Here is a 71,322-nt window from a genome sequence, read left to right as displayed (position 1 = left end):
TTGATAGGGCAAGATGCCATGATCTTTGTCTTTTTAATGTTTAGTTTAAGCCCAAACTTCTCACTCTCTTCTTGTACACGCATCATAAGTCTCTTGAGTTCCACTTCACTTTCTGCCATTAAAGTGGTATCATCAGCATCTCTAAGGTTGTTGATACGTTTTTCAGCAATCTTCACTCCAGCTGAAGACTCATCCAGACCGGCCTTCCTCATGATGCACTCAGCATATAGGTTAAATAGGCAGGGCGACAGTATGCAGCCTTGTCTCACTCCTTTATCAATCGGAAACCAATCAGTAAGACCATGCCCAGTTCTGACTGTGGCCTCTTGCCCTTCATACAGGTTCCTGAGGAGACAGATGAGGTGAATTGGAACTCCCATCTCTTGGAGAGCTTGCGACAATCTGCTGTGATCTACGCAGTCAAACTATTTCGCATAATCAATGAAGCAGAAGTAGATAGGTTTCTGGAACTCTCTTGCTTTTTCCATAATCCAGCGAAGGTTGGCAATCTGGTCTCTAGTTCCTCTGCCCTTGCGAAACCCAGCTTGCACATCCGGAAGCTCCCGATCCACATACTGCGGCAGCTTGCCTTGGAGGATTTTCAACATCACCTTGCTAGCATGCGAAATAAGCGCGATCGTGCGGTAGCTGGAACAATCTTTGGCACTGTCCTTCTTTGGAATGGGGATGTAAACTGACCTCCTCCAATCCTGTGGTCACTGCAGGGTTGTCCACATTTGCTGACATAATGTATACAGAACTTTAACAGCGTCGTCATGTCTGAGGTTTTGAAGCAACTCAGCTGGAATGCCATCAATGCCGCTAGCTTTGTCCTTTGCAAGGCTGGCTAAGGCCCATTCAACTTCACTCTTCAGGATGCCCGGCTCGATATCAGTAATCACAACAGTCTTATGTTGGGCTTGCACATCCGGGTCCTTCTTGTACAGTTCTGTGTATTCCTGCCACCTCTTTATCTCTGAGGCTTCAGTGAGGTCCCTGCCTCGTTTGTCCTTTATCACGCCCAGCTTAGCACAGAAGCTTCCTTTGATATCTTTGATTGTCTTATACAGAGCTCTTGTGTTCCTCAATTGGCTGTTTTCCTCAACTACTTGGCACTGTGTGTTCAGGAAGGCATTCTTATCTCTCCTTGCTATTTTCTGAAAATCCGCATTGAGAACCTTGTTTCTTTCTCTTTCCCCCATAACTTTTGTCATCCTCCTTTCCTCAGCTGTTTGCAAAGCTTCTTCAGAAAACCGGTTTGCTTTCTTGCATTTCTTTTGCTTTGGAACTACTTTAGTAGCAACTTCTTGTATTATATCACGAACATCAGTCCACATCTCTTCAGGCTCTCTGTTTTCTAGAACTAATTCTTGAAATCGATCCCTCTCTTCCACAGCATATTCTAATGAAATCTGATCCAGATCATACCTGAAAGGCCTTCTAGTTTTCTGCGTTTTCCTCAATCGAAGCTTAAATTTGGCAACAAGAAGCTGGTGATCGGTGCCACAATCGGCCCCAGGCCTTGTTTTTACTGCTTGTATAGCGCTTCTCCATCTCTGCCGGCAAATAATAAAATCAATCGGATTCCTGTGCAGACCGTACAGTGAAGTACATGTGTACAGGCGCCTCTTGTGCTGTTGAAAATGAGTATTCGCTATGGTCAGGTTGTTTTCTTGACAAAACTCTACTAGCCTCTGCCTAGCTTCATTTGGTTCACCGAGACCGAACTTGCCTGTAATTCCGGATATTTCTTCACTCCCCACCTTACCATTCCTCTCTCCTATGAGAAAAAGGACGTCTGATGATGGAGTGCGGTCTAAAAAGCCTTGCAGGTCAGCATAAAATCTCTCAACGTCACCTTCTCCAGCAGTAGTGGGTGGTACATAGACTTGGATAGCTGTTATGTTGAAAGGGTGACCTGGGATCCGAAGTGAAAGCATTCGGTCGTTTATATATATATATATATATATATATATATATATATATATATATATATATATATATATATATATATATATATATATATAGGATGCGAGAACATTTAACGTACTTGGCCGCTTAAAAAAGTATAGAGCGAAGTGTACGCTTAATTTAAAGAAACGTTTTATTGAACTCGACGCTTCTATATTCAAAGAGCGGAAAAAGAAACAGGTGGCACAGAGCCGTACAATGGCATTGTAGTGGTGGGTGGGGTGAAAAGCAGGTGCAGGTGGGGAGTGAAAGAAAGGGAAGGTGGGGAGTGCAAAAAAAAAATTACTGTGCTTGCTTCCATGTGCCGCTCGCGTTTTTTGCTCCCGAGTCTCGTCGCAGGCGGTTCTGGTTTCCCATCATGCGCGGCCAAACCAAGTAAGCACCATGGTCAAACCTACCTCGTAAAGAATGGGACAACTCGCAAGCTTTGTGCGCATTTTCAGAGCAAATGAGCCTCCGGTTGAGGCTTGAGAATCTTTCAAACCGGGGTTCAATAAAGTTGTAGAACACTGGATATTGTTACAGCGGTAATGGGCTAATATGCTGTCAATATGCCCCTGAAATTGCTGGGTTCCAAAAGGGTCGTGAGGTTGCTTTCCTGGAGTTCTCCCTACAGCTGCACATAATGCGACATAAATTAACAATATCTTCCTTATAACAGGTGTCTGCAGTTTGATGCAGACAGCTGTACTGATTGTGAGCTTTATGAGAAGTTTTGCTCAAAAGAAATTAGCTGTGTACGAGAGCTGAGCGCCACGAGCGACCACTGAGATGTCGGATATGTGTTTTTTTTATCGGGGGACCTCCAAGCACAGGAGAAGAAGCTGGGAAGCACAGGCACACCTCAGGGATCGGTCATCTCGCCGGTGCTTTTCAATCTCGTGATGATAGGAGTGGCCGAAAGGCTCAGGAACATCAAGGAAGTCCGACATACGATATACGCGGACGACACAACGCTGTGGGTGGAAGGGGGCAGCGATGCCCACATCGAATCCACCCTACAGGCGGCCGTTGATGCGATCGAAGACCAACTCGACGGAACGGGGCTCAGATGCTCGCCGAGCAAGTCGGAGCTCCTCGTCTACCCGCCCATCAAGCACCGCAAACCCAAGAGCAGCACGAGAGAGTACGAGGCAATCAAAGTCAAGACCAGAGAGGGAAACGCGATCCCAAGAGTCAACAAGATCAGAGTGTTGGGGATGACGATCGAGACGCACGGCAGAAACGGCGAGACCGTCACCCGGCTCATTGCGAAAGCGGCGAACGCCACGAGGCTACTCAAACGAGTCACGAACACGAAAAGTGGAATGAGGGAAGAGAGCCTGATCAGACTGATCCACTCGTTCGTCATATGTCACGTAGCGTACGTGGTGGCCTACCACAAGTGGAACAAGAGCGAGAGAAACAAGATAGATATACTCATCCGCAGAGCCTACAAGACGGCACTGGGACTGTTCGAAACAACGAGCACCAAACGCCTCCTGCAGCTAGGGGTGCACAACACGCTGCAGGAGATAGCGGAAGTCCAACGTGCCGCACAGCTCGAAAGACTGTCTTCGACCAAGGCCGGCCGGAAAATACTGGACAACCTAGGAATTGGATATCAAGGCAGGGAGCAGACGCAGCTCCCCGTCCCCGATGAGATCAGGCACAACATCAGAGTGGACACGGTACCGAAGAACATGCACCCGGAGTATAACAAAGGGAGGAGAGCAGCGAGAGCCAAGGCGTTGATAGACCAGCACGCGGCCGACACACACGCACGCTACGTTGACGCGTCTGAGTATGCCAAGATACACGGGTTCAGGACGGTCGTCGTCGACGCAACCGGCACCGTTCGCACGACCACCAGCACGAGATGCACCAAGGCAGAGCAAGCGGAGGAGGTGGCCATCGCCCTGGCCATCGCCGACCGCGACTGCCACACAGTGCTATGCGACTTGAGGCAGGCGGTGAGAAATTACGCCAAAGGCAGGATAGCGAAAGAAGCTGTGCGCATACTGCAGGCAACCAAAAACGACGATGGCAGCAGACATGTGAGAATCAAGTGGTTCCCGGCGCACGCGGGCGAGGCGTCAGACCGCAACGCCAACCACAACGAGACGGCACACGCAGAGGCGCGCGCGCTAACGGACCGCGCCTCGGTCGCCTGGCCGCTGTGGTTCAGCACCAAAGACCGAATGACCGACTACAACGAAATAACCAAGGTGTTCCGCCTAGCTCGCAGAACTCTTCCACCCCCTTGCTCGGGGCTCAGTCGAGAGCAAGCCGTTTTATTCAGACAGCTACAGACGGGCTCACTCCCCAGTCCGTCGCTGATGCATAGAATGTATCCCGAGACGCACTCGACAGACAAATGCAGAGTCTGCCGAACGGAGACGGCCGGCTTCGCACACATGCTGTGAAATTGTACCAAGTACCAGGAAGAAGCTAAGTCTGGGATAATCCCGCCGCGACTGGAAGCAGCCACAGGGAGCGACAATCAAGAGGAGCAACTCTGGGCCGTGCAGCAGGTCATCAAGGCGCTGGCCCGGCAGGGAACCAGAGAGCCGGCCACGGCGAGCGGGGACCCAGGCCGCGCGGCCGGTGCCCAGAGGACGACGTAGGCCCCGTCCGGAGCGCGCGCGCGCGAGCGCGCGTTCTACTGCAGGCCCCGAATAAACGTTTTACCAATCCAATATAAGCTTGGTATATCGGCAAGCACACTGAATTTTTTTTCTAGGGGGGGGGGGGGGGGGGGGGTTGATGTTCTACAGAAATACGTGAACAACCCTTTTGCGGTCGCCTTGCGTGTCGGCATGTTTGCGCGTGCGGTTCGGCGCCCAACATCCTTACAGCCTTTGTGTGCTGTAGTTTTTTTTTTTGTACGCAAGCTTGCCATAAGGCATATTATATAAACTCATGTAAATGGTTTTCCGTGAGGAACCGGAGCAGGCTCCCGCTCTTAGCGTTGTCGGTGAGCCATTTAGAAAAGTCCTCTTCCCTTGTTGTGGTTAGTCCCACTTCGCGCAGAACCTTTGTCCTTGATGCCCTTGTTCCTGCGTATTATGTTCTGCGTTGTGTCTTTATGCGCCACATACTTCTGAAAATTGTGGGTGAGGCGGGGTTAGTGGAACGCAGAGGGACAGCTCCCCTGTATCCGCCACAACAAAATTACGCGTAAGAATTGCAAGCACTCAAAGTAACGAAAGCAATAGTGCTTGCTTCAAACTTTAAGAATGGTTCTGATTCGTTTTACACTCCTTTAAGAATTGGTGTAATTGTGTTAAAGATTGCGCTTAAAGTTGGTATTGTTTTGTTGCCGATTAATTCATTTTCTTTGAGGGTTTAAGGGCGTGGGGAAATGTAGGGTGTGATACATGTCTACTATACACATCACTCCAATACCAAAACGCAGCGAAAAAAATTACTTTCTGCACTGCTTTACAGCGCAAAGTGGTTTACGATGTGCCCATGATGTGCAGATCCGGACCTGTAGCTTCGCGCTCTAGCTGTACAAATAGGGCAGGGAAAGCCTTGATGGCAATGAACTGCATCATAGAAGAACGGTGTTTTAGGGAGCCTCAGGTTAATGCTGGAACTGGCATGTTTTCACTGTACAAATTTAAGGAAAATGACATTGTGTGGCAAGCTGGGCATAGTATTCAAATAATTTCACACTAGTGGCGCGTTAATGGCCAGATGGTCTTATTTCACAGCACAGAAGAAAAAAAAAAGATACTTGGGCATCAAATAAGGGCTGAAGCAAAAGAAACTCCGCGTCAAATCCTTCCTTGGCGATATTTTCTTTAGTGAAATTTGCATCCGCCCCCCCCCCTCCCGATTTATTTATAATGTCACACACACACACACACACAAAAATCACAGAGGAAAGAACACATATGAGATTTACAAGACCTAAATTAAAGCAATGTAATGATACAATTGCTGCTCTCTGAACGCCGCTGACCTGTTCAAACACCATTATATTTTATGAAAATCGTCCTTGAGGGGGTAAAATAGTCGTTAGTGTGACCAGACCAAAAAATAAATATGTAATAAAATAAAACCATGCACGTTGGTTTCTCCCGAACGCTTGCTGTATTTATTTGTGCTTACTTTGACCCGTAATATTTTTGACTCAGATATCTACATGCAGATCGGTTCCCTTAGCCCAATCTCTGTCTAGCATATATATATCGTTCAGATCTCATTTTTTGCGTAATATCTCCTAGCTCTATGTTATGAAAGATGCACTGATGACCTTTTGTTCTATCGGGGGAATTTAATAAAGCGGTCGCTTCATCGCAAGACTGGGCAGTGTCCGTGTTTGGCTTGGCTCAAAAATACTTCGTTACGAAAGGCTCGTGTGCTAGCTACGCTCCTTGGACGGCAATCGCGTAATCCTCGATCACGATCGAGACCGCTTTTCCAGTACTTACTGAAAGCTCTGTTGGTTCTCGCTTAAATGCAGTAACTAAACTAATCCCTGCTATTATTTTGTGCTTGCAACCGTGGTTTTCGCCCTTGTGTGCGTAATGTATCGGCGCTCCAGTCATAATGGAGGGAAATTAAAGCAGACCAGAGCGGCCTCTTAAACAGAGAAATGCCCCGTAGTTACTCTCGAACATAAAAGGGGACATCGTGACAGGTTCAGCCTCTCTCTCAACCCCGATTAATCTGCGCGGAATTAATATACATTTTTTTTTTTTGTGATGAAGAGATAGAGAGAAAGAAAAATATTTAGAGGAGGCGCGGGGAGGCGGCAGTCGTTATGAGGTACAAAAAAAAAATAACGTTATTCTTTATTGGCGCCATCTTCATGCAGCCTTTAAATTAGCACTACTTTCTATATATACGCTTCGCGTTTTGCTTTGGAACTGAGGATTTATAGCTTACTTTTCTGCTCTGCGTAAGTGTGTGCACAAGTGTGATATATGTTTGATTCTGGAGGCTACAGCGGATGACATCGTGATATCCCGTTGTTAGCTAAGTCAACGAAGACTCTTAACCCCCTCCTTTTTTTTCCCCACGCCATCAATATACGACTCAGTTATCGCACCAACACCGTCACATTTGCGCAACATGGCTGTATTCAGCTCCGCACTTGTGTCGTGAAAAGCATCGCGCGTACCCTGCGAAAGTGCCTCGAATTTCGAAGAGTGAGAAGAGTAACCAGGACGAAAGAAAAAAAAAAGTCCCTTGGGGTGTAAAATTTGATGTCGCTGAGAGTAGTGTCATGGTTAGGCTTATTGAAGCGAAGCGTTTTTCAGGCTTTCTCCGCGTTGCTTTGAAGCATGGATCCTCTTTGTATAGATTTCTTATGGCGTGATAAAATATTTCATAATTTCCAACTCAGACGCACGGATTTCTTTGTCGATAGCTCTCGCATCTTCTGGACACCCAGAACATTGCTGAAGCTTGTTTGCATGCGCAAATGCTGCTCTGAGAAGCGATCACCTGCATCAGAGTGCACCGAATTTCCAACAATTTTGCGTGGACCGGTCCGGCCAGCCGCACAAGACCGCCGTTTATTCCACTTGGCAAAACGTTAAGATATCACTTATTTTCGCAATCGGGCCATTTGATGAACAGCTCCCCTTTTCTCGAAAGTAGAACCACCCGTGACGGATGGCACAAAAGTGGCATCACGACCACTTTATCCACTGCGTGATGGAATACGTGCGATGTCTCTTTCTCTCTCCTTGCAAGTGAGCCTTGCATTCAAAGAACCCGCGTACACTACCGCTGTTGCTTCGAGGCCGTCAGCCGAAATCCTGTCTTGCTGCCATCGTTTCCTACATGATCCATATGTTAGCGCACCTACTCTACCGCATTTACAACATGCTGGCTGCTTGCCAGGCAGCACAGACAAAAAAAGAAGTAAGCGTTCTCGCCTTACGCTTCGAAAGAGATTTCTGGTTTGACCGAAGAATAAGGGAAAAGAAATATTGCTCTGCAAGCGCCATCGAAAGGTATAAGTAGGAGTCACTGTTTCCCTGCTTTCGTGGTTGTATGAATCAAGAATGTCGTGGCTTTGGGGCTGCGCCCTTAACAGGCTTGCCTGCTGCCAGTCTCGAAGAACTGTAATGTATAATTTACGGTAAAACTTCTTGGTTGACACGATCAGCCCTTGGGCCTCTGCGACTTTCTTCTTCCGCACGGAGTTACCACAGTGCCACTGCATGCGACCGTTCATTTAGAAAGAGGTCAAGGAAGGTTCGCGCTCGTGGCTGCGTACTAATCAGCCTGAGAACTGCAGAAGACACGCGAATGACACCAGTGATGACGCTGTCTGCTTGTCTTGGTCAGTTTTCCATTTGTTTTTGAAATAACTGTGAAACCAGATAGCCCGATGCTTAAAAGCAGACGGGCAATGCAGTTTCCCCGCAATCGTGTCGATACTCGGAGAGCATCGTGTTCTTGACAGCCGTCACGACGCATGTGAGAAGCCGGAAGGTTTGTCTTCAGATGAGGATCGGGCAAAACAGACCACCTTGAGAGCGTTGTGCCTATGTTAGGCCACAGCGCAGGTACCATGATTTTGATTAAAATTAATAAAGCATCTGTTCTTTTTACAGAGTGGGAAAAGGGACCGCAGCAGACGCTAAAGTAACATCTGTTTGTTTTCTTATAAGGTATTAAAAGCAATATAAGCTCGTTTCGGTAGGGTATGGTATGCAGGATCAATGCCCCAAAGTAATATCGGCTATGAGGGGCGCTATAGGGGAGGGCGCCGGAGATTTCGACTGCCTAGGATTCTTTAACGTGCATTGACATTGCAGAGTACACGGGCTGCCGCCGCGTCCGGGATTGCATCTGCGCCCTCGGGCTGTTCTTACCGTGCAGCGACATCGCACAGTGCAGGGTCGCCTTGCGTCATCATAGGTCAAATGAAATTTCATCGCGAGATGGTTTTTCCTCATGGACTATTTGCATATGCTGTATCAGACAATTTTTGCAACTTACTTCAACTGAGTTATTGACCAAAACTGCATTTACAGTTACAAAAAGGTATACTGGATTTCATCCTAACCTAGCTCGGGATACTTTTGTGAGGAGTTCCACACCGGCGAAGAAACCGTAACGCGAGACATGAAATCATATGTGCGTCTATAACGAGCTCTCCTCTTATGACACACGCATTACTGAAACGGCGATCAAGTTTTTACTTCCTGGCATTGTTCCTGCAGTCATTGTGATGAGTAGGAAGCTAAAAAAGAAAAAAAGCACCAGCGTTCATTGATACAGAAAGAAATGTCGCTGGATGTAGCATGAACATTTAGAATACGACGAAGAAAAGAATTTAAAACGGAAGCGTACCCGCGCCAGGGTGGCAAGAAGTTAAAGAAGAATGCAAGCCGTTTTCGCTTGGGAACGGCGAGGAAAAAGCAGCTGGCAAAACTAAAAAAAAAAGTAAAGAAAACCTAGCACTGACACATGCAGTTCTTATCGAATATAAAGAACTGTAACCTTGGATCGTTTGCTAGGGAAATAAAACAGTATAGTACTTCGCTGTTATCTTAGAAACGGAATTTTAGGGCGTATGATATCGCGGAGAGCAGTATAACAGTAGAAAGGCGGGTAAGCACTCACAGCAAAGCAGAATGAGGAGAAAGAAGCGGAAGAGAGCCGTTGCAAGACGGCGGCAGAGCTCTACCCGCTCAAATGGTAAACGCCATTGCACGAGCGCACTAAAATATGATAAAGTAAACGGGGCGTGCGACCAGGAAGTTGTTTGCAAATAGTACATTAAAGCGCTGCTATGACTGAGAGGTGAGATCAAAAGAGGAAACTGACAAACACATAGCGGAAAGCGATATGGAAGGATCTTCACGTCGTAAAACGCCTGGGTTTGAGGTAAGGGATCAACACTCTTCAAGAAACATTTGCTTAGTTCGTTGGCATCTACGACCGGTTTTTCGGGCTAACAACCGCATATGCGAAAAGGTTCGTGTGCTATTTGCAGAGGCGCGACCAAAGGCTTTTAGCGGCCGTTTTCAAGAATACAGTCGGAAGAGATCGGTCGCCTATGATTAATTGTTACTTGGATGTCCTAAGCCTGTGGCTGCAGTTCCAGTGCGCATGCGTAGATGGTCCCGACGCATCAGGCGTGTCCGAACCTGGCCGGCACCTGTCAAGACAACGTATAGGCACCCTGCAGTAGCCAGGCGGCGCTAGTGGATGGATGGATGGATGGATGGATGGATGGATGGATGGATGGATGGATGGATGGATGGATGGATGGATGGATGGATGGATGGATGGATGGACGGATGGATGTGGATGGATGGATGGATGGATGGAATATAGGAGCATCCCCTTTGAAACGGGGTGGCAGCAGTAGCTATCATGCTCATTTTTCTCCCTATATCTTAATTATTGATTTAGATTGGTTAACTAAACCAGCATTCTATTTATTAATTTTTTGTTTCCACATTACTAACATTATATCACTTCTCTGCTTTTAAGCCATCAATCTTCCAGTCGTTTTTTGCTAGTTTCCACCGCCGCTTTATTCACCCGGCCACTGGTATCTCTAAACCCCAGTGCTTCAGGAACAGTGATTGCGCCTGCATCAACTTCCGGATGGATACCATTACATTCGAGTATAATATGGTCAATTGTTTCACTGGAGTTACCACATGCAGCACAGGAAGGTGAGTGCAGCGTGGAGTGCAGCGTTCAGCGCCGTCAACGGCGGCGCTTAGTAATCTGAGGCGGCCGGCGCGATCGGGTTGCGTTCGCGTTGTACGGCGGGAAGCATCTCGGCTCTCATTTTATGCGGTTTTAAGGTAATCGAATGTCTTCAGAGCTACTTCCAAGAACTAGTCTAGTAATCTGAGCGTCGTGAGTTCGATGCTCACCCGGGCAAGGCGGTTTCATTTTTCTGAATTGGGCAATACTGAATGGGTTTCCACCCTAGGTTTTGACCCTTTGCGAGAACAAAACATCCAACTACATTGAAAGTGTAACATTTCTCGGGGATGTTCTCCGTACTCAGCCTGAACAGCCTGAGTGGATGGATGTGGTCGACAGATTGATCAGTATGAAGCAGTTTTAATACATCGTTTTAGCCAAAGGTAGGCTAGTAATTTTTATGCCTGTATATCCTTTGTTGACCGGCAATAAACAGAAAAAAAAAGGCCTCGGTAACGTAGTAGGCAGCGCGTCAGTCTCATAATCTGAAGATCGTGAGTGCGATCCTCACCTGAGGCAAGGCGGTTTAATTTTTTTTTTTTTTGCATTAGTCCTTGCATAATGGGTTTACAGCCTAGGCTTTGACCCCTTGCCAGGACAAATCATCCGCCTCTGTAGCGCAGTATAGAAGTGCTGATTCACTATTCACTAAATTCATTTGTTCATTATTTCAATTTGGATGATGTGTGTGTGTGTGTGTGGGGGGGGGGTGATCTGTTAACGAACGGTGTTCGGAGGATGTTCACGCACACCCAGCAATGAGGTCAAGCCAGACTTGAAACGATTTATGTATCCCTTTCCTTGTTACCTTATTGCAATAACTACAGTGTTGCGCATGTGTCACTCTTGTATAATAGTCTTGCAAGTGTGGTTATTGGGAGAAAGCAAAAGTAGCAAAAATCTAGCTGGCATCTCTGGAAATTTAACGCTAAATTGCTTGATCATGAACCTTTTTCTACACAAGTGAAGGATAAAATAAGTCAGCAGATAAACAACGAGCCTACATTAAGGTTATGCTAGGGAAAAATTTAAAAGCGGAGTTAAAATGGCAGAAATTTAATTATGAAACATTAGGCGACGGAATTAAAGAAAGAAGGAAAACGACTTGCAGAGTTGGCTATAATATTTATTGACCAAAACATTCAGAGGCTGAGACAGTGGCTGCTGAAATAAAAATCAAAAGCGATCTTGTAGACGTAGGAAATGAAAGATAGAGCGCTGCGGTTACTCGTGCGCGAGGTGAAATATTATGGCTAGGGGAAATGCCTAACAAAAGAGAGTTTAGTGACGAGAAAAGGTACGCGTCAAAAATGAGATTAAACAGATCCGCTACAAAAATGAGTTGACTGGAGAAAAAGAGCTAATAGAGCGTGCTTTTGTGGAAGATTATCGAGCACTGTTTAGCAATGTTACTGGTGTGAGCAAAGAGTTTGTGACATAATTTATGGATGACATGCCAAGGATTGAAGATCATATCAGAGATCGCATTGAGGGAGAGATACGCATACTGTAAATTAAATCCGCTAGTGAGGAAATGCCGGCAGGCAAGTCACTGGGACCCGATGGTCCAGGCGCAGTGTTTTACAAGGCCTGTTCCAATGAGCTGGCTAATATTTTGCATGGAGTGCTCAATGAGGCATACAGTCATAGACAGTTACCGCCATCTTTTAAAACCGCTTACGTGGTATTGGTTCCTAAAATGGATGATTGAGACAAGCTGCTTTTAGTAAGATCGTACAGGCCTATCAGTCTTACGAATACAGATTACAAAATATTTATGATGGTGCTCGCGAAAAGGATGCAAACTGTTATTAAACACATAGTTGTGCCGCGTCAAACGTGTGGCATCAAAGTCCGTATCGTTTTTACCAACACGCATATAGCCAGAAGCGTTTTTTGAGTGCTGTGATGATATGGAAGGCCAAGTTGCCATGCTCCAACTCGACTTGGCAAAAGCCTTCGATAAGGTGTCACACGAAGTCTTATTCAGCATATTAAAACGTACGAATCTTGGAAGCATAGAAGGCGTAATGATGACCTACCGAGATTGCACAACACAGTTTGTAATTAGTTAATCCCTCACAGAAAGAGTACCAGTGCAGTCATCTGTAAGACAAGGGTGTCCTTTGCCTCCCTTACTCTTTGCAATTTATGTGGAGCCTTTTTGTGTCAGTGTGATCCATCGAACAACAATAAGAGGTTTTATATTGCACTCTGCCGAAGTAAAGCTAATGTTACGCCGATGACTTAGCCATCTTTTGTAAAGATCAACGAAATGTGATAGAAGCTGCCAACCTTGCCAAGAGTTATTGTAAACTCACTGGGTCTGAGATAAACTGGGAGAAAAGCCTATGGCATGGTAACTGGGACGTGAAACCCGAACGGTTTGCTTGTATAACGTGGACAGCAACGCCTACGATGTATCTTGAAGTGCCACTGGAGCATTACCGGGATCCTGCGAAGTATTTGGTGTGACGTAACTGGAAAACTGGAAACTGACAAGGGGCGGGCCTTCCGATGTTTGCTCGCGCCACTGTATGCAATTTGGTTTTGATTGCCAAGGTTTGATATGTCATACAGTTATTGTTCATATCCCGAACACACTTTCAGAGAAAGCACCGGGTGTTTGCGGTATTCATATGGGGATTAACTTTGGAGAGGGTCAGGCGCACTAAAATCTTTTTCATCCAGTTCGTAATGGAGGACTTGACCTTCTCATTGCTTATTAGGCAGGTAGCGTCAAGATTCTTTTTCCTGCTTGACCAATGTGATGGGTTTTTGCGTACAGTAATGCAAGTTCGACTGGTGAAAGTGCTTCCTCAATTTATTGTCACTACTAGCGATTTGACGTATGGCCGAGTGGCTAGCTACTTTCACGAAGTTGTTTCCTTCCGCATGCTGCACGCGCAATTCACAATGAATTACTTATGCTCGGAGAAGAAGAGAAAATTGTACTCAGATTTACTAGATAAACTGTTACCAACTCCAGTGTACAAGTCAGTTTACTGGGAAGACCCACGGAAAGATGTGTTAAAAAGAGTGAAGAAAATTCTAGTAAGGGCTGGTGTTAAATCATTTTTGTTTAAGTGGCATACGAATAGACTTCCAGTAAAAGTATGGCTTCATCAGATAGGCACATTTGTACTCTGGATCACAAATTGCTTACTCTGTAAAAACCCAGAAACCACCCAACAAGTATTTATAGACGGCTGGGATGCAGTATTCTACAGCGAACACTAAAGAAACAGTTGCCCATAACCTCACACGGGATCAGATTTGTACCTGTCGAGAGCCATAGTGATGTGCCCGTAGACATGTTTATGCTGCTGAACCTCCACAGTATCTGGCTGACCAGAATGGCAGTGCGTCATGCAAATGCTCGTGTTCGTTTGGTTCGTGAAAAGTTTGTTTAAAGTGTGGCTTACATGCGGGAAATCTCCTTGGCATTCCCTGAGCCGCTTGCGGAGATAAGTGTATTTGATAAACTGGTGCGCATGAAGCAATTTTATTTTTTCACGTTAGCCGAAGCTCGGCTGACGGGTTTTATTGTTATCGAAATTTTTGTTTGCCGCAATAAAAAATTAAAAAAAAAAAGCCTCCATAGCGCAGTATAGGCAGCAGCAAATGCCCTGTAGAGCGCCCGTTGGAATCGCCACTGGACACATCTTCGGAGGAAGGAACTGACAGCGTCGGGAAACCTCCACAAAAAGCGGTCTGGACTTGAAGGCCATCTTTTAAACCACGCCTGAACATCTCGGCCGACGCACGGCCGGGGGGGAAACCTCCGTAACTATACAGTGGCCTTGGTTGCCTATGTGCCAAAAACCTCCACACAACACTCATGCACAGAGCAGCAACGTTTCGTGAAATTGTAATAGTCTGTTGTCTTCGTATTGGCCACACACATCTTACACACAATTTTCTACTAATGAAACACGATAAGCCTACTTATGAAGAATGCGGAGAGATGCCCACAGTCGACCACGTCCTAATTACATGCCCAAAACTTGAGACACCATGGTAAAATCATTTTACTATATTCTACAACCATGCCATCCCATTTCACCCCAGCTTGATTTTAAGAGAAAGCGCAATGGTAGACTTAACATGTGTTTTTAGTTTTCTAAAGGAAGCAGACTATCTAAACAAACTGCAGATTTCAACACACCTGTTTTCACTTTTTCGACAAAAAAAAAATTACATTTTAACCTTGCTTTTAGCGCATGATAGCCTTAATTGCTTATGCGCCATAAAACCCATCAAACCACTAACGTCCTTAACTACAGTGGCCTGCGCTCAAGGTGCGTCAGAGCTCCGGTTTAACTGCATGGTGCAGTGCTCGCCACATTCGCATATTCGTTTTTTTTTTTTGTTTTTATATTTGGTTTCAGTGCGAAATGTGCCCGCACTGCCGCCGTGCCCTACGAATCCTGCACGATGATTGCGCCTTGGAGGTGGGCACCAAACGGCTTCTTTGTTTCGCTAATTTATGATGGCGGATAACACACGGCTGCGCGTAGCAACACTTAATTTTAGGACACTGGGTGCAAGGAGGCGCCAGTGCCAGCTAAACAGGCTACTCCTCGACAATGAGCTGGACGTGGCGGCTATCCAAGACACAGGAATAGACGGTGTGGAGCAAACAAACCGTATGGTGTCCCCCTTCACTATAGCCGCTACAATGTATTTGTATGTCATGCTGTTGGTAGATCAGGAGGGTGCGTTATTTTTTTCTATAATAATTTGTACGTGCTGACAGTCTGTTATTCCCTGCGTAAGAGGGTGGTTGCTTGTTGTGGATTTCTTATGCAGCGAAGTACGCTGGCGTGTTGTCTGCGTCTATACGCCGAATGCAGAAGCGGAGCGATATTAATTTTTTTAAAGAATTCGCTAGTATATCGAATGTGACAGTGCGTTAATCTTTCTTGGGGATTTGAACTGTGTATGTAAAGCTGCAGACTGAGTGCGAAACACTTCCGTTAGGGATAGGAGCGCTTTGTTGCTGAATGAACGACGTGACTTGAGTGCAACTTGGAAGATGTAGGCGCGGCTTTCTCTCGAGGCATGCTCCCGCAATACACGCATTTTGAGAACCGCAGTCACGCAAGGTTAGATCGAGCATATGTGTCAAATGAACTATTGCCGCTGTGCACCAATTATGACGTCATGCCGGTGCAGTTCAGTGATAACTGTCTGGTTACGATAACATTTGGGACGATGCAGAATAAAGCGTGTTTCAACTGGGATTCGTGGAAATTTAATGAAAAAATCGTGGATGACGAAAATTTCATACATTTTGTAGACAGATAAATAGCTGACATTTTAACCCGGAATTCTGAATATAAGGCTGCTGAGTGGAAAGAGTTTAAACAGGGCGTCAAAATGAAGGCAATTGATAGGGGCAGTATCAATAACATGCTCAGAAAATAAAAGAAAAACTTCAAAATCAACTTGAGTTCATGACAGCGGTTGAAAGGTAGCAACCAAATGCATACAATAAAGAAATAAGAGAAACCAAAATTTGCTTGGAGCAAATTCGTGCTGATAAGTGTAGAGCGGCAGTAGTAAGGGCGAGGGCGGAAATGCTGTGGGCGGGAGAAACACAAAAGAGGCGTGCTTTATCTGACGAAAAGCGATATGCTTGCAAGAATGAAGACATATACTCTATCAAGACGACGTGTCTACAGAGACCAGTGACATTCAAAATGCTTTTGTTGAAGATTTTATATGCATTATTTGAGCGAAAGAAAGACATAATAGGTGGCTTTAGAAAATATTTTTTTCCGATTATGCCATGCCTCGATGAGAAAGTTAAGGTGAGGCTAGAACAGCCTATTGCGGTTCACGAAATTAAATGCGCGATAAATTATCTGACACCAGGAAAGGCACCGGGCCTGGATAGTTTGAGTGGACCCTTTTATAAGCTGTTTAAGAGTAATATTGCGCTTTTTTACACAAAGTTTTGACTGAATTTTATGTAAATCGGCGCTTTCCTCCGTCCTATGCTACATCAAATACTGTATTGATGATAGCCAAAATAGATGACCCTGTACAACGGTTGTTGCTGGGCTCGTACCGACCGATTAGTCTGATAAATACGGAATATAAAATATTTATGAAAGTTTTAGCCAACAGATTGCAGAGCATTATCGGTTTTCTAGTAGGGCCTCATCTGACGTGTGGAATAAAAGGCCGCACAATAACCACTAACACCCACGTTGCACGCAGCGTACCAGAGTGTTGTGTTGTCAATGGGGATCACATAGCGATGTTACAGCTGGATCTTGAAAAGGCGTTCGACAGCGTGTCGAACATGGTGCTTTTCTCTATACTCGAGCACTGCAACGTGGGTAGTGTAATACTCGAAGGCGTTAAAATGGTATACCGAACTCCACAATGCGTATCAGGGTGAACGGTATTCTCACTGAAAGTGTGCCCGTGCGCTTCTCCGTGAGGCAGAAATGTCCTTTGTCACCGTTGTTGTTTGCCATGTACCTTGAACCGCTGTACCTGGCGATGATAAAGAGTAACAAAGTGTCTGGTTTTAAACTGCAGTGCACTCATGTAAATGGGCTTGTGTATGTGGATGACATTGCTGTTTTTTGCTCGAACGGAGATATATATAGTGTAAAAGGAGTGGTAAATATTGGTGGTTGGTACTGTAAACGAACTGGATCAGAAATTAACTGGGCAAAAGGTATGGTTTTTGGCACGCGGATTGGGCTGACACACCAGAAAACTTTGCCAATATGGTATGGTCTGCTGTGCAAAGAAAGTGTAATGGAGTGCCGGTAGGTTGCTATCGTAACACCGTCGAGTACTGGAAAGATCAAGCATCCCAGATCAAAGAGAAAGTTCAGGGATTGCATGGAAGAGAATTGTTGATGTTTACGCGAGCCACCATATGTAATCTGTTTCTTGTGTGTAAAGTGTGGTATTTTCTCAGTGCATTGTTTATGTCACGAGTTAATGTGCAAAATATCCACCCCATGCCTGCTGTATTTATTTGGTGTCTAATTGGGAAAAATCCAGTCGTACTAACCTGTTCCGTTCGGTTAAAGCAGGTGGTTTAGGCCTCGCACATTTATTTTTTGCGACAAATTGTTTCGAGGTTTCTATATGTACGAGACCAGAACGATATTTTTTTGAGAATGGTGATCCAGGTGCGGTCGCGAAAAGGTATGCCATAAGTCCCTGTACCGAACTTCAAAGTTCGGCACTGGGACCATTATTGTTCCTAACATACATCAATGATCCACCTAACTGTATTAACTCTACAGTCACGCTTTTCGCAGATGATTGCGTAATTTACCGACTAATTAGTTCCATTTCAGACCCACCCATACTTCAGTGTGACTTAAATAATGTACCTAGTTGGTGTAACCGTTGGCACATGGCACTAAATACTAATAAATGTATGCGCATTTCACATCGGACTGCTACTATTAATCGTAGTTGCTACCAAATCTCAGGCTTTGTTCTGGAACAAGTAACCACGTATAAATATTTAGGCGTTCATATAACTGCTACCCTATCATGGGGTACTCATATCGATTATATTATTAACAATGCATGCTAACCGCATGCTTGGTTATTTGCGTCGTAACTTTTCTATGGCTCCATCTTCTTTAAAGCTATTACTCTACAAAACTCTCGTACGATCAAAGTTAGAACACGCGTGCTCTGTGGGGGATCCGGGCCTCGAAACTATAAATAATCAATTAGAATCAGTACAGAATTGTAGTGCTCGTTTCATTTTGTCTAACTTCTCCCGCACTGCTAGTGTAATTGCAATGAAATACACTTTGAACCTGTCTAGCCTTTCCCTTCGTAGAAGACTCTCGCGAATCCTAACATTTCACAAGATTTACTATCACAATCACCAGTTAAAAGGGGACCTTTTTTCAGAGCCATCGTTCATATCACTTCGCACAGATCATCGTCATAAGGTACGCATTCCATGCTGCCGGACAAATGCATATTTTAGCTCATTTGTACCGAAGACGGCCAGCGATTGGAACCCCCTGCCCACCTTGGTTGTCGATATTTCTGACACGTGTTTATTTAAAGCTTCCGCTGAAAACTGTGCGTGTCGAGTAATCAGGCCTTGTTATTTATACTGATCTTGCATTTTATGTACGTTTAGTTTTTTTTTTATTGTTTGCTGTTGTTGGTATTACATTTTTGCTTATTTTGCTGTGTTATAGCCTTGTTTTTATTCCACTGCCTTCTGTAACAACCACAGAGACTTGAAGGTATTGTAATAAATAAATGAATAAATAAATTCCCCGTGTATCTTTTAGTACAGAAGTGTGTGGTGCTGTCACTGGATGTAGTGATGGCATTTAGAATACTACATACGCGGTTCTCGATGAAGTATCTTTCCACTGTGACTATAAAGAAATTGTACAGGGATCTAGTTAATACATTTTTTTCGTTTCCCATATACAGGTCAGTTTACAATGCAGGCCAGGACATATCGTTTTAAAGAGAGTTAAAAACATGAAAGTCAAAACTTCATTTAAAACGTTTTCTTTAAATTACATACTGGAGCACTTCCCGGCTGCATGAGAGAGGAATATTTGTCCCATGGACAACTAACTGTTTACTCTGTAAAAAACCTGAAAATATCGAAAATGTATTCATTGACTGCTGGAATGCAGTTTTCCACTGGGACGTCCTGCAGCGTACCATAAAAAAAGATTTGTCAATAGATTTGTATGATATTAGTATTCTTTCGGTCGAGAATACAGACGGAGTACCGTAAGACTTAATAATGCTCTTGAGCCTCCACAGTTTGCGGAATACCAGGATGTCGGTGCGACATGCTGACATCCAATTTCGATCTGTCCTTAAAACGTTGTTGTGAGTGTAACGTATTACAGGCAAGTGTACCGAGCCCAATCGGAGCCCCAAGGATGGCTCGACGTATTTGATTGGTTCAGTTCATTTGAGAAGATCTTAGCCTAGTCATGCTAGCCTAGGTTGGCTGACATGTATTAATTTTTGTATGTAACCTTTGTTTTTTGAGTGTGTAAGCAGACAATAATAAAAAAAAAGCCTCGGTAGCGCAGTAGGCAGCGCGTTAGTCTCATAATCTGAAGGTCGTGAGTTCTATCCTCGTGTGTTCGATGGCGTGTCGGACAAGGGTTCGACCGCGAGGCTGGTGACCCTGAAGTTGAACGCCGGCGTGAAGCTGGGCGACCTTCCCCACCAGGTAAACGTCGCCGGAGAGCTAACCCTTGTGGTCGTGGCGGGCAGGGCTCCCCTCGGTCTTCGTTGCCGTGGCACGGGCCATATTCGGCATGACTGTCGCGTCCCACGGTGCGGTTCCTGCCGTCGCATCGGTCATGAAGAGACCCAGTGTTCACGGACGTACGCCAGCGTTACCGCGCCCGTGAGCAGCGAATACGCAGCTGACCTGCTCATGGATGAGGCCGACGCGGAGGAGGCATCAAGAGCGGCTAATGGGCCGGCGGTGCAAGAGGCCACGTCAAGTGCCCCACAGGCGGATCAATTTGAGTGCCAACCTGACGCCGGCGCAGCGCCGGAGCAGTCGTCCCCAGAGTCTACATCAGCCGTCGCTGTCGTGCCGAATGGTTCAGCTGCGACAGTTTCTGACTCTATGGTTAGCGACATCCAGCTCATGGACGTTCTCGGTTCAGCGGTCAGCCAAACGGCCGGAAAACGGCAGCATGATAAACTTGCTATCAGTGTGCGTCAATTTGATGCCAGTGCCGGCGATGAGCATCCGCCTAAAACATCAGGTGTGAGGCGTTCTACCTTGAAGCCTCGTCCGAAACCAGCTTAACTGCCTTTTCCTTGACGTAGTAGCCATTCAAAAACCAAAATTGATAACCAAGATGCGTCACATCGAATGGTGTCCGCTTTCTGACTGCATTTCGATGTTTGTTTGTGCCATTCAATTGGTTCCTCTGGAGGTTGTGCCCTTTTCATACGAAACAGTGTTGGCATACATGTGCAGTCGCTGTTTTCGTGTCAAAGCGGCCGGCTTCCGATTGTTAATAAAATTTCACATTTTTGTGCAAACTTCAGTCATATGTATGCTCCTAATACAGCCTCAGAGAAAAACGTTTTTGAACCTGTCCAGATGTATCTAGCGTGTGAAAAAGTAAGTTTTGTTGGGAGATATCAACTATTTTTCGTGCTGTAGATCATGTAAAATGCTTGACAGTGAGGGATAAAAGTGCCGAGACCATGAATTCAGTTATTAACGATTACAACTTGGAAGATACCGGAAGTGTGTTCACAAATAGTAGTTAACTGCAAATACTCATTTTCAAGGCACTAAGTAGCCACGAACGGCTGTACCGGTTGTATGTATCGCTTGAATTGGTGCCGCTATGTATACGTCGTATCAGGTCAGAGCAGTGTGCTTCAGTGATCACTGTCTGGGGATTGCAAACTTCAGTAGAAAACCAAGCAAACAGTGCTTTAATTGGGATCTGTGGAAACTCAACACGAAATTGTTGGAGGACGAGAGTTATGTTAATAATGTTGAGCAGGGGGTAAAAAAGTTATTCGCAAAGCATCCGACGAGTGTCGGCGTGGGCTGGGAAGAATCTAAACAGGTAGTAAAATGGAAGGAGTAGTAAACTGCGATATGAACAGAAACAAAACGAAACACATCTGTGTGAGCAACTAGAATTCCTTACAAGTATAGAATGCGTTCAACCAGGTACGTTTTTCAAAGAACTAAGGAGCATCAAAATACAGTTGGAAAGATTAGATACAGATAAGTACAGAGCGGCGGTTATTCGTGCACGGTCCGAGAAGCTGTGGGCCGATGAAGCACCAACAAAGTGTGCTTTATCGGACGAAAAACGATACGCGAACCGTAAGAATATAAGGAAAATAAAAAGTGGCAATGAGGTTTCGTGTGTCGGCAGTGTCATCAAACGTGTCATAGCCGATCATTTCTGACTTGTTTGGTCACTCGCGCAAAGTGGTACGGGATATTCAAGCAAAATTTTTGCCGCAAATGCATAAGCTTGATGATGAAGAAAAGGAGTGACTAGAAATGCTGATTTACATGAAAGAGAGGACAAAATAGATGCACTACCAGCTGGTAAAGTGCATAGCCCTGACGACTATAGGGCGTCCGTTTATAAAACTTTTAAGACAGTGATAGCCCACCTCCTCCTAAAAGTTATCAATTAAGCTTTGAGCAAAACCGTGTTCCACTGTCCTTCGTCACTTCGCATATCACACTGATTCCGAAAACTGAGGCGCCGGAAAAACAGATGTTGGTGGGCTCTTATAACCAAATAATCCTCACCAACGTCAATTATAAAATATTTATGAAGGCACTGGCAATACGACTGCTATGTGTGATAACAAAGCTGGTTGGTACGCATCAGGCATAAAGGGACGGAGCATCGCCACGAACATGCACGTAGCGCGAAGCGTGCTAGAATGTTGTGACGCACTTGGTGACCATGTGGCAATGATCCAACTAGACGTCGCAAAAGTATTTGACCGTGCTTCGCATGATGTACTCCTTACCATATTAGATAATTCCAATGTGGGGTCTGTAATAACAGATGGCGTTAGAATGGCGTATGCCAACTGCACAACGCGAATCATAGTGCACAGGGAACTGACCGAGAGCCTGCAAGTGCGATCATCAGTCAGGCTAGGTTGTCCCCTGTCGCCCCTGTTATTTGCAGTCTACCTGTAGCCTATTTGCTTGGTCTTCCAAAATAATAAGCGTATAATGGGTTTCAGGCTGCATTCAGCGCATGTAAAAATATTGACCTACGCTGATGATATTCCGGTTTTCTGTTCAGATGAAGGGATCATCTGTGAAGCCACAAATGTAGTCCGCAAATATTGTCAGTGTACAGGGGCACTAACAAACTGAGAAAAGAGCTATAGTTTCTGGCATGGCAGTTGGGAAGGCATGCCAGAATACTACTCACAATTGCAAAGGTCCACAATTCCGACAATGTACCTTGGTGTACCTCTGCACACCTACCGGAACCCTGATTCGTACTGGCATGATGAAACCTCAAAGGCAAAAGAAAAGGCTGGTGCGTGGCAAGGAGGGAAATTATCGTTTTTCGCCCACCACCGTGTATGATTTATTTTTCACTCTAAAAATATGGTATGTCATGAATGTGCTCAGTGCCTCTCGGATCGGCATTGAAAACATCCACCGTGTTTTCGCCGTTTTTATTTCGGCTTCGACATGGGAAACAACCAGTCAGACAAACTTGTTCCTGTCTGCAAAAAAAGGTGGGCTAGGCTTTGCACATTTGTTTTTGGGGCAAGTTGCCTCACGTTTTATGTTCCTTAGAAATCAAAATGACACGTTCCTGTGCAGCAAGTCCGCCAGTGTAGACTGCTTTCAGGATATGCGGTATGCTCTTGTCAAGCTATGAGTGGGGCTGTAGGAGGGTACCTACGCGAGGTGGTGCTCGCATACGGGATGCTGCATGCGCCATTTTCGATGCAATACTTGAGAGATGTCACGCGGAAAAAACTGTACTGGGATTGATTGGATGCAATGATTTCGCTACCACTTTACCGTTTGTCATTATGTGGAGACCCAGGAGGAGTTATTATTAAGAAAGTGAAGAGAATGCCGGTGTTACCTTCGGTGAAATTTTTTTTCTTTAAGCTTCATACTAACACATTGTCAATGAAAACAAGGATGCATGAAAAAGGCCTTTTTGTACCCAGGAAAACTAACCGTTACATATGTAAGAAAGCTGAAACCATAGAACACGTATTCCTGTATTGTTGGGATCCTATGTTTTTCTGGGATGTCCTTCAAAGGACTTGAAAGAACAAATTACCATTAAATTCATGCGGCATGCGATTCCTGCCGGTTCTAAACGCAGACAATATTCCACTGGATACAATTATGCTCATCGGCCTCCACAGTTTGTGCAAAGCGCGAAGGCAGTTCAACAATGCAGATGTTGATGTGCGTCTTGTGCGAGAACATTTCATAGAATGTGTGGTACGTTTGAGGCAAGTGTATCGCGCACTCTCAAAACCACCAGATTGAATTAAGTTCAATAGCTTGGCACAGTAGAAGAATATTTAACGTGTGTCCGCTGAAGGTTTGCTGACTCGTTTTATTTTTTGTCCCTTGTGTATTGTGTGTTAAATACGGCAATAAAGGAAAAAAGCAGCACTGTAAACAGCACGTCAGTCTCATAATCTGAAGGTCGTGAGCTCGATCGTCACCCGGAGCAAGGTGGTTTCATTTTTTGCATTGAACATTATTGAAAAGGTTTCTACCTTAGGTTTTGACCTTTCTCGAGGACGAAACATCCGCTTCGGTGGGATTCTGCTTCCGGCCACGCCAGTGAACGGACGCAGGATGCAGGGCTCCTCAGGAGCGGCTTCAGCGGCCATGTCAGGCCGCGGTAACAGGACTGCTGAACAGGACAATACTTACCAGGTTGTTTTGCCTGCACTGCCAACAGGTCGGTTTGTTTTGAATACCGTTTTTTTGCATGCCGATATCAGGGCCCGCCCGTACCGGGTGGAAGATTTCCGGGATGCTTTGGCGCAACACTCGCTAATCCCCGACGTTATCGCAATGGGGGTATATCGGATGAGCCACGTCTGGGCCGTCACTCTCAAAGATGCTGAAGCGGTGAACAAGATTGTAAGTGTAGGTGAGCTGTGTGTAAAAAACGGTCGCTGCTTGGTGATTGACCCGGCGAACCAGGACGTGCGACTCAAACTTCACTGGCTGCTACACAACGTGCCAGACGAGGATGTTCGTGCTGCATTTGCGCCGTACGGAAAGGTGTCGGAGGTTTCCCGGGAGCGCTGGCGAGTTAAAGGTATGCTAGAAAAGGGCTCCACCACTAGACTCGTCACGCTGAAGCTGAAAGCTGGCTTGAAGCTCGACGACCTGCCGCATCAGTTGAATGTTAGCGGCGAGCTGGCGCTAGTGATTGTGCCAGGCAGACCCCCGTTGTGCCTACGCTGCCGGAGTACGGGTCACATCCGCAAAGAGTGCCGGGTTCCTCGCTGCGGAACCTGTCGACGGTTCGGGCATGAAGACAGCCAGTGTGCACGAACCTACGCTAGCATTGCCGGACCTGGGACCTGCGAAGACTCGTCCGAGTTAATTATGGACGAGGCGGATGCGTAGGAGGCTGCTGACATTAGAGGTCAGTCAACGAAACAGGACGCGCCTTCCTTGACGGTTTTAAAGAAGAATAAGGTGACGGTCTCTAATGAACAGAATGAAACTCTGCATGTCTTGAACGTTCCATCCCAGGACCATGAAAGCGCGTCAAAGGAAGCGTCAGAAGACGTAATCAAATTTTCTGATGCTGATGCTGAGGACCATCTCAGTACTGAGCCTTCCTGTACTGATGCCATGGAGGTTGGGCCGGAGACAGCAGCCTTAATTGCCGCGAAACGTCCGCACGAGGAAGGCATTGAGGAGACTCAGCTGCCAGGCGATGTTTGTGGTGAGCCGCCTCCGAAAACTGCGGGCATCCGAAGAGCAACTTTGCGACCGAAGCCGAACTTCTCGGCCGACACGCGGCAGGCGGGGAAACCGCCTCCGTAGTTTTGTGGTGTCCTGAACGATTTGTGGGTCGGCTGCCTACCGACCAGCGTCAGGAACATTCTGCAACCAAGTGGGGCGTGTGTGGAAAAAAAAATGAAAGACGGTGCTTGGACTTCGTTTGAATGCAGCCCGATGTTCTGCTGGGAGGACATTACATGCACACATACGCCGCTGTTCTTCAGAAGCGGAGGCCACGCAACCATGAAGGTAGGCACCATGCTGGTACGGGCGTCTCTTTCTAATTCATGACTCTTAAAGGGCCACTGTCCAGGGAAGGCCCTTTTAAGAAAAAGAGCCCAGTGTTTCGATCAGGTACCGGAGATAGTCTGTGCAAAATTCTACAGCGACACGCGCGCCGCAAAGCATCGAAAATACAATTCAAAGCTCCCTCATGCTCTCCTTTGAGAAGCCAGCTTCACCGCTTCCTGCGCTGGCCCGACGGGCCCCGATAATGACGTACGTATCGGGAACGACGTCCATTGGTCCGTCTCGCTGACTGACGGGAGAAGGATGGGTGTCTACCGCTCGCAGCGCGCTTTTCCCTCGCCACGGCCAGACTGAATCCAGCGGCGCGCGCTCCCTCGACCGTTTTTTTTTTTTCGCGCTCGCGGAGAGCCACGCCCCACCTCCCGCCAAACGCGGAGAAGGAAGGGGAATTTGTATTGCGGAGGCTAGACGACCTCGGGCAGGAGAGTGAAAAACCTTTGCGAGGGAACGGAAGGAGAGAGGCAGGATAGAATCGGGTGATTGCGGTGGCTGTAACTGCGTTATTAGTTACTCTTTTCAAAAACATTTTGCGGCCTTGCGTTCCAGGGGCGAAGTCTCACAGTCGCCGGGGAAGAAAATATTTTCGACCGGAGGGTGGACAGTGGGCCTTTAAGCTTAATTCGCCGTTACACGTAGCTACATTGAATGTCAGAGGGCTGGGAGCGAGAAGGCGACAATGCCAGCTCAGTCGCCTCCTTTTGGATAATGATATAGATATAGCAGCTGTGCCAGAGTCAAAGATTGAGAGCCAAGAAAGCACTGACAGTATGGTGGCTTCTTTTCAAGCAAACTTTTATGTGTGTCCAATACACTATAGCGCAGCAAAAGACGAGGACACAAGAATGGCATACACACAAGAGTGTGTGTATGCCATTCTGTTGGTGTGTCGGGTGGATGCCTTTTGTTTATACGTAACACGCTGGGAGTAAGCGTAGAGTCCGTTTTTGCCTGTCCAAGTGGTCGGCTTTTGGTTACTGATTTTACCTACTGTAATTTATGCTGGCGTGTTGTGTGTGTGTATGCTCCCAATTCAAAATGCGAACGTGAATCGTTTTTTGAGTCTATTGAATTGGGGCTGAAGACTGACAAAATCTTGCTTGTACTTGGTGACTACAACTGTGTGTGCTCAGCTGTGGACCGAGCGGCGAAGTGTAAACCTCGAACAGACAGAAGCTCCGACCTGTTGAATGCACTTGTGCGTGAATATGGCCTTGAGGATGTTGGCAGTGTGTTCTCCACGTGAAACCAGCCAGAGTTCACGCACTTCCAGCGAGATAGCCATGCTAGATTGGATAGGGTGTATGCCTCGGTTGATCTTGTTTCCCTATGTACTGCATATGAGGTCAAGCCTGTGTCTTTCAGTGATCATTATCTCGTGAGTGCAGTGTTTGGTAGGAAAGGAAAGATATCGCGCTTTAACTGGCACCTATGGAAACTGAATGCCAAGCTTCTCGCCGATGAAGAGTTCCTTATGGAAGTTAAGACCGAGTTTGAAAATCGTCTTGCTATGCGACCAGTAAGTTTTGCAGCGGAATGGGACAGCTTCAAAGAGTGGGTCAAATTGAAATCCATAGAAAAGAGCAGTAAGGTGCGGCATAAAGAGAAAGAAAAAGAAAAAGAACTGAATGAACAACTCCAGTTTCTTTTGAGCATGGAAAGTTCAGTGCCAGGGCATTTCGCCAGTAAAATACGAGAGATAAAAAGTGAGTTGGAAACAATCGACAGTGAAAGATACACAGCGGCTGTTATACGTGCAAGGGCTGAAAAACTTTGGGCTGGAGAAGTACCGACAAAACGAGCGCTAGCAGACGAGAAAAGATACGCCTGCCAGAAAGAAATAAGGAGTATAAGATATGCCGGCCATATCACTGAAGATGCTAAAGATATTCAGCGTGCGGTAACAGAGCACTTCGAAGAACTGCTTAGCGCTAAGCTTGAGACTGTAGGCGGCTTTCGAACAGATTTTCTAATACTGATGCCCGCACTGGATGACGAAAGTAAAGCGCGCCTAGAAAAACCGGTAACGTTGCAGGAGATACTATCTGCAATAGATGACCTGACACCTGGGAAGGCCCCTGGGCCGGATGGTCTAAGCACCGCATTCTTTAAAACTTTTCAGCAGTATGCGGCTCAGTTTATGCTCTGTGTAATCACTGAAGCTTATGAACGTAATGCTGTTCCATTGTCTTTCTCTACATCGCACATTGTTCTAATACCCAAGACAGATGATCCGGAGAAACGAAAGTTGGTGGGGTCATATCGACCGATAAGCCTCACCAATGTTGACTATAAGGCGTACATGAAGGTTTTAGCAAAAAGACTGCAAAGCGTAATAAAAACATTGGTTGGGCCTCATCAAACGTGCGGAATCAAGGGTCGATCCATTGCCACGAATATACATGTCGCAAGAACCGTATTAGAATGCGTTGATTCACTCGGTGGTCAGATAGCCATGATGCAATTAGATTTGGCGAAAGCCTTTGACCGTGTTTCTCACGAAATTATTTTTTCCATTTTGGAGCATTCTAACCTTGGTGACGTCATAGTGGAGGGTGTTAAAATGGCTTATGCGAACTGCACGACCCGTATTATTGTGAATGATGAACTGGCTGACAGCATCGAAGTACGGTCATCAGTAAGGCAGGGCTGCCCGCTCTCACCCCTGCTTTTTGCACTGTATTTAGAGCCACTTTGCTTGGCTATCATTGATAGCGATCGCATTTTAGGATTCAAGCTGCAATCAGCACACGTGAAAATGCTAGCATACGCTGATGACATTGCAGTCTTTTGTGCAACTAGAAAGAGCATCTGTGAAGTCACTGGTGTCGTCCAAACATTTTGTGATTAAACCAGATGCATGATCAATTGGGAGAAAAGCTCTGGGTTTTGGCACGGTGATTGGGACGTGACACCTGATTTCTTCTGTAAGCTGCGATGGTCTGCTCTCCCAACACGATATCTAGGCGTGCCTTTAGAATGTTATCAAGATCCCAACGTACACTGGGTGGAAGAAACATCCAGAGTGAAAGAAAAAGCGGATGCGTGGCAAGGAAGGCAACTGTCAATGTTTTCGCGAGCTTCTATTTGCAATGTTTTTCTTATTTCGAGGCTGTGGTACCTCATAAATGTGTTGTGTATCTCACGAACCTCAATTCAGAAAATGCACCGCGTTTTTGCTGTTTTTATTTGGGCATCTACATGGGAAAAAACCGCCCGGACGAATTTGTTTATTTCTGTTAAAAGGGGCGGGCTTGGCCTTGCACATCTGTTCTTGCGTCAGGTGGTCTCGCGGTTTATATTCCTCCGTGATCAAAAAGATACCTTTCTAAGAACTGTGATGCAAGTGCGATTGCAGAGGCTGCTCCCTGAATGAATTGTGTCATGCCTGGTACTGTGACTGGCTACCTGCGCGAGGTTGTTTTTTCGTGCAAGTTGCTAGAAGTGCGGTTTTCTTTTGATTATCTTTCCAATGTTCCCAGAAAAAAACTGTATAAAGATCTCATTGACGTGATGCTGCCGGTGCCTTTTTACCGGGCATTACACTGTGGAGGCCCAGGGCAGGACGTTTTGAAAAGAGTTAAGAAGATGCCCGTGAGGCCATCAGCTAAAACGTTCCTTTTCAAACTTCACTCCAATACGCTCCCTGTTAAAACCTGGCTGAATGAAAAAGGTATCTTCGTCCCATGGACAACAAATTGCCTGTTGTGCAAAAAAAAAAAAAAAAAAAAAACGGAAACAATTGAGCACGTTTTCTTACAGTGTTGGGATGCTGTCTTTCTATGGGACGTCCTCCAAAGGACAATTAAAAAGGAACTTCCATTAACTCCCCACGGTATAAGATTCCTACCAGTGCAGAACGATGATGCACCTTATGATTTAATTATGCTTCTTGGCCTCCATAGTTTGTGGAAAACACGAATGCAGGTGCGTCATGCAGATATAGATACACGATCTGCGCGTGAAAACTTTATTGAAAGTGCTGTGTATATACGCGAAACTTTCAGAATGCAGCAGGATCCGCCACAATGGCATTCTCTGTTTCATGAGTTGGTGCACTTGAAAAGATTTTAGCCGCGTACGCGTTAGCTCAAGTGTAGTTGACGTGTTTTATCATTTGTATTTTGTTTTTGTGTTTCACGGCAATAAAGAAAAAAAAAAACAACATCCGCCTCGGTAGCGCAGTAGGCAGCGCGTCAGTCTCATAATCTGAAGGTCGTGAGTTCGATCCTCACCCGGGGCAAGGCGGTTTCATTTTTTTTGCATTGAACATTATTGAAAAGGTTTCTAGCTTACGTTTTGACCTTTCGCGAGAACAAAACATCCGCCTCGCTAGCGCAGTAGGCAGAGCGTCTATACACTTGTTCAACAAAATAAAGTGTAAAACTAAAAGAAATTTTGAAGCAGCAAGACGCTGCGGAGGAGGTCTTGAGTCTGATGGGCGAACTTGTGGTAATGAAAGTCCATTAGACACGGTTGTCAGCCAAGGGGCATCGCAATCACGATCTTTTACTGATGTAATTGTACCAATTCATGCAGTAAAGAAAAAAAAAAGCAGTAGGCAGCGCGTCAGTCTCATAATCTGAAGGTCTGAGTTCGATCCTCACCCGGGGCAAGGCGGTTTCAGTTTTTGCATTGAACATTATTGAAAATGTTTCTACCTTAGGTTTTGACCTTTCGCGAGGACAAAACATCCGTCTCGGTAGCGCAGTAGGCAGCGCGTCAGTCTCATAATCTGAAGGTCGTGAGTTCGATCCTCACCCGGGGCAAGGCGGTTTCATTTTTTGCATTGAACATTATTGAAAAGGTGTCTACCTTAGGTTTTGACCTTTCGCGAGGACAAAACATCCGCCTCGGTAGCGCAGTAGGATTCCACTTCCGGCCACCGAGCGTGACGGACGTGTGCTTCATGGGCTCCCAAAGAGCGGATCGTTTGGGCGGCGGTATCAGGAGTGCTAGCAACGCTACCAAGGACTACCAAATGGTTCTGTCACATCTGCCATCAGTTTCGACTGTTTTATACACCGTTTTTTTTTTTTGCATGGGGACGTCTCAGCGAGGCCTTATCGTGTGGAACATTTTCGAGATGCCCTCGAACGTATTTCATTGCTGCCGGAAGTTGTCGCCCTTGGGGCTTATCAGATGAACCACCTGTGGGCGGTAACCTTCAAAGATGAAGAAGGGAAAAAGAAGATTCTGCAGGCTCCAGCATTCGACGTGAAGGAACATCGGTGTGTCCTGATTGACCCGTGCAATCAGGCTGTACACTGCGTGCGCGACGAAGACGTGTGAGTGGCCCTGTCTCCGTTCGGAAAAGAACGGAACTAACCAGAGACAAGTGGCGGGTGAATGGCTGTGTGGACAAGGCGTTCACGACTCGCTCCGTAACGCTGAAGCTACACGCAGGCGTCACCGTTGAGGATTTGCCGCCCCAACTACGCGTTTCCGAGGACGTTGCTCTTGTCTACGTCCCGGGCAGGGCCCCGCTGTGCCTCCGGTGTCGCGGACTGGTCATATACGCAGAGAGTGCCGCGTTCCACGTTGCAGGATGTGTCGCCGCTTTGGACACGAGGAGACCCAGTGTGTGCGCACATACGCGAATGTTGCAGGCCCGGCTCGGAAAGATGATGTGGCGGACCACTTGATGTATGCCGCCGATGCCGTGGAAACGACGCTGGAAGGCAGTGAAGAGACTAACTGCGAGGAAACGCCCCTAGAAAAAGCCGCGGCGGCGGAGGAGCTTCCAGATAATACTGTAGAAGCACCGCCAATTGCCGCGGGCGCAACAACTGAGGGAGAGGCGAAGGGAGACAAACCTCTTGCCTTAAACACGCCAGTAAGTCCACAGGAGGCTTCCACGAGCGAACCTGGAGACGTTGACATGGCCGCGGCTTCCAGCATGCCTGCAAAGCGGGAACATGAGGAAGTAAACGAGTGTGAAGCTAGCAGGAATGCGAACGGCAACGGGGAGCCACCGACGAAGGCCAACCTGGTCCGTCGTCCGAGCTTCAAACCGAGGCCGAACGTCCCTCCAGACCGGAAGACTTCGTCATCAACGCCTCCGCCTCAGCGGGGGCGAGTTTCGCAAAGCTGCTGTGATGTCCCGGTCAGTGATCGGGACTAAAGACCGTTTGAGACATGTACTGTATACTGCAACTGGCATCGCTTCACGACACGGAACTTTTGGTGTTTTACTATGTTGTTCTGCATTATAAGTGAGAGTAGAATGATTGGCGTCTTCTTTCTTTAAAATGGCTCGTCCTTTTCAAACTTGTCTACGCGTCGCAACGCTTAATGTGAGGGGCCTCTCAGCGCGCTGACGGCAACAGCAGTTAAATAGGCTGATGCTAGATAACGATATTGACTTACTTGCAGTACAAGAAACAAAAATTGAACGTGAAGAGCAAACAGATCGAATGGTCGAAGTTTTTCGCAGCAGATACAACGTATGTGTAAGCCATGCGGTTCAAAAATCTGCCGGATGCATTATTTTAATCCGCAGGGCTATCAGCCAAGTTGAAGCAGTGATAACGTGTGGAACGGGTAGATTATTAGTGTGTGATTTCCTTTTTGACGAAACTCCATGGAGAGCAGTGTGTGTTTACGGTCCGAATAAGCGTGCGGAACGTGAGTGCTTTTTTGAATACGTCGAATCGTACCTGTCTTGTGAGAGGCGTATATTATTACCTGGTGACTTCAATTGTGTATGCAGATCAGAGGATAAGTCAACCAAAAAAGTTGTGCGTGACACTAGCGCAGAGTTACTTTCGAGAATAGTTAATGAGAAAGAGTTAGAGGACATTGGCAATGTGCTCATGCCTGAAGGCCAAGCGAATTATACGCACTTTCAAGGTATTTCGCATGCTAGACTTGATCGCATTTACGTACTTGTGGCGACTATCCCAATGTGTTTCAGTTACAAGTGTGAGCATGTCAGCTTTAGTGACCATTCTTCAGTTATGGTCACATTTGGCAGAAAGGAGAAAACCACTAAATTCAATTGGGAACTGTGGAAGTTTAATGGTAAATTATTAGATGATGAAACATTTGTTAATCAAGTAGAAGAACGTATTACAAACCTATTACAAGGCAATGTGTGTGACTTTGTGAAAGGTTGGGAATTGTTTAAGTGTGACATTAAAGTAGCCGCAATAAACAGAGCAAGTGTCTTGCTGTATAAGGAAAGAGAACGCGAAAAATATCTGCGTGGCGGACTAGACTATATGCTAAGCGTAGAAAGCATCGATCAGGAAAAATAAAAAAAAAAAATAAAAGAAACAAAGAGCAAACTGGAAGTGATCGATGAAGACAGGTATCGCGGCGCGATGATAAGGGCGCGGGCCGAGAGGCTGTGGTGTGGGGAAACGCCCACTAAGCGGGTGCTCAGTGATTAAAAGCGGCACGCGGTGAACAGAGATAAACAAAATTTATTACCAAAATGAAGTTGCTAGTGAATAGGCATTAGTAGAACGAGCCTTTTTCGAATTTTACAGAGACTTGCTTAGCCAGAAGCCAAAGGACCTTGATTGCTTTGCCAAGAGCTTTTTACCACTCGTGCCCAGGTTGGATGATGACGTCAAGCAAATGCTGGAAAAACCGATAACAGTCTCGGAAATTGAAAGTGCCATAGATGAATTAAGTCTTCATTAGCCACCTGGACCTGACGGGCTTGGAGCAGCCTTGTATAAGTTATTCAAGGTAGAAATAGCTGTGTGTTTAGAAAGGGTGATAATTGAATGTTATGAGAAAGACTGTCCCACCATCTTTCCGCGAGTTCCATGTAGTACTGATTCCGAAAACCGAGGACGCGGCTGGATTGCTCTGTGTCGAAAACTACCGCCCAATAAGTTTAACAAATCTGGACTATAAAGTATACATGAAGGTCCTAGCCAGAAGATTGCAGAATGTCATTACAACCCTTGTAGGACCTCATCAGACGTGCGGAATTAAAGGCAGGACAATGTTCACCAATATTCACGTGGCGAGAAGCGTATTGGAATGTTGCGATGCCATGCAAGATCGCGTAGCAATGTTACAACTGGACCTGCACAAGGCCTTTGATCGAGTTGGGCATGATATCCTGTATGCACTTTTGGAGCATGTAAATGTTGGCAGTGTAATCACAAATGCTGTTAAAATGGTTTACAAAGACTGCGTTGCAAAATTAGTTATAAACAGTAAATTGAGTGAATGCATACCGGTGCTATCCTCTGTTCGACAAGGTTGTCCATTGTCGCCCCTTCTCTTTGCCTCATACTTGGAACCTTTCCGTTTAAGGCTTCTCTCCAGCAAAGCTATTACAGGGTACACATTTTTCAATGTTGGAGTTAAGGTCCTAGCCTACGCTGATGACATCGCAGTGTTTTGTGCGGACCAAGACAGTGTAAAGAAAGTTGCCAAAGAAGCTGTGGAGTACTGTAAGGCTACTGGCAGTGCAATTAACTGGACTAAATGTTTAGGTTTCTGGTATGGAGACTGGGAACACACACCGGAATACTTTTGTAACATCAGATGGACGATAACACCGGGAAAATACCTTGGTGTACCACTTGATCAGCACAAGAACACGAAAGAGTGCTGGGAAGAAGAAACGCAGCGAGTTAAAAATCAAGCGACCAAGTGGGGAAGACGCAACTTTTCCATGTTCTCTAGAGCTGCTGTGTGTAACGTATTTCTGGTTGCCAAGATATTTTATATTCTTCAAGCTTTATCGATGACAAGAGCGTCTGCGCAGAAACTTCACCGTGTATTTGCAACGTTTATATGGGACGGAACGCACGAACCAGTGCAATCTGTTTCACGCAGTTCAGAATGGAGGCCTTGGGTTGACGCATCTGTTTCTCAAGCAAATTGCGACTAGATTTTCCTTTCTGCGTGAGCAAAGTGACACCTTTCTAAGGACTGTAATTCAAGTGAGATTACGCGAGTCACTACCTGATTACGTCGTATCTGCTTTTTCAAAAACCGGTGGCATTGGGCCCCTTTTTGCGGGATATTGTTTTATCTTTTCGCATCCTTAAGGCAAGGTTCTCAACGGAATATCTGTCAACTGTGCCGCGGAAGAAGTTGTATAAGGATCTGCGTGATGTGTTTTTGGCAGTGCCAGTGTACCGCGCTGTGTAGGGTCATAATGTAGGGTCTGAGCGTGACGTTTTGAAAAGGGTAAAACGTATGCCTGTCAGAGCTGGTGCAAAATCATTCTTTTTTCAATTGCATTCCGGCACTCTTCCAGTTAAACCATGGCTGCTCTTTGTACCTTGGTCTATTAACTGTGTTATTTGCAGGAAACCCGAGACCATGAACACATCTTGGAGCGCCATGACTCAGTTTTCCTCTGGGACATCTTAAAGCGAACTTTAAAAAAGGAATTGCCAATAACGCCATTCGGAATTCGATATCTGCCATGCGCTGACCCTGAAGGAGTGCCGAGTGACTTGGTGATGCTAATATGTATGCATAGCGTATGGAAAACGCGTATGGATCTCAGGCATGAGCGAACCGTTGTACACCCCGCTCGACACTACTTCATCGAGAGCGTGGTATACCTGAGAGAAATTTTGCGGGCAAAAGATAGTTCTCCGGAATGGCTACCTGTACTGTACCAGCTCGCTTCAGTAAAGCCCTTTTAAATCTAGCGCTTTAGGCAGAATGTGCCTAGGGCTTTTAGCATTCCTTTTGTTTTGCTTTGTTTTTGTGTATTCAGAGTTTATGCTGGTGTTGTTGAAAATTGGTAATAAAGGAAAAAAAAAAGCCTCGGTAGCGCAGTAGGCAGCGCGTCAGTCTCATAATCTGAAGGTCGTGAGTTCGATCCTCACCCGGGGCAAGGCGGTTTCAATTCTTGCATTGAACATTATTGAAAATGTTTCTACCTTAGGTTTTGACCTTTCGCGAGGACATAACAAACGCCTCGGTAGCGCAGTAGGCAGCGCGTCAGTCTCATAATCTGAAGGTCGTGAGTACGATCCTCACCCGTGGCAAGGCTGTTTCATTTTTTGCATTGAACATTATTGAAAAGGTTTCTACCTTTGGTCTTGACAAAACATCCGCCTCGGTAGCCCGAATCAATATACAAAGGTTCCATCGTGTATTTGCGGTCTTCATTTGGTCGTTCAACTGAGAACGAATTAGCAGAGATAATCTCTTTCCGCGAGTTAAAGACGGAGGGTTGTCTCTAATGCATCTATATGTACGGCAGATGGTTTTAAGGTTTTGTTTCCTATGTGACCAAAAAGATAGATTCCTGAGAACCTTTATGCAAATCATGCTATCCAGTGCAATTCCAGAGTTTATAGTCTCTTCATGCTCTGCTCGGGGATACACTGTGTCACGCTTCCTGCGAGAAGTGGTGTGGTCGTTCAGGTGTTTACGCGTGCGGTACTCTGTAGATTATTTAGCGACGGTACCACCTAAGCGGCTGTACAAGGATCTTATTTCACAATTGTTCCCAGCTCCATTCTACAGAACCTTATACTGTGAAGGCCCAGGGAAAGACGTGCTCAAGCGAGTTAAAAAAATGACTGTTGCACCGGGCGTAAAAACATTCTTTTTTTAAATTGCATACAGGAACCCTCCGAGTCAAAACATGGATGGAAGAAAAGGGCCTTTTTGTACCTTGGGGCTCAAGCTGTCTACTATGTAGGAAACCTGAAACAGTTGAGCACGTGTTCCTGGATTTTTGGGATGCGGTGTTTTACTGGGATGTGTTACGAAGGACACTTAAAAAAGACCTGCCATTGACGCCACGTGGAATTCGGTACTTGACAACTGTTAATGATGATTTTCAGTATGACCTCTTCATGCTATTGGGCCTTCACAGTATTTGGAGGAGTAGGATGGCTTATAGACACTGTGATGTCGATGCACGATCTGTATGTGATTATTTTGTTGAACAACTGTATAAACTAATAGAAATTTTGAAGCAGCAAGACGCTGCGGAGGAGGTCTTGAGTCTGATGGGCGAACTTGTGGTAATGAAAGTCCATTAGACACGGTTGTCAGCCAAGGGGCATGACAACCACGATGTTTTACTGATGTATTTGCACCAATTTATGCAATAAAGAAAAAAAAATCCGCCTCGGTAGCGCAGTAGGCAGCGCGTCAGTCTCATAATTTGAAGGTCGCGAGTTCGAGCCTCACCCGGGGCAAGGCGGTTTCATTTTTTGCATTGAACATTATTGAAAAGGTTTCTACCTTAGGTTTTGACCTTTCCGAGGTCGAAACATCCGTTACGGTAGCGTAGTAGGCAGCGCGTCAGTCTCATAATCTGAAGGTCGTGAGTTCGATCCTCACCCGGGGCAAGGCTAGGACAAAACATCCGCCTCGGTAGCGCAGAGGGGATTCTGCTTCCGGCAACGCCAGTGAACGGACGCAGGATGCAAGGCTCCTGAGGAGCGGCTTCAGCGGCCTTGACAGGCCGCGGTAACAGGTTTTTTTGCACCGGGAAATGAGTACGAGGTGATCCTGCCCAGCCTGCCAACAGGTAGTATTGTTTTTAATACTGTTTTTCTTCACGCTGACGTCCGTGCCCGACCATATCGTGTCGAAGGTTTTCGCGACGCATTGGCCGATCTTAAGCTGCTCCCCGATGTAACCGCCTTGGGGGCGTATCGGATGAGCGACGTTTGGGCTGTGACCTTTGACAATGCGGAAGCTGTCAAAAGATCCTCACCGTTGGTGAACTGAAGTGAAGGAGGGTCGTTGTTTGATTATCGACCGTGCAAACCAAGACGTCAAAAAGAAGCTGCACTGGTTGCTTCCAGGTGTGCCTGACGAAGATGTGCGAAAGGCTTTTTCCCCGTATGGGAAAGCGACTGACATTAAGGCCGAGCGTTGGCGTGTTTATGGAATGACCGACAAAGGTTCGACAACGCGCCTGGTGTCCCTGGCATTGAAGCCAGGTGTCAAGGTAGAAGACTTGCCGCATCAAGTTAGCGTTGCTGGGGAACTGGCTCTCGTCCTGGTACCAGGCTGGGCTCCCCTCTGCTTGCGCTGCCGTGGCAAGGGCCACGTCCGACGCGAATGCCGGGTACCGAAGTGTGGGGCGTGCCGCCGTTTTGGGCATGAGGAGAGCCAGTGTACGCGGACATACGCCAGCGTCACCGGGCACGCTTCAGCCGAAGAAACATCCGAGCTGCTAATGGATAAGGTTGACGCCGAAGATGCAGCGAGAGAAAAAGGTGACAGCAGCATGGTGAAGCTAGTGTCTCGCCCAAAGTGTGATGAAGAGCTGAGCGGAAAGTTTGAGCCTGCTGATATCCCTCAGGAAAGCGCACCCAAAGAGAAGGCGAACAAGGCGGAAGACGCCAACAACCCTTTTGACGAAGCATCACAGGGTGATGAAATCCGCGAGGAGGAGGCTATGGTCGTTTTAGCCGCAAGCGGCAGCCAGGCTGGAAAGCGACCGCGAGAAAAGAACGCTGACAATGAGCAGACTCCGGAAGTAAGTGCCGATGAACCACCGACGAAAGCTCCTGGTGTTAGACGTCCGTCTTTCAAGCCGCGGCCGAACAATCCGCCCGACCCGCGGCAGGCGGCCAAGCCGCCGCCCCCATTGTGCTTGCTACCTGGGAATTCTGGGAGGCTCCGTTTTTAAGCGGAGCGACAACGAATTGCTGGCAGACATTTTAAAGTTGCCCAGTCAACGCAACTTTAAACTGCTGTGAGTTGTGTGGAGTTTTCTTTTTTTTTTTTTGTAACTAGCCTTACTGTTTACAAAGGTCAACAATATGCGTGATCTTTTTCTCAATGAAAATGAATGCATCACAAAAAGTAGCGTTACGTATATCAACGTTGAACGTGAGAGGTCTAGCTTCAAAGCGCCGGCAATACCAAGTTAGTCGTCTTCTTCTTGAAAACGATATCGATATCGCAGCTATACAAGAAACCAAAGTAGAATCTCAAGAGCAAACTGAGCGCATGTTGCAGCCTTTTCGATTGCGTTATAATATATGCGTGAGTCATGCAGTAGGTACATCCGGGGGCGTTTTACTTTTAATTCAAAATTCTATTAACATTGAAGAATAGTGTTTAAAGATAGACGCAAATGGTCGTCTGATAGTATGTGACTTTTTGTATTGCCAGATGAAATGGATAATAATCTGTGTGTATGCCCCTAACAAGCCGCAAGAGCATCGAGGTTTCTTTGAGGAACTTGTGCCTCATGTAATTCTGAAAGATCTGTAATAGGAGTCCTTAAACAGGGCGCTACGCCGTCAACAGTCAATGGAACGTTCTGCGATCAGTCGTTGCACTTCTGTAAGCGCACGCCCGAGCGTCGGAGAGAGAGCTTCGTTGTCGTCTTTTTTCCTGACCGTCACGCGCGTTGAACATGATTGTCGTTCTCTTCAAAGCATCAGGCGCTGAACATATCGGAGCCCAATACCTGTTTTACAGATCTCCTGTTCTACTTGGTGATTTTAATTGTGTTTGTGTGCCCGAAGATAGGGAAAGAAGGCACGCTGTGCGTGACCACAGCGCTGTTTACCTGAATGCGATGGTTGAAGAGCACAGTTTGGAAGACGTAGGTTTGATGTTGTCAAATTACAGTTTGCCGCAATACACCCATTTTCAGCGCGATTCACACGCTATACTTGACAGAGCATACATATCTATCGGACTCGTTCCATTGTGTAGCACTTATAAGGTGAAACACGTTTCATTCAGTGATCACAGTCTGGTGATATTTACACTTGGAAGAAAACAAATGAAGTCGCACTTCAACTGGCACTTGTGCAAGATTAATAACAAACTACTTGAAGATGACCCCTTCATGGATCACTGCATTGTCGTGGCGGAGGGGCTTGCGAAACTCGATGAAGTCGTGAGCTCTGCTGTGTAGGGCCACCCAAGATAGACAGGTCACGGCAGAGAGTTCTGACAAAATGTGATTCACTGGAGAAGGTAATGGCAACCCACTCCAGTATTTCCTGCCAAGAAAACCCTATGGCCAGACAAAATACCATGAATGATATGGCGCCGGAAGATGAGCCCCCCAGGTTGAAAGGCGTCCCACATGTTACTGGGGATGAACAAAGGGCGATTCCTAGTAGCTCTAGGACGAATGAAGCGGCTGGGCTAAAGCCAAAAGGACGCTCAGTTGTGGATGTGTCGGGAAGCGACCGGAAAGTCCGATGTTGCAAAGAGATATATCACATAGCAACATGGAATGTAAGATCTATGACGCAAGGTAAACTCGATGTCGTCAAGCGAGAAATAGACAGATTGAACATTGATATCTTGGGTATCAGCGAGCTCAAGTGGACCGGAATGGGAGCATTTAGGTCCGGCGACCATTATGTCTTTTATTGTGGGCACGAATCCAAGAGAACGAATGGGGTCGCTCTCTTAGTAAACAGAAGAATGGGCAAAGCAGTGCTAGGTACAACCCCAAAAACGACCGAAAGATTTCACTTCGGATCCAAGGTCACCCTTTCAACATAACAGTTATCCAAGTCTATGCACCGACCACTACTGCTGAAGAAGCGGACGTTGATAGATTTTATGCGGACCTACAATGCCTTTTAGACCGCACCCCATCATCAGACGTCGTTTTTCTCATAGGAGACTGGAATGCTAAGGTCGGGAGTGAAGAAATATCCGGAATTATAGGCAAGTTCGGTCTTGGTGAGCCAAATGAAGCTGGGCAGAGGCTAGTAGAGTTTTGTCAAGAAAACAACCTGACCATAGCGAATACTTATTTTCAACAGCAAAAGAGGCGCCTGTACACATGGACTTCACCGGACGGTCTGTACAGGAATCAGATCGATTATATTCTTTGCCGGCAGAGATGGAGAAGCGCTATACAAGCAGTAAAAACAAGGCCTGGGGCCTGTTGTGGCACCGATCATCAGCTTCTTGTTGCCAAAATTAAGCTTCGATTCAGGAAAACGCAGAAAACTAGAAGGCCTTTCAGGTATGATCTGGATCAAATTTTATTAGAATATGGTGTGGAAGTCAGGAATCGATTTCAAGAATTAGATCTAGAAGACAGAGAGCCCGGAGAGATGTGGACTGATGTTCGTAATATAATACAAGAAGTTGCTACTAAGGTAGTTCCAAAGCAAAAGAAATGCAAGAAAGCAAACTGGTTATCTGAAGAGGCTTTGCAAATAGCTGAGAAAAGAATGATGGCAAAAATTATGGGGGAAAGAGAAAGATACAAGGTTCTCAATGCGGATTTTCAGAAAATAGCAAGAAGAGATAAGAATGCCTTTCTGAACATACAGTGCCAAGCAGTTGAGGACAACAGCCAATTAAGGAACACAAGAGCTCTGTATAAGACAATCAAAGATATCAAAGGAAGCTTCTGTGCTAAGCTGGGCATGATAAAGGACAAATGAGGCAAGGACCTCACTGAAGCCTCAGAGATGAAGAAGAGGTGGCAGGCATACACAGAAGAGCTGTACAAGAAGGATCCGAATGTGCAAATCCAATATAAGACGGTTATGATTACTGATCTCGAGCCGGGCATCCTGAAGAGTGAAGTTGAATGGGCCTTAGCCAGCCTTGCTAAGAACAAAGCTGGCGGAATTGATGGCATTCCAGCTGAGTTGCTTCAAAACCTCAACCATGACGCTGTTAACATTCTGCATACATTATGTCAGAAGGTTTGGACAACCCTGCAGTGGCCACAGGATTGGAGGAGGTCAGTTTACATCCCCATTCCAAAGAAAGGCAGTGCCAAAGATTGTTCCAACTACCGCACGATCGCGCTTATTTCGCATGCTAGCAAGGTGATGCTGAAAATATTCCAAGGTAGGCTGCAGCAGTATGTGGATCGGGAGCTTCCGGACGTGCAAGCTGGGTTTCGCAAGGGCGGAGGAACTAGAGACCAAATTGCCAACCTTCGCTGGATCATGAAAAAAGCAAGAGAGTTCCAGAAACCCATCTACTTCTGCTTTATTGATTATGCGAAAGCGTTTGACTGCGTAGATCACATCAGATTGTGGCAAGCTCTCCAAGAGATGGGAGTTCGAATTCACCTCATCTGTCTCCTCAGGAACCTGTATGAAGGGCAAGAGGCCACAGTCAGAACTGGGCATGGTCTTACTGATTGGTGTCCGATTGAGAAAGGAGTGAGGCAAGGCTGCATACTGTCGCCCTGCCTATTTAACCTATATGCAGAGTGCATCATGAGGAAGGCCGGTCTGGACGAGTCTTCAGCTGGAGTGAAGATTGCTGGGAAACGAATCAACAACCTTAGATATGCGGATGATACCACATTAATGGCAGAAAGTGAAGTGGAACTCAAGAGACTTCTAATGCGCGTACAAGAAGAGAGTGAGAAGTTTGGGCTTAAACTGAATATTAAAAAGACAACGGTCATGGCGTCTTGCCCTATCAAGTCCTGGAGCATCAATGGACAAGAAGTGGAAGCTGCGACAGATTTTCTGTTCTTGGGCTCCAAGATTACCTCGGAAGGAGACTGCAGCCATGAAATTAGGAGACGCCTGCTTCTGGGAAAGAGAGAAATGGTTAGCCTTGACCGCCTAGTAAAGAGCAGAGACATTAGTCTGCCAACCAAGATCCGTATAACTCGTGCTATGGTCTTTCCAGTTGTGATGTATGGATGCGAGAGTTGGACTGTGAAAAAGGCAGACCGCCGAAGAATTGACGCGTTTGAATTGTGGTGCTGGCGAAGACCTTTGAGAGTTCCTTGGACTGCCAGAAGATCAAATCAGTCGATATTGTCGACCATAAACCCTGACTGCTCATTGGAGGGTCAAATTCTAAAGTTAAAGCTCAGCTACTTTGGTCATCTGATGAGAAGAGAGGAGTCGCTGGAGAAAGATTTGATGTTGGGAAAGTTTGAGGGTTGCCGGAGAAGGGGTAGACAGCGAACGCGATGGTTAGATGGCATCCTCGAGGCACTGCAGATGAAGTTATGTGATGTTAGGAAGATAGTGAGAGACCGGAAAGCGTGGCGTGACATGGTCCATAGTGTCACGAAAAGTCGGACACGACTGAACGACTGAACTGAACTGAACTTGAAGATGACACCTTCGTTACTAAGACGCAAGATGACATTAAGGAAGTCACGACAGGTGCGGCACAAAGCTATGTATACGCGTGGGAATGTTTCAAAGAAGCGGTTAAAATAACCGCTATTGAACGTAGTACGATGAAACAGCGTGAACAAAATGAGGCAGGAAAACAACTGCAATGTCAGCTAGACTTCTTACTGAGCCAAGAATGCGCACAGCCTGGACTACGCAGTAAAGAAGCGGCAGTAAAACGCTAGACCGAGATAGGTACAAAGGATTAGTAATACGGGCGCGTGCGGAAAAGCTTTGGGTGAGTGAAATGCCAACAAAGCGGGCGTTAGTGGACGAAAAGAGGTATGCGGCAAAATACGATATCGTGGAGATACGGGTGGGAAATTCAATAACCCGCGATAAAGAAACGATTAAACGGGCGTTCGTTGACCATTACCGTGACTTATTTGGAAGCAACAAACAAGTGGAAGGACTCGAGAACACTTTCCTGTCACTGATGCCGAAACTCGTTGATGGAAGAAAATCAGCACTGGAACATCCCATTAGTGTCCAAGAAATTGAAAAGGCCATAGATGATCTCAGTCCTGGAAAGACACCCGGGTCAGACGGATTAAGCGCGGTGTTTTATAAAGTCTCCCGAAAAGATGCGGCAGAGGCATTACACATAGTGTTAATGAAAGCTTACGAAAAGAAAGAGCTGCCACCGTCTTTCCGACAATCGCATATAGTTTTGATCCCCAAAAGCAGAGACCGTGAGAAACAACTGTCTGTCTCATCTTACAGGCCTATAACTTTAACAAATGTGGATTATAACATATATATGAAAGTGCTAGCTAGACGATTGCAAACTGTTATTAAAGAAATTGTGGGGCCTCTTCAGACGTGTGGCATTAAAGGAAGGACAATAACGACCAACATACACATTATGAGGAGCATTTCAGAACGTTGCAATGTTTTCTCTGGAAGAGCAGCAGTGCTACAAGTTGATCTAGAAAAAGCTTTCGATCGCGTCGCGCACGACATACTCTTTACTTTATTAGAATACATCAACTTAGGTGCAGTCATTGTAGATGGTGTGAGAATGGCATACAAAGGATGTACTGCCAGTATTGTGGTTAAAGAAATCAGCGATCGTATCGAAATTCTATCTTCTGTGAGGCAAGGCTGCCCCTTGTCGTCCTTGCTGTTTGCTATATACCTTGAACCCTTTTGCTTGAAAGTGCTTTACAATGAAAACATAAGAGGTTTCCGGCTAATGACATCCGAAGTGAAAGTGCTTGCATATGCTGATGATAGTTCTATCATTTGTGAAGATAAAGAAAGTGTCAAGGAGGCTCTTGATGATGCCACTTCATACTCTCGACGCACCGGCAGTGTTATAAACTGGAAGAAGTTCTTAGGTTTCTGGCATTGCACATGGGAAAGCACTCCGGCCTTATTTCACAATGTTCAATGGGAATATATGCCTACAAAGTACCTTGGCGTGCCACTTCAGCACTACAGGGACACGACGCAGTATTGGCAAGCTGAAATCGAGCAATTACGCCCGAAAACAACAAAATGGGGTGGCAGAGACTTTTCTATTTTTGCTCGCTGAACAGTGTGCAATATTTTCCTTGTCGCAAAAATATGGTATGTGCTCCGGGCGCTGTTCATGACTAGAATGTGTGTTCAGAAGCTGCACAGAGTGTTAGCTGTGTTTGTGTGGGGTTCAACGCGGGAATGCACGAGCCGCACGAACTTGTTTCACTCAGTGTGCAGTGGGGGTTTGGGCCTTGTACATTTGTTCTTAAAGCAAGTTGTGTCGAGGTTTATCTTTTTGCACGACCATGAGGATTGCTTTCTTCGTACTATGATCCAAGTTCGGCTTCAAAATGTTTTACCCGAATTCGTGGTTTGTTCCTATATGACACATGAAAGTAGTGTGCAGGGATATCTGCTCGAGGTCGTTGGAGCATTTCAGATACTGAAAGTACGATTCTCTAAGCAATACCTCAGTAATGTAAAACGGAGGAAGTTGTATGCGGACATTATCGTTATCATGTTACCAGTGCCCATTTACCGATCACTCTACGGTGAGGGCCAAGGTGGTGACGTCCTTAAGAGGGTGAAAAAAATGGCCGTGCGGCCTTCGGTAAAAACTTTCTTTTTTTCACTTACATTGTGGCACACACTGCCAGTTAGACCCTGGTTAGTGGAAAAGGGGCTTTTTGTCCCGTGGACCACGGACTGCTTAATATGCCATAGGCCTGAAACTGTACATCACATATTCTTGGATTGTTGGGATGCGGTATTCCTGTGGGATATTCTGCAGAGAACATTAAAGAAAGATCTTCCTGTAACGCCATACGGTATACGTTTTTTACCGATCCAGAGCGAAGATGGTGTGCCATATGACTTGTTCATGGTGTTGGTTCTTCATGGCGTATGGAAGACACGAATGGGTGCTCATCACGCCGATGAAAATGTTCGGCCGGCTAGAGAGTACTTTGTTGAGAGTGTTGTATAGCTCGGAGATGTGTACAAGAAGAAAGCTGAGAAGCCAGAATGGTGCGATCTGTTATGTGAACTTGTTGACCTCAAGCGCTTTTAATCTACGAGTGCTGTCTTCCTTAAGATAGCACCTTTTATCGTCTGTATTTGTTTTCCTGCCCAGTCGGCAATAAAGAAGAAAACAAAACGAAAGCCTTGGTAGCGCTGTAGGCAGCGCGTCAGTCTAATAATCTGAAGGTCGTGAGTTCGATCCTCACCCGGGGCAAGGCGGTTTAGTTTTTTGCATTGAACATTATTGAAAAGGTTTCTACCTTAGGTTTTGACCTTTCGCGAGGACAAAACATCCGCCTCGGTAGCGCAGTAGGCAGCGCGTCAGTCTCATAATCTGAAGGTCGTGAGTTCGATCCTCACCCGGGGCAAGGCGGTTTAGTTTTTTGTATTGGACTTTGCTGAATGGGTTTCCACTCTAGGCTTTGACCCTTTGCGCGAACGAATTATCCGCCTCGGTAGCGCAGTAGGCAGCGCGTCAGTCTCATAATCTGAAGGTCGTGAGTTCGATCCTCACCCGGGGCAAGGCGGTTTCATTTTTTGCAACGAACATTATTGAAAAGGTTTCTACCTTAGGTTTTGACCTTTCGCAACGACAAAACATCCGCCTCGGTAGCGCAGTGGATTCCACTTCCGGCTTCGCTAGCGAGCGGACGTGTTCTCATGGGCTCCCACGGAGCGGTGTCAGCGGCCCAGCAGGGCCGCGGTAACAGGTTTTTCTCCTCTGAGAATGAGTACCAGGTTTTTTTGCCCAGTCTGCCCACAGGTCGGTTCGTTTTAAATACCGTATTTTTGCACGCTGACATAACTGCCCGGCCGTATAGGGTTGAGGATTTTCGAGACGCCCTCGCTCAGCTTTCGTTACTCCGCGAAGTTATCGCTTTGGGGGCGTATCGAATGAGCCATGTGTGGGCCGTTACAAAGGATGCCGAAGCAGTCAAGAAGGTGGTCAGCATTGGCGAACTGCAAGTGAAGAAGAAGCGATGCCTCTTCATTGACCCGGCTAACAGAGATATATATACACATGAAGGTGCACTGGCTCCTGCACAGTGTACCAGACGAGGACGTGTGTCTCGCCTTCGCTCCCTTCGGCAAGGTCACTGACATCTCTCGAGAGCGGTGGCGTATTCAAGGAGTGACAGACAAAGGTTCTACCACAAGAAACGTGACCTTGAAGCTGAACGTCGGTGTGAAGGTTGACGATCTACCTCATCAACTGAGCGTGTCCGGTGAGCTAGCTCTTGTTGTTGTGCCGGGCAGGGCTCCACTCTGCCTTCGCTGCCGAGCCACAGGTCACATTCGCCGTGAGTGCCGTAGCCCGTGGTGCGGTGTCTGTCGTCGCTTCGGCCATGACGAGAGCCAATGTTCGCGGACCTATGCCAGCGTAACCGGACCCGTGGGCAGTGAGGATGTATCTGACCTGCTCAAGGACGAGGCAGACGTGGAGGAAGCATCAGCTGCAGTAAGTGCGCGAGCCACTGTGGCGACGTCGAATAAACCTGTACCGCAAGCGGGGGACAACACTGTACAAGAGGCCGTGGTTGAAGAACCGTAACAAGTGCCTTCACGAGACGTGGATACGCCGAAGGGCACGGACGGAAAGCATGCAGACACCGCCGTGGCCCTCAGCCAAGCAGGCGCCGACAGCATGGGCACTGCGTTCGGAGCGGATAACCTCCCGGCCGGGAAATGGCCGCATGATGATACCGACAGCAAGCAATTGCATCAGGAAGGAACTGGTGGAGACGAACCACCGGCGAAAACGCCAGGACCAGGGATGCGGCGATCATCCTTCAAGCCGCGACCGAGCATTCCCGTCGATGCTCGGCAGGCGGGTAAGCCGCCTCCGTAGTTTTTTGCTGTCAGGGTCGTAAAAAGGTTGGGGGGGACATTGGTGGAAACAATGGCTGAAATACTGTATAAATTAGTATTTTAACGGATGCAGGATAAAGGCGCTTACGTTCCTCTTAAATCCAAGGCAGAATTCTGGTTGGAAAGCCTGCGGTTCTCATGGTATCGCAAAGATATCAAAATAGAAGCATGTTTCATTGTGATGGGCACCATTCGTTCGTGTAGCCATGGCAAGCATTCTTGAAACAGCGTTACGGGTAGCCACTCTAAACGTAAGAGGGCTTTGTGCAAGGAGACGGCAGTGCTAACTTATTGTCGCGTTCTTCTTGACAATGACCTACATGTAGTTGCCGTCCAGGAGACAAAAATTGAAAACGAAGAAGCGACTGATCGAATGGTGTCCAATTTCCGTATGCAGTTTCATGTATGTGTATGTCATGCAGATGGTTGTGCCCTATTCATACGCAATAACATTGGGATTTGTGTGGAATCAGTGCTTTCTTGTCAAAGTGGGCGCCTTTTAGTCGTTGATTTCACCTATTCTGGTCTGTCTTTCCGTGTCATTTGTGCCTATGCACCGAATGTTGAAACAGAGCGTCGATACTTCTTTGAGCGTTTTGATGCTTACATACACTGTGACAGAGTGATAGTACTGTTGGGAGATTTCAACTCCGTGTGCTCAGCTTGGGATCGCGCTAAGCGTGCACGTGTCTGAGACAAAAGTGCAGAAGTGCTAAATGCAGTGGTACATGAATGCAATCTCGAATACGTAGGAAGCGTGCTGAGCGGCTAAAATCGTCCGCAGTACACTCATTTCCAACGTGAAAGTCACGCGAGACTGCACAGAATATATGCATCACATGAGTTGGTGTCCTTATGTACTGCCTACGAAGTCAAGCCCGTTCAGTTTAGTGATCATTGCTTGGTGATGGCAACGTTTGGGGAAAGACAGAGGAATATTCGATTCAACTGGGACCTATGCAAATTAAATGTGAGGCTGTTGGAGGATGAAGTCTTCGTTAACGCAGTAACGGAAGAATTCGAAAAGTTACTTGAAATGCAGCCCCCCTGTTTTGCAGTCGAATGGGAGGGATTTAAACAGCGAGTTAAAATGAAAGCCATCGAAAGAAGCAGCCTCATAGCATATCAGCAAAGAGAGAACGAAACAAAACTTCAGCAAGAACTGGAGTTCTTGATAAGCATGGAACATTCAGCCTGGTAATTACACCAACGAAATAATGGAAGTTAAAAGCCAGCTGGAAGGTGTGGATGCGAAAAAATACAAAGCGGCGATTGTACGCGCTAGATCAGAGAAGCTCTGGGGCAGGAGAAACGCAAGCTAAGCGAGCGCTATCTGACGAGAGAAAAGATATGCATGTCAGAAAGAAATACGTCAGTTAGCAACCGGGAACGCAATCACATCGGATAACACCGTTATCAAGAAAATGGTTGCCGATCATTTTAAAGACCTGTTTAGTTGCTCACGCGAGGAAAAAGAAGAATTCCAGGTATTCCTTTCACTTATGCCACGTCTGCATGAAACAGTCAAGAAGCAACTGGAGCAGCCAATTACTGAGGGCGAAATACAATGCGCAATCGATGCCCTCGCCCTAGGTAAAGCACCCGGGCCTGACGGTCTAGGAGCGGCTTTTTACAAAGTTTTCAGAACGAAGGCAGCCCGCATGTTGCATAAGGTTCTGGATGAAGCTTACGAAATGAAGAGTGCCCTTGCCTTTTACAACTTCGCACATTGTGCTCATACCAAACAGTGATGATGCGGATAAACATTTGTTGGTAGGGTCCTATCGTCCGATCACTCTTACCAATGCAGATTACAAGATTTTTATGAAAGCTCTAGCCAAATGCTTGCAGTCAGTGATAACAACTTTAGTTGGACCACACCAGACTTGTGGCATAAAAGGCAGAAGTATAGCAACTAATGTCCATGTTGCTCGAAGTATTCTTGTGTTGCGATGCATTTGGTGACCGCGTGGCTATGATGCAGCTCGGCCTGGCGAAGGCGTTCGACCGTGTTTCGTAAGAGGTTCTGCTATGCGTTTTGGAGCATTCGAACGTTGGTAATATTATAACCGAGGGAGTGAGAATGGCCTACACGAACTGCTCAACGCGAGTCATAGTAAACAGAGAACTCACTGGCAGCCTGCCAGTTTTGTCGTCGGTGAGGCAAGGATGTCCGCTGTCGCCCTTGCTGTTCGCTGTTTACCTCGAGCCACTCTGTTTGGCCATTGCAAATAGCCAACTTATAACAGGTTATAGACTGCAGGCGGCCCATGTTGAAATCTTGGCTTACCCCGATGATATCGCCATTTTTTGCTCAGACAGAGACAGTATTCAGCATGCCACAACTGTTGTACAACAATTTTGTGAGTGAACTGGGTCCCAGATAAACTGGGAAAAGAGTCATGGCTTTTGGCATGGGGACTGGGGAGCCACGTCGGACAATTTTTCTCGGCTCAATTGCTCATCTGTTTCAAAACGTTATCTTGGTGTACCGCTTGATGCCTATCGCGACCCAGAGCCATATTGGGCTAACCAAGCGTTGTTTGCAAAAGAAAAGGCTGACGCGTGGCAAGGAAGGCAGTTGTCGATGTTTTCCCGAGCCACAATCTGCAATCTCTTCCTTGTGTCTAAGATCTGGTATGTAATGATTGTGTTGGGTGCCATGAGGATCAATGTACAAAAAATTCATCGTGTTTTTGCTGTGTTCATTTGGGCTTCGACATGGGAGAGAACACGTCTAACCAATCTTTTCCTTCCTGCCAAGAAGGGAGGACTAGGGCTTGTGCATTTATTTCTGCGCCAGGTTGTATCGCGCTTTATTTATCTACGCGACCAAAACAATCCATTTCTCCGGACAGTGATTCAAGTCAGGCTCAGCAGACTCCTTCCAGGGTTCGTGGTGTCATCATGCCAACATATATGCGGTGCCATGACTGGATATCTGCGTGAAGTTATGCTTGCTTAGAGGTTGTTAAATGTGCGTTTCTCTCATGAGTATCTGTGCAATGTCACCAAGAAGAAACTTTATAGAGACCTCACTGACATCATGCTTCCCCAGCCATTGTACCGTTTTCCATACCGTGGGGGCCCCGGACAAGACGTCCTTAAATGAGTTAAAAGAATGCCGGTAATATCTTCAGTCAAAACATTTTCCTTTAAATTGCACACTAACACGCTACCCGTTAAGACATGGCTTCAGAGCAAAGGCATTTTCATACCCTGGACTACCAATTGTTCTTTTATGCAAAAAACCTGAAACAATAGAGCATGTTTTTCTTGACTGCTGGGACCCAAAATTTCACTGGGATGTTTTACAGCGCACGCTTAAGAAACAGTTACCACTCGATCCATATGGAACAAGGTTCTTGCCGATAGAAACTTCACAGGATATACAATATGATTTGATTATGCTTCTGGTCCTGCACTCAATATGGAAAACGAGGATGCAATTTGAACATGCTGACCTTGTCGTGCGTCCTGTTCGCGAGCATTTTGTTGAAAGTGTCGTTTCACTAAGAGTGTTACCGAGCACTCCCTGATCCACCAGAATGGATTACCTCGCTTGATGTTTCGGTGTCGCTGAGACAATTTTAATCAGTGTTTTCCGAAGCCTGGCTTACCCGTTTTATGCACTGTATCTCTGATTTCACTTTCAAATGTCGCAGTCAGCAATAAAAAAAAAAAAAAAGGCCTCGGTAGCGCAGTAGGCAGCGTGTCAGTCTCATAATCTGAAGGTCGTGAGTTCGATCCTCACCCGTGGCAAGGCGGTTTCATTTTTTGCATTGAACATTATAGAAAAGGTTTCTACCTTAGGTTTTGATCTTTCGCGAGGGCAAAACATCAGCCTCGGTAGCGCAGTTAATAGACCAAGGTACAAAGAACCCTTTGTTCTGCAGCCATGGTGCCGGAATGCAATTGAAAAAAGAATGAAAAAGAACTGCAGAAAACCTGAGACCATTGAACACATCTTCTTGGAGTGCCATGACTCACTTTTCCTCTGGGATATCTTGAAGCGAACTTAAAAAAAGGAATTGCCAATAACGCCATTCGGAATTCGATATCTGCCATGCGCTGACCCTGAAGGAGTGCCGAGTGACTTGGTGATGTTAATATGTATGCATAGCGTATGGAAAACGCGTATGGATGTCAGGCATGAGCGAACCGTTGTACACCGCGCTCGACACTACTTCATCGAGAGCGTGGTATACCTGAGAGAAATTCTGCGGGCACAAGATAATTCTCCGGAGTGGCTACCTGTACTGGACCAGCTGGCTTCAGTAAAGCCCTTTTAAATCTAGCGCTTTAGGCAGAACGTGCCTAGTGCTTTTAGCATTCCTTTTGTTTTTCTTTGTTGTGTAACCAGAGTGTATGCTGTGTTTTTAAAAAAATTGGTAATAGAGAAAAAAAAAGCCTCGGTAGCGCAGTAGGCAGCGCGTCAGTCTCATGATCTGGAGGTCGTGAGTTCGATCCTCACCCGGGGCAAGGCGGTTTCATTTTCTGCATTGAACATTATTGAAAAGGTTTCTACCTTAGGTTTTGATCTTTCGCGAGGACAAAACATCCGCCTCGGTAGCGCCGTAGGCCAGCAGCTGAACCGCCTTCTGCTGGAAAATGAAATTGATGTGCTAGCATTTCAAGAGAGCAAAATGGAAAGCGATCAACAAACTGAGAAAATGGCTGAAATATATCGTTCAAGGTATAGTGTTTGCGTGTGTCATGCGGTTGGAAGATTGGGGGGATGTGTCATTTTCATCCGAAATTGCATAGTGTGTGTACAGTCTGTGTTCTCGTGTGAAAGTGCATCGCTTTTGATATGTGATTTAGTTTTTCTGGATTGGACTGGAGAGTGATCTGAGTTTATGCGCCGACTGGAACGTTTGAGCGCGAAGAGTTTTTTCAATATATGAAATTCTTCCTAATACATGAGAGGGGTGTTCTCCTGCTTGGCGACTTCAACTGTGTCTGTTGACCGGAAGATAGAACAACAAACCGTGTCCTTCGTGACAAGAGTGCAGAGTTACTTAATGACATTGTTAAGTTGCAAGAAGTTGTAAAAGAAGCCATTGCTTTTTGCACTGCAAGTGGAAGTGAAATTAGTTGGGCAAAGTGTTTAGGATTTTGGCATGGAAACTGGCAATAGGCGCCTCAACTGTTCTCCAGTATACAATGGACAATAACGCCAGGCAATCCTTGGTGTGCCACTAACGCATTACCGTGAAAGCAAGGAATGTTGGGCCGGTGAAGTTGAGCAAGTGAAAATCCAAACAAACAAATGGGGAGGACATAACTTTTCTATGTTCGCAAGAGCTACCGTTTGCAATATGTTCCTAGTTGCAAAAATTTTTTACATACTGCAAGTGTTATCTATGTCAAGGATTTCTGTTCAAAAACTGCATAGGGTATTTGCCACGTTTGTGTGGGCTTCAACATGGGAGCGTACTAGTCGATGCAATCTGTTTCATAGGGTGCATAATGGTGGACTGGAATTGTCACATTTATACTTAAAGCAGATTGTAACCAGGTGCTTTTTATTTTTTTTTTTTGCGCGAACAAAGCGATATTTTTCTTAGAACGGTAATCCAAGTGCGATTGCGTGATTCACTGCCGGAATATGTAGTTTCGACTATATCTACAGGGCCAATGGCTCTAAGTATACCCTCGGAGCTGACGAGCGCCGATAAGCCGCAGCGAGCGCAACGCCGCCACACGGCCGCGCGCTTGCTCCTACAGCTTTGGAGCAGCCTAGTTACTTTTTGCAAAGACTGTACCTTGGCGTGCCACTAGAATGCTATCGTTATAGCGAGATATATTGCAGCGCATGCACAGATGACATGCGGGAAAGGGCAGATAAGCGGAAAGGAACTGGCTTATCATTTTTTTTCAAGAGCCACAGTGGGCAACCACTTTTTTTTCATTTCTAGGCTGTGGTATGGGATGCAAGTTTTACAATGTGCAAAATTGAGTGTGCAGAAGCTGCATAGGATATTCGCGGTTTTTGCGTGGGCTGCAAAATGGGAAAGATGTAGCCAGACGAATTTACTTAGAACTGTCAAGGATGGTGGAGTGGGCTTAGGTATTCTCTTTTTGCGGCAGATTGTCAACAGATTTCTGTTCCTGCGTGACGTTCATGATCCGTTTTGAGCAGTTCAGTTCAGTTCAGGCGTTCAGTCGTGTCCGACTCTTCGTGACCCTATGGACCATGTCACGCCACGCTTTCCGGTCTCTCACTATCTTCTTAACATCACATAACTTCATCTGCAGTGCCTCGAGGATGCCATCTAACCATCGCGTTCGCTGCCTACCCCTTCTCCGGCGACCCTCAACCTTTCCCAACATCAAATCTTTCTCCAGCGACTCCTCTCTTCTCATCAGATGACCAAAGTAGCTGAACTTTAACTTTAGAATTTGACCCTCCAATGAGCAGTCAGGGTTTATGGTCGACAATATCGACTGATTTGATCTTCTGGCAGTCCAAGGAACTCTCAAGAGTCTTCGCCAGCACCACAATTCAAACGCGTCAATTCTTCGGCGGTCAGCCTTTTTCACAGTCCAACTCTCGCATCCATACATCACAACTGGAAAGACCATTGCACGAGTTATACGGATCTTGGTTGGCAGACTAATGTCTCTGCTCTTTACTAGGCGGTCAAGGCTAACCATTTCTATCTTTCCCAGAAGCAGGCGTCTCCTAATTTCATGGCTGCAGTCTCCTTCCGAGGTAATCTTGGAGCCCAAGAAGAGAAAATCTGTCACAGCTTCCACTTCTTGTCCATTGATGCTCCAGGACTTGATAGGGCAAGACGCCATGATCTTTGTCTTTTTAATGTTCAGTTTAAGCCCAAACTTCTCACTCTCTTCTTGTACGCGCATCAGAAGTCTCTTGAGTTCCACTTCACTTTCTGCCATTAAAGTGGTATCATCCGCATATCTAAGGTTGTTGATACGTTTTCCAGCAATCTTCACTCCAGCTGAAGACTCGTCCAGACCGGCCTTCCTCATGATGCACTCTGCATATAGGTTAAATAGACAGGGCGACAGTATGCAGCCTTGCCTCACCCCTTTCTCAATCGGAAACCAATCAGTAAGACCATGCCCAGTTCTGACTGTGGCCTCTTGCCCTTCATACAGGTTCCTGAGTAGACAGATGAGGTGAATTGGAACTCCCATCTCTTGGAGAGCTTGCCACAATCTGCTGTGATCTACGCAGTCAAACGCTTTCGAATAATCAATAAAGCAGAAGTAAATGGGTTTCTGGAACTCTCTTGCTTTTTCCATGATCCAGCGAAGGTTGGCAATTTGATCTCTAGTTACTCTGCCCTTGCGAAACCCAGCTTGCACGTCCGGAAGCTCCCGATCCACATACTGCTGCAGCCTACCTTGGAGGATTTTCAACATCACCTTGCTAGCGTGCGAAATAAGCGCGATCGTGCGGTAGTTGGAACAATCTTTGGCACTGCCTTTCTTTGGAATGGGGATGTAAACTGACCTCCTCCAATCCTGTGGCCACTGCAGGGTTGTCCAAATCTTCTGACATAATGTATGCAGAGTGTTAACAGCGTCGTGGTTGAGGTTTTGAAGCAACTCAGCTGGAATACCATCAATTCCGCTAGCTTTGTTCTTAGCAAGGTTGGCTAAGGCCCATTCAACTTCACTCTTCAGGATGCCCGGCTCGAGATCAGTAATCACAACCGTCTTATGTTGGGTTTGCACATTCGGGTCCTTCTTGTACAGTTCTTCTGTGTATTCCTGCCACCACTTCTTTATCTCTGAGGCTTCAGTGAGGTCCTTGCCTCGTTTGTCCTTTATCACGCCCAGCTTGGCACAGAAGCTTCCTTTGATATCTTTGATTGTCTTATACAGAGCTCTTGTGTTCCTTAATTGGCTGTTGTCCTCAACTGCTTGGCACTGTATGTTCAGGAAGGCATTCTTATCTCTCCTTGCTATTTTCCGAAAATCCGCATTGAGAACCTTGTATCTTTCTCTTTCCGCCATAACTTTTGTCATCCTCCTTTCCTCAGCTATTTGCAAAGCCTCTTCAGATAACCAGTTTGCTTTTTTGCATTTCTTTTGCTTTGGAACTACCTTAGTAGCAACTTCTTGTATTATATCACGAACATCAGTCCACATCTCTTCGGGCTTTGCCAAATTAGGCTTGGTTGGGCACTGCCAGATTTTGTTGTGCCAACCGAATGTTACGCGGAAGGTATTTTTGATTACTTTAGTAAAGTTGACAAAAGTGTACGATTTCTTTCTGCAAGATTTTCAAGATCATCTGTGAAAAAGAAGAAGTTGCACAAAGATTGTTTGCGACGTTGTTCTTCCGGAGCCCATCTATAGGGCCTTATGGAGTGGAGGCCCTGGCAGGAATGTACTGAAGAAGGTAAAGAGAATGCAAGTGTCGGTAGCGGCTAAAACTTTCATTTTTAGGTTCCATACTGGAACTTTGCCAATTAAAGTGTTTGAGCAGAGAAAAGGCTTATTTGTTCCGTGGGGTGCAGAATGCTTTACTTGTAAACAGCCAGAAACGATAGATCATGGATTTCTTCACTGTTGGGAAGGGGTTTTATTTCGGGCACGTACATCAAAGAACCATAAAGTAAGAATTACCTCTTAATCCTTATGGAACACGGTATATACCCACGCAAAATGAGAAGGGGGTTCATATGAATCAATCATGCTAATGGGCCTCCACAGTATATGGCGTTCACGAATGGAAGGATATTACTGTGATTCCGATGCACGTCCTGAACGATGCTTTTTCCGTGAGGCTTCCCATTGGTTTATCATGATTGCGAGTTTGCTAGCAATAATCCTGAGTGGTTGCCAAAGGTCGGCCCTTTGATGGTTCTAAACGAATTTTAGAGCTGCGAAGCCAGCCCCAGGCAGGCTGATTATATCAATGGCTTGTGTGTGTATTTGTGTTGTCGTGCGAAAGTCAGGCAATAAAGAAAAAGAAAAAAAAAGAAAGCCTCGGTAGCACAGTAGGCAGCGCGTCAGACTCATAAGCTGAAAGCTGTGAGATCGACACTCACCCTGGGAAAGGCGGTTTCATTTTTTTTTTTTTTGCATTGGGCATTACTGAATGGGTTTCCATGGCCCCCTGCGAGAAAAAAAGCATCCGCCTTGGTAGCGCAGTCCCCTGCAAGATATCCCACAAGAAACTGCAACCCAGCAGTCAAGAAAAATATGGTCTATGGTTTCCGGATTATGACAAATCAAGCAGTCCACCGACCACGGAACAAAGACACCTTTTTCCCTCAACCACGGTTTAACAGGTATGCACCACTGTGTAATAGGAAGAAATAACGTTTTGCTGACGACCTGTGCTCATCTTTTTAACTCTTTTTAGGACATCCTTACCTTCCCCTCCTCAGTGTAATGATCGGTATCTTGCAGAGGACTTTAAAAAAGGACTTTCCAATTACACCCTATGGTATACGGTTTGTGCTGGTCCATAATCAAGGAGGTGTGCCATATGACTTATTCATGTTGCTTTGCCTCCACAGTGTATGGAAAACGAGAATGGCTGTGAGGCACGCGGACGTGGATGCTCGCTCATTGAGGGAGTATTTCATTGAGAGTATCAACAACCTGACCGACATCTATATTTCCCAAAGTAAGAAACCTGAATGGATGCCAGTTTTGAGTAAACTGGCCAACCTAAAGCATTTTTGAAACTTTGTGAACCCTTACTTTTGCTAGAGCGCTTTGTGGCATTATACTTTGACTTTACCCCACTGTAAATATCATTGTTAAAAGGAAATAAAGAAAACAAAGCCTCGGTAGTGCATTAGGTAGCACGTCAGTCTCACGATCTGAAGGTCGTGAGTTCGATCCTCAACCGCGGCAAGGCTGTTTCATCTGCTTTGACTCTCTGCGAGAACAAAGCACCCGCGGTAATAAAGAAAACAAAAAGCCTCGGTAGCGCAGTAGGCAGCTAGTCAGTTTCATAATCTGAAGGTCGTGAGTTCGATCTTCATCCAGGGCAAAGCGGTTTAATTTTTCGCATCGGGCATTACGGAATGGGTTTCCACCCTATGATTGACCCTCTGCAAGAGCAAAGCATCTGCTTCCGTCGCGCAGTTTCCTGAACACTGCGGTATCGAAGCGGATGCTTTGTTCTCGCAGTGAGATTCGATGGCGTAAGTCTACTGCGCGCTTTTCAGTGTGTGCGTAAGCCATGCGAACAAAATGTCGGGAGGGTGTCTAATTTTAACGCGGAACTGCAAAGTGATTATGGAATCCGTATGTTTATGCGAAAGTGGCCGTATCATAGTATCTGATTTCAACTATTTTGGCTTTGAGGGGAGAGCTGTGTGTGTATATGCACCCAATGGAATTTATAAACGGGAAACCGTTTTTCGCCGTGTTCAACCTTTCCTGCTAAGTGAAAAACGTGTTTTAATGCTTGGAGATTTTAACTGTGTGTACAGACCAGAAGATAAAACAACAAAATTCTTCGCGACAGGAGTGCTGAGCTGCTTTCAGAGGTTGTTAATGAGGCGGAATTAGAAGATATTGGCATTGTACTGCAGGGAGGAGGAAAAGTCCAGTACACGAATTTCTAAGGCAGTATTCATGCTAGGCTGGACAGACTTTATGTGCCTGTTGAGTGCGTGCCTTTGTGTTCCCAGTACTAAACAATGCGCGTGAGCTTCAGTGATCATTCATTAGTCATGGTCACGCTTGGGGAGAAGAAAAAGGCGGTAAAGTTTAGCTGGGAATTGTGGAAATTTAATGACAGATTATTGCAGGATGAGGAGTTTGCCAACAAATTAAAAAACCTAATCAAAAATTTGTTAGAAAAGTATTCAGACCTTATACAAGCTTGGGAACAATTTAAATGCGATGTTAAAATGGCTGCCATAGAAAGAGCATGTGCTTTAAAGCGTAAAGAAAAACAAAAAGGGGAATTGCAGACAGAGCTTGATTTTATGCTCAGTATGGAAGGTGTGAAGCCTGGTTTGTACAAACAAGAAAGAAAAGAGACTAAAACTAAGCTGGAACTTATAGATGAAACGAAGTATCACAGGGCAGTGATAAGGGCTCGCAGTGAAAGATATTCCCTTGTTGAAACCCCCACAAAAAGGGCGCTTAGCGAGGAAAAGCGGTATGCTGTTTCAAAAGGGATAAAGAAAATTTGTTGCCAACATGAAGTAATTTCTGAAAGCGAGAAGATTGAACTGGCGTTTTTGGAATATTATCGAGATTTGTTCAGCCTGAAAACACCTAATGTTAAGCAGTACAAAACAGAATTCCTGCCACTGATGCCTAGAGTTGAGGATGAACTGGCGCACGCACTTGAAGACGACATAACCGCTGCAGAAATCGAAGCTGCAGTACAAGAGCTGAGTTTAAATAAGTCGCCTGGGCCGGATGGTCTTGGGGTAGCACTTTAGAAGGCTTTTAAATCGGAAATGGCAATAGTGTTACAAGGAGTAATAGCTTAGTGTTATGAAAGAAGTTTAATGCCTCCTTTTTTCCGAACCTCCCACGTGGTATTAATCCCGAAAACGGATGACCCAACGAAGTTAGTCAGTGGAATCTTGCCGCCCAATAAGTTTAACTAATGTGGATTGCAAAATCTATATGAAAGTGTTAGGTGAATGACTACAAAGTCTGATTAAAACTCTTGTTGGCCCACATCAGACCTGTGGTTTAAAAGAAATAACGATTTTTACTAACGTACACGAAGCTAGAAGTGTTCTTGAATGTTGCAATGCAACGCAGGGTCGTGTCGCCATGATGCAACTAGACCTGTATAAGGCGTTCGATAGAGTTGCACATGAATTCTTATTCGTGCTTTTAGAGCATGTAAATGTAGGCCGTGTTATCACTGACGAAGTGAAAATGGTGTATAGTGGCTGTCAATCATTGTTCATTATAAATAAGCACCTGAGTGATAGCATTCCAGTGTTTTCGTTGGTGAGACAAGGTTGTCCTATTTCTCCACTTCTTTTCGCACTGTACCTGGAACCATTTTGTCTAAGTTGCTCACAAGGCAAAATATTAGTGGTTATACTTTTTGTGATAAAGAAGTACAGTGTCTTGGCATATGCAGACGATATATCAGTGTTCTGTAGTGACCAGGAAAGTGTGCAAGAAGTGGTGAAAGAGCCGTAAATTTTTGGGATGCGAGCGGCTGTGCAATAAGCTGACCAAAGTGTTTTGGATTTTGTCATGGAAGCTGGCAAGCCACGTCGGAACTGTTACCGAATGAAGTGGGTTGACACGTCAGGTAAGTACCTTGGCGTGCCACTAGTCCACTACAAAGAGAATAAAAAATATTGGTCTGACGAAGCATAGCGCATTGAGGCTAAGACAAACAAGTGGGGAGGTCATGACTTTTCCATGTTTGCAAGACCGACTGTTTGCAATGTTTTAATAGCGAAGATATTTCATGTTCTTCAAGTGTTATCTTTACCCAGGATTTCCGTGCAAAAGTTGCATAGAGTGTTCGCAACGTTTATTTTGGCGTCAACATGGGAGCGCTCCAGCCAATGTAATCTGTTCCACAGAGTGCGGAATGGGGGTCTAGGATTATCGCATTTATTTGAGACAGATAGTGACCAGATTCTTTTTCTTGCGGCAACAAAATTATTTTCTTCAAACTGTTGTTCAAGCACGATTGTCGACATCATTGCCTGATTATGTAGTGTCGTCTTTGTCTGCCGGCCGAAGTAGGTTAAGTGTTTTTTTTTTTATTTATTATTTTTCTTTTTTTTTTCTTGCTAAACGTTTGTTCAGCTGTCCGCATCCTCAGGTCGAGATTTTCGGATGAGTATCTGGCGCTTTTCACAAAGAAAATGTTGTACAAAGATCTGCTGGATGTGTTTTTGCCGGTGCCAGTTTATCGCAGTCGATATCTTTTGGGTCCAGAACGCGACGTGCTGAAAAGAATCAAAAGAATGCCTCTGGAGCCCTCAGTGCGTTCGTTCTTTTTTAATTGCACAATTGCACATTGGCACACTTCCGGTGAAACCGTGGTTCCCGAGCAAAGGTCTTTCATTATTGTGGTTGGTCGATTGTATTATATGTAAAAAGATGGAAACAATTTAACATATCTTGCTAGACTGTCACGATGCGGTTTTTCTTTGGAATGTCTTGAAATGCACCCTGAAAAAAAGTTACCTTTTATGCCTTTTAAAATACGTTTCCTACCATGCGTAGAACCAGGTGAAGGGCCTTGCGACCTGTTAATGGCGCTCTGCATGCCCAGTGTTTGGCGCCCGCGAATGAATGTAAGACATGAACGTATTATTGTACATCCTTCTTATCAGTATTTCATTGAAAGCATCATCTACACACAGGAAGTGTTCCGGCAGCAATATTCTCAACCTGAGTGGTTGCCAATCCTCGAAAAATTAAAAGCCTTTAATCCATTCTATCATCTTGCGGTAGCCTGAAAGTGTTTGTTGCTTTTATTGTCATATAAATGTATTTTGTGTTCGTGCTGCCAAGACGGTAATAAAGAAAAAAAAAAGTCTCGGTAACGCAGTAGGCAGCGTGTCAGTCTCGTAATCTGAAGGTCGTGAGTTCGATCCTCACACGGGTTAAGGCGTTTTCATTTTTTTTTTTTTCATTGGACATTACGGAATGGGTTTCCGCCCTAGACTTTGACCCTCTGCAAGAACAAAGCATACGTCTCTGGCTCGACGAAGTGCCCACTAAGCGTTCGCTGAGTGATGAAAAGAAGTACGCGACTCAGAATGAAATCAAACAAATAAAATACAAAAACAAGCTAACGAATGACACTGATATAATTCAGTTGGCTTTTGTTGAGTAGTACCTGGAATTGTTTGGGCGACGACAGATTCAAGAAGAAGATAAATACCATCTTGTCCCGCATGCTGAAGCTAGAAGACGAAACTAACAAAGAAATCTGGAGAGGCCAATAAGCATGACAGAAATTGAAAGAGCTATCGAAGAGTAGAGCGCTGGAAAAGCTCCTGGTCCTGACGGCTTAGGTGCCGGCTTCTATAAGCGTTTCAAAAGAGAGATCACTGAGGTTCTTCATTGTGTCCTCACGGAAATTAAGGACAAAAAAAAAAATGCCCTCGTGATTTAGAACAGCCCATGTGATTTTAACACCTAAAAGTGAGGACGAGACTTAATTGCTGTCGATCGGGGCTTATCGTCTGATAAGCCTCACAAATGTCGATTATAAAGTGTTTATGAAGATACTTGCCAAAATAGTGCAAAATGTTATAAAAGATCTTGTAGGGCCACATAAAACGTGCGGTATTATAGGCCGCACCATCGGAACAAATGTGCACATTGCAAGAACTGTTCTTAATTGCTGTGACGCCTTTGTAGAACGAGTTGGTTGCTATGATGCAGCTTAATCTTGCGAAGGCTTTCGATAGAGTGTCGCAAGAAATTCTTTTCGCAATACTCGGCTCATTTATCAGTGTGTCGATGGCGTATGAAAACTGTGTCGCATGTATGATTGTGAATAAGCAGTTATCAGAATGTGCGCCTGTTTGTTCTTCAATACGGCGAGGTTGTTCACTTTCACCTCTGCTTTTCGCTATTTATCTTGGGCCGTTTCTGTTATCATTGATACATAATGAATGTGTCTATGGGTTCACTCTCCAGTTTATGCAGGTAAAAGTACTGGCTTACGCAGATGATATCGCAGTTATTTGCGCAGATCGGCAAAGCTTTAAAGAAGGCGTTCGAGTTGCGTGTGACTACTGCATAAAGACAGGGTGTGAAATCAACTGGGAGAAGAGCATTGTTTGTTGGCGCGGTGAATGGGATAATACACTGACAATTGTCTGCTAATATACTGTGGGCAACTGTTCCAGCGAAGTACTTGGGTGTACCATTAGATCATTATAAGAGCAGCAAAGAGTTGTGGAACGACACAACGTAAACGACTGAGCAAAAAGCAGATGGGTGGAAAGGGCGCGACCTCTCAGTGTTCGCACGTGCAAGTGTCTGCAATTTGTTTTTGATTACCAAAATTTGGTATTTGCTGCAATTTTTATGCTTATTCCGCTTGAATGTGCAGAAACTGCATAGAGTATTTGCAGTTTTTATTTAAACTCAAACTGGGAGCGAACTAGCCGCACGAATATGTTTCTTCCCATGAAAAGGGGTGGCATTGGTGTTTCGAACTTGTTTCTGAGACAAGTTGTGTCAATATTTCTTTTTTTTTTTTTGTGCGATCAAACAGAGTCTTTGTTGCGCACAATGATGCAGATGCGCTTAGGTTACGTGATACCAGGCTTTGTTGTGCCTAGTTAACCGGCCAGAAATCGCGGTGTCGCTGGATTTTTAAGAGTTGTTTTTGCCTTACAAATTTTGCGTGCCCATTTTTCGGTTCAGTATCTTAGTACTGTATCCAAGACAAAATTGTATAAGGACTTGCTCAACCTGTTTGTACCCGTACCCCTATACCGATCTATATATTGTTGATTCCCAGGACAAGATGTCTTAAAGAGAGTTAGGAAGACGCCCGTTAAACCAACCGTCAAATCGTTTTTCTTCAAGCCTCACTCTGGTACTCTTCCTGTAAAAATGCGGCTTAATAGAAAAGGTACCGTCTTTGCCAAAAGTAACCGAGCAGCCCAGCCGGCCGGCGGAGCAAGCGCAGGGCCGACCTGCGGCGTGGCGGTCGCCGTCGGTGGCCGCTGCTCGCCGGCTGCGAGTGTAAGCGTGCTGACGTGAGGCTACTCCGTCATTATTTTTGGGGGGATGATAAAATGTAAGCGGGTACCATGTGCGGAGTCCAATTACGTTCCTTTAAAACGCTGTGCTAGTTGGAGGGCGCTGTGCACAGCAAAACACACTCAACGCTGGTTTTGGGCCGGCTTCGTGTATCTGTGCTCTTCGTTAGAAAGCCTTGAATATTGAATCCCAAAACACAGCTCCCGTAGATGAAGTGATTCGAAAAGAGTTTTTTTTTTTTTTTTTTGTCTCGTTTGGAATGTTAGCACAGGGAGATAGGACACGATAGAAACCTGGGTTTTGTGTTTCTCGCGATTCCTACTCTGCGATGGGGACGCTTCGCTGTGCTAGAGATAAATGAAACGAGGCGATGTTTACCGCTGTTTCTAGTGCAGCTATTCGTGTCCATGTAATGAGGCGAATTCGTTATTTTCGCATTTGCCGCCTCTTGTTAACGCACAGAGGTGTTTAATGGTTTTTGCGATTGCAACATCAATCTGAATGCTGAAAATCTGAGCAGAGATTTGCAACTGCTTCAAAAAGTATTTGGCAATACCGAATGAGTGATTTAAATGTTCCCTAGCATATGATGCCCCAAGAAAGCCTTGCTATTGCGAAGGATGCCTATGAAGACGTTTTGCTTCCACTTGCATTGAAATTCCTTCCGAATTAAACTTCCTTTTTGCTGCCACCTTTTTGCTGCCAGGGAGTTCAGTAAAGACGCGAGTCTGAGGTTTGCAAGCTTGATCTTGTGTTGCACTTGAAGGTTCTATTCCAGCAGCCTATTTATCGAGTCACCGATGCACCACTCTGCCAGCGGGCACTAAACTACCAATCAAGTCACTAGGGAATAGGCAGTAACGAAAAATTAATTTCCAGTGCAAATCAAATGCTGCGCTTCCGAATCTCTTTTCAATTACAGAACATGTTGCTATTAGGTTGCTGGCATGGTGTTCCCTCGTAAAAGAAACAAATAAAGAAGAAACGGCCGCACTTATTGGGAAAATGGGCGACATATGTTTAAGGTGTGAGAATTACATTTTTATGCAGTACATTAATTAAACGAAGAGATTAACAGCAGGCTGACGCACGAACGTAACTACCAACGAGGAAAACACTGCGCACTTTTTGTACGTTACCAAATAGCAGTAAAGAAGGTACTCAGCAAGAGGGGCACATGAAACAGCTGGAAGTCTTTATTTTTCTTAACTTAGCGTCACAACAAATTCGGTAGTGGTCACAATAGGCGACTAGGAACCGCAAGAAAAGCGCATCGAGTTTTCGAAATCGATTCCTCGCCATACTTTCCGGACGATCCAAACGCGTCGAAAAGCGTTTATTTGTCCATTCATTGAAACTACGAGAGCACTGTACCGATATTAAACGCGAAGGCAATCTAAGGAAGTGCGAGCTTCACAGCGCCAGAAAAAGGAGCATTGAATGAGTTATGCTATGCGGAGCGCCCTTCAGTAGCGCAGCGTTCTGAAGACGCCAAATCAGGCACCCCACATGATACTCGCTTAGTTTTTATTATCCCAAGAAGAAGAGCGAGGGAGCGTGTTTACGTCAGTCAGCTTACACTCGCCGCCGGAGAGCAGCGGCCAGCGACGGCGATGGTAGCGCTGCAGATCGGCCCCGTGCCTGCTCCGCCGGCCGGCTGGACTGCTCGGCTACTTTTGGCAAAGACGGTACATTTGTATTTTGAACCCTCAACTGCACAATCTCTAAAAAAAAAAAAAAAAAAAAAAAAAAAAAACAAAAAAAAAAAACAGATTATCGATCACGTTTTTATACACTGCTGGGATCCCGTTTTTCACTGGGATATATTACAAAGAACTTTATAAAAAGAACTGCGCATTAATCCTTACGGCATCCAGTTTCTTACGGTACAAAGTGACGAGGCCCCATGCGACATGATTATGGTGCTGGGCCTCCACAGCATTTGGAAAACGCGGATGGCATTTAGGCGCGACGAAGAAGATGTACGAACGGTCAGGGACAACTTCATATTTCTCAGAGATGTTCTCCGTAGTCAGCCTGAGCAACCTCAGTGGATGGATGTGATCGACGTTTCGATCAAAATGAATCGTTTTAATACATCGCTTAATCCAAAGGTAGGCTATTGATTTTTAGGCCTGTATGTACTTTGTTGACCAACAATAAAGAAAAAAAAAAAGCCTTGGTAGCACAGTAGACAGCGCGTCAGTCTCATAATCTGAAGGTCGTTAGTTGGATAATTACCCGGGGCAAGGTTTCATTTTTTTTTTTTTTTGCATCGGGCATTATGAATGGTTTTCTTTCCTAGGCTTTGGCCCTATACGAGAACAAAACATTCGCCTCGTTAGCGCAGTTAGAGGCTCTTTTTAAAGCGTCACCTCGTGGGCCTCCAGAGTGCACCGTTCTGTGCAGAGGGCCTAGAATCATAACATCAATTAAACATTTTCATTTTGTTAACCGCCCCGCCGGGGTGGTGCAGTGGTTACGGCACTCGACTGCTGTTCCCAAGGACGCGGGGTCGAATCCCGGCCTCGGCAGCCGCTTTTCGACGGAGTCGAAAAGCAAGGCGCCGGTGTGCTGTGCGATGTTAGTGCACGTTATAGAACCCCAGGTGGTCGAAATTTCCGGAGTCCTCCACTACGGTGTCTCTCATAGCCTGAGTTGCTTTGAGACTATAAACCCCACAAACCAAACCAAACCATTTTGTTAATCAAAGACAAGTACTGCAAAGAAACCCGCACTGTTATCATGCGGTATGACACAACAACCTCATGCAAAAAACCAGTGACTCTACAATTCACAGAGTCACTGATGGTAGCAACGAAATCAGGCCAAGCTTTAGCCAGTCAGACATGTAACATATTGCACGAAAAGAGTCATCACTTTGAAATTGTAAAAAAAAGCGTAACACAATTAGTGTGAAACAAATTTGATAGCCCAAGTCCACCATCGCCATCAGATCTAAACAGATTTGTGCGACTAACTCCCAGAACGAACCCCAAATAAACACCGCAAATGATCTATGCGTTTTTTATTTGTACATTCGCTCGTGACATGAAAAGTATTTGCAATACATACCAAATCCTTGCGTTAAGGAATACATTAATTACTGTAGCCCGGCCTAACATCGAGAAACCACGACCCTGCCATTATTCAGTGTTTTCATTCAAGCTAGCAATTTCTGCTTCTCAATATTCATTATTAATGCGAAAGCATTGCTTCGCTATGTTCAGATTTCTGTCCGCAGACCGCGTCAGAAAAATCGTGTTCGCAGGAGTGGCGAGTAATTGAGGAGTGCTAGAGATTAATGATTGGTGTCAATTAATGGAGGGTGACGTAATGTTTTGTTCGAAAAAAATAATCAGGCCGATAAAATAATTAGGTAATAATTTACAGGCACAAAATGTAAAAGTTGTCCTCAGTAGGGAGTAATTGAGAAGTGGTAGAGGTTAATGAGTGGTGTCAATCGATAGAGGGTGACGTCGTGTGCGCGAAAAATAATTAGGCCAAAAAGGTAATTAGGTAATTAATTAGAGGTAAAAAATGTAAATGTAAAATGAAAATGTTCTCATTAGCCAGTGGGCTTGGCGCCACATTTGAATGTATCAAATACTAAAATAGTTACTTAAATCAGTCAGTTATGGTGAGGTCAAAGATGTAACGTCACGCAACCTAAAGTCCAGCCAAACAAGGGCATAGGAAGGGATTGGCGCGCAATTAGAAAGTACCAAAGACTAAAGTAGTTAATTAAGGCCGTCAATTAGGAAGACATCAAGGATGTGACGTCACACAACTGGAAGTAGGGTCGAAAAAGGGCATAGGAAGGGATTGGCGCGCAATTTGAAAGTACCGAAGACTAAAATGGGTGAACGAGAAGTGAATTAATGGGACGTCAAGGATGTGACGTCACGCAACCGGAAGTAGAGCCGAAAACGGGCATAGGAAGGAATTGGTGCGCAATTTGGAAGTACCAACGACTAAAATGGGTAAACAAGAAGTGAATTACGTCACGCAACCGGAAGCAGAGCTGAAAAAGGGCATAAGAAGGGATTGGCGCGCAATTTGAAAGTACCAAATAATAAAATGGGCATACAAGAAGTAAATTAAGCAACTAGAAGCAACCAGAAGCAACCATTTGCAGCATCCTTACTTTCGCATTACTCCAATGCAGATTCTGCAATGCTCTTTAATTTTTTCTTAGTAATACTGTAATGGGATTCCCAGATATTTAGCGGGTGTCGCCGTTCACTACATGTTTTCAGATTAGGTTGGAGTAAAGTCCCAGTAACCGTGCCAGATGCCAACGATCTTTTCCCAATTAGTCTGAGAGCCTGTCTGTTTGCAAAATATCTGGGCTACTTCAACCGCCTCAAGGAAGCTAGTCCTGTCCTCACAAAATACAGCAATATCATCGGCATAAGTTAGCATTTTCACTTCTGATGACTGTAGTTCGAAGCCGTGAATGCTTTCATGGCGCATCAGAGCAACATAAAATAGCTCAAGGTACTTCTACAAAAACCTTTTTCAGTCTGCGCACGAACACTCTTCCAGTGAAAACATGGCTCGAGGAAGAAGGAATTTCTGTACCCTGGATAGTTAATTGCCTTTTGAGCAAAAAACCATGCAACCATTGAACGTGTATTTATTGAATGCTGGAACCAGATCTTTTTCTGGGACATTTTACATCGAACACTTAAAAGGGAACTACCAATTACCCCTTCAGGAATCAGGTGTTTAACTGCAGCGAGCGAAGATGACACGCCGCATGATGTGTTCATGCTCCTGGGCCTCCACAATTTATGGAGAACAAGGATGTCAGTGAGACATGCTGACATCGTTGTTCGCTCTGCCCGTGAAAATTTTATTGAGAGTGTAACATACGTTGCAGAGGTGCATCACACACAAACGGAACCACACCGCCGGGGTGGCGCAGTGGTTACGGCGCTCGACTACTGTTCCCAAGGACGCGGGATCGAATCCCGGCCTCGGTGGCCGCTTTTCGATGGAGGCGAAAAGCAAGGCGCCCGTGTGCTGTGCGATGTCAGTGCACGTTAAAGAACCCCAGGTGGTCTAAATTTCCGGAGTCCTCCACTACGGCGTCTCTCATAGCCTGGGTTGCTTTGGGACGTTAAACCCCCGAACCAACCAACCAACAACAAACGGAACCGCCGCAATGGATGGCTGTTCTTGAAAAATTTATTAGATTGAAAAACTCTTAACTGCGCCAGGCCTGCCTGTACTGGTGTGTTCTTGCAGCGTCTGTATTGTTTGAATTGTTGTCCGAGAAGGCAATAAAGAAAAAAAAACTCAGTAGCGCTGTAGGCAGCACGTCAGTCTTATAGTCTGAAGGTCGTGAGTTCGGCCCTCACCCGGAGCGAGGCGGTTTCATTTTTCTTGCATTGGGCATTACTGAATAGGTTTCCACCCTAGGCTTCGACTCTTTGCGAGAACAAAACGTTCGCATTAGGAGAGTAAAAAATGTACGCGATGAAGAATCAAATACAGATAAACGTGCAACGGGTTTCACAAGCGACAGGGTTGAGATACAACGAGCGCTAGTAGAATATTTTCGCTCCTTGCTAGATCACGCAAGGCGAGTAGAGTAAGGGTTTGAAAAATAATTTTTGCCACTGATGCCAATACTCGATAACACTGTGAAAGAAAGCTTGGAGGGGCCCATTAGCATGCGAGAGATAGAAAATGCGATAGATGACTTGACCGCTGGAAAATCGCCTGGTCCTGATGGATTGGGCGCAGCTTTTTATAAAGCTTTTAAGGGTGAAGTGCACATGCATTGCATCGAGTTTAAACGAGGCGTATGATAAGGAAGAAACGTCCCCGTAATTTAGAATAACGCACATGGTGTTGATACCAAAGAGTGATGACGCTATCAAATTGCTCTCAGTGATACCGGCCTAGGGATGGAAGTCCTGCTCCATTTGCTCAATTCTGCTCTAAACTGCTTCTCCTGCTCCATCCTGCTCCGAAATGCAATATTGCTCCAAAACTGCTCCAACCCGGCTGCCTCGATGTTGTGCCATCAAAGGAAGCAAAACAGTTTGCCACAAAGTGGGCTCATGAAACTTGCGCTCTGATGCAGTTTGATTATATGACCCTGAGAAGCACAGAAGGGCGATGACAGATTGTGAGATGCATGTACAGGATACGGGGGCTGCCATACTCAAAACGATGGCAGCAGGCCGATGGCAGAGGTATATAAGGTTAGCAGCGCTCGTGCTGAGCCTAACATGTATAAAAGTTTTATAAACTAGGAAAGCATGGAGCATAATGAATGTTTGCTCACAAGTAAATTTACAACGAGCCACAAAATGAATGAGGGAATTATTTGCAAGGAAGTGCTCTGTGTATGTGATATAGTGCTTTCTTCCAGCCTTTTCAATCATCAGTAGGGCAGGAACCGAGATCAGCGAGCAAAGTAGGCACTGAAAACTACCACAAGCATTTAAAAAACTTGTCCACAAAGGTCTGGATCAGGTACACCACCGTTGCTGTCATGCCTACGCCAAAGACATACTTAAACTCTTATGGGAGTGATGCCACTTAAGTGCCAATCGGTAAATGTGTTAGAAAGCCATACAGAGCCTATTGCCATTGTGTTGAATTTATTTAAGGAAGCCCCACTGTGGCTCAAGCGATGATGTGAGCAACACTGGCAGAAGGCCACGAAGTAAAGAATCTGAAGGACGAAGAGGCTACCCTTCATGCCGTCTATACTCCCTGAAGGCACTATACTGAACAGTGCCCAGAAATTTATCAGCACGAGCATAGAATCAAAAAGGATATGCACAAGGTATAGATAAGAAATATGCTCCTGATCGTTGTTTTTAGTGGCGGTGCTTGAGCGCATCAAAGTGGTAGACCGAATATGTCAAGTTAAAATAGTGAAAAGCTTTCAGTTGTTTACTTATAAGTATACAAACAAGCATTCTATTTGCTGCTAGTCTTGCAAATTGTTGCTTAGGTCAGTTGTGTTATATTAAGGATCCGTACATGTTTTATCTGTTTGTCAGGTTTTGTATTCAGCAAAACATTAAACATGGCATAAAAAGCAACCAAATTGTGTTTTTAATGTGTTAGGAAGCGAAAATTGCCATTAACAAAAGTGTTAGGGCCTAGAAACATGCTCCAAACATAATTTGAGTGCTCCAAAACTCTATCTTTACCGCTCCAAAGCTGCCCCAAAGTGTTATCGGTGCATCGAATTTACGACGAGGACGAGAGGAGACACAGGCACAGCGCTGTGTCTACGTGTCTCCTCTCGTCCTCGTTGTGAATGCCCTGCACCAATAATGTCTAACCAACATGCCCAAGCGCCTACCTTGTCTGCTCCAAAATGACATTTACTGCTTCCTGAGCTGCTCCAAAATGCTCAAGCCTGCTTCGACCCCTGCACTTGCCAATGTGGATTGCAAAATTTTCATGAAGATCCTAGCGACGGTTGCAGAACGTAATTAAAGTATTGTAGGGCCACATCAAACATGTGGAACTAAAGCGCGAAGCATATTGTGACTAGCGATTACTAGAGCCTTGGCAAGGGCTTCACTATAGGCACACAGACTGGTAAGAACAGGACAGTCACCTGGATCACCTGTGGGCTCAGGGGTACGTTGGCAACACGTTCCGTTCCGATGGTGAGGAAGGGCGTGTCCTAGATATTAAGGCGAAAGCCTTTAATGACTCATGACTCGCCAGCATGTGCGTGCGTTAGCAACAAGCGTAAGCGAAAAATGTCCTACTTATTCGCGATATTCCACTTGTCAATCATTCTGATGACGCAATTAGAAAAATAACCATTATTTCTACACGGGGAATCGGACCTCCATCCCTCGGATCACCAGCAGAGCGTTTTGACCAACTGCGCCATGCCTGGGATCGTGCAAGGCACATGTTATCCTTATCTACCGACAATAGCGGGATTCCGCGAGTGACACATATTGTGCCTTTCCTTTCTCCTAAACCAATTATAGAAAGCCGGTGAACTTTGATACGTTCAACGGAACGCTGGTTGTGTTCGACAAGGCGCGCGCGATGTACCGTGTGGAACAGCAACGCCTTCAGGCTTACGCATTTCTCAACTGTAGGTTCTGCAGTGCTCTTGGAATTTTTTAGCCCTACTTTTTACCTTCGGCCTTAATCTCTTGCGCAATTGTAGAGTCTAATTAACTTGACTAACAGCTGTATGCTAATTTAAACGATTAATCTTATAACAGCACTCAGAAAGCTGCGCCAAGGATGATTTAGACAAAAATATTTATACGAAAATTTTCAGAAAAGGTGCCACATTGACGTCCAATACGGACCATATCTATTGATGAATATGCTCCCGTTATGTGGCATTAAAGTTTACACACGCACACACACACTCGGATGATTTATTGCGTATTGAGGCTAGCAATACAGGCTCAAGGCTTTCAGTTTAAAATGCATGAACTATCAAGTCTTGTAAAGTTTCCCAAGCTCGATAGCAAGGGCCGCGAAAACAGAAACAAACGTCATTTATTAGGACATTGGTGAAAATTAGCCCGTTTCTTTTTTTCTTGTTAGCCAGCTCTGGAAATGCTTGGTGTAAATTTACTTTCTTACAACATTGCCAAGAACATTTCTAATGCATTTTTCGTATACGCCCCATGGATGGATGGATGGAATATAGGAGCGTCCCCTTTGAAACGGGGTGGTAGCAGTAGCTATCATGCTAATTTTTTTCCCTAATCTTAATTATTGTTTTAGATTGGTTAACTATAC

General features: G+C 45.6%; 11 non-coding genes and 2 pseudogenes across 11 annotated transcripts; all 13 read left to right on the top strand.

The window, feature by feature from the left end:
• Positions 1–29,650: 29,650 nt before the first annotated feature.
• Positions 29,651–29,723, top strand: TRNAM-CAU (transfer RNA methionine (anticodon CAU)). The gene has a single exon. It is a non-coding gene; the product is annotated as a tRNA-Met (tRNA).
• Positions 29,724–30,176: 453 nt separating this feature from the next.
• TRNAM-CAU (transfer RNA methionine (anticodon CAU)) lies at positions 30,177–30,249 on the top strand. The gene has a single exon. It is a non-coding gene; the product is annotated as a tRNA-Met (tRNA).
• A 4,981-nt stretch (positions 30,250–35,230) lies between these two features.
• Positions 35,231–35,303, top strand: TRNAM-CAU (transfer RNA methionine (anticodon CAU)). The gene has a single exon. It is a non-coding gene; the product is annotated as a tRNA-Met (tRNA).
• An 81-nt stretch (positions 35,304–35,384) lies between these two features.
• TRNAM-CAU (transfer RNA methionine (anticodon CAU)) lies at positions 35,385–35,457 on the top strand. Its single transcript has one exon. It is a non-coding gene; the product is annotated as a tRNA-Met (tRNA).
• Positions 35,458–36,551: 1,094 nt separating this feature from the next.
• Positions 36,552–36,624, top strand: TRNAM-CAU (transfer RNA methionine (anticodon CAU)). The gene has a single exon. It is a non-coding gene; the product is annotated as a tRNA-Met (tRNA).
• An 80-nt stretch (positions 36,625–36,704) lies between these two features.
• On the top strand, positions 36,705–36,777 carry TRNAM-CAU (transfer RNA methionine (anticodon CAU)). The gene has a single exon. It is a non-coding gene; the product is annotated as a tRNA-Met (tRNA).
• A 6,778-nt stretch (positions 36,778–43,555) lies between these two features.
• LOC146203139 (uncharacterized) lies at positions 43,556–45,067 on the top strand (annotated as a pseudogene).
• Positions 45,068–45,159: 92 nt separating this feature from the next.
• On the top strand, positions 45,160–45,232 carry TRNAI-AAU (transfer RNA isoleucine (anticodon AAU)). Its single transcript has one exon. It is a non-coding gene; the product is annotated as a tRNA-Ile (tRNA).
• An 81-nt stretch (positions 45,233–45,313) lies between these two features.
• TRNAM-CAU (transfer RNA methionine (anticodon CAU)) lies at positions 45,314–45,386 on the top strand. Its single transcript has one exon. It is a non-coding gene; the product is annotated as a tRNA-Met (tRNA).
• Positions 45,387–45,467: 81 nt separating this feature from the next.
• Positions 45,468–45,540, top strand: TRNAM-CAU (transfer RNA methionine (anticodon CAU)). Its single transcript has one exon. It is a non-coding gene; the product is annotated as a tRNA-Met (tRNA).
• Positions 45,541–45,678: 138 nt separating this feature from the next.
• Positions 45,679–46,570, top strand: LOC146203135 (uncharacterized; annotated as a pseudogene).
• A 4,006-nt stretch (positions 46,571–50,576) lies between these two features.
• TRNAM-CAU (transfer RNA methionine (anticodon CAU)) lies at positions 50,577–50,649 on the top strand. The gene has a single exon. It is a non-coding gene; the product is annotated as a tRNA-Met (tRNA).
• A 647-nt stretch (positions 50,650–51,296) lies between these two features.
• TRNAM-CAU (transfer RNA methionine (anticodon CAU)) lies at positions 51,297–51,369 on the top strand. The gene has a single exon. It is a non-coding gene; the product is annotated as a tRNA-Met (tRNA).
• The last annotated feature ends 19,953 nt before the right edge of the window (positions 51,370–71,322 follow it).

Source organism: Amblyomma maculatum, chromosome 1, assembly GCF_055883805.1.
Source record: "Amblyomma maculatum isolate TAMU_Amacu chromosome 1, ASM5588380v1, whole genome shotgun sequence".
Taxonomy (NCBI): Eukaryota; Metazoa; Arthropoda; class Arachnida; order Ixodida; family Ixodidae; genus Amblyomma; species Amblyomma maculatum.
Note: the sequence above shows the minus strand (reverse complement) of the source record. Positions and strands in the feature narration are given on the sequence as shown.